Consider the following 72,089-nt stretch of genomic DNA (forward strand, 5'->3'; position numbering starts at 1 on the left):
TTTGTCCCTTTTACTAATGCAAAAATGGAGCTAATTCACTTCTCACATAGGCTAGAGAAAATACGTTTACACTTGAAGTTAACTAAAGACTGTAATGTACTGCAATTGAAGTGCTTAAAAGATAGTCTCTGTTTTGACCTGGTTCTAAAACTAGTGTAGAAATTATCTCAGCTGCAGGAGGACCTTACCAGAGTCAGTCATCATGATTGCCACTTTCTCATATATGGCGTTCAGGGTCACCATGATGATAAAACTGATGAGGGAAGCAGTGATGGGCGTGGCCCACCTGCACAGTCAGGTACTTTTGGATTGGGTCTGTTCCATTCAGGTTCTTGGGAAGTTTTGCAGAAAATACAATGAACACTGAAAGTCCTTAGACAATGATCCCAATAACTGAAGCAATGGTCAACAGGACCTGACAACCCAAAAACCCAGCAGCATAAGACTCACTAATGATCGTATTTTTACACAGAAAACTTGCCCCCAACCCAGCTTAAACAGAAAACATGCATGTGTTGTAAACCTCACATAAACGTGAGAAGTGATATAAATCGCACGTAAATGCCATGAGACGTGAATATCAGGCATGTTAAATTTTAGGGGAGGAGGAATGAAAGATGTCAAAAAGAATGAGTGCATCCAGTAATGTAACATGCTGACAGCAGGAGCAGCTGTGTGCAGGGCATAGGGAATATATGGGAACTCCACTTTCTGTGAATTTTTCTGTAAACCTAAAACTGCACTAAAGAAGGAAGCCTGTTAAGTATATTTTAATGGGTGAAAATGGGGTAACTGGTGGCATGATCTTTTGGAGGGAAGTCTGTGATAGCAGAACCAATGAAAGTATCCCTTCTACATCTGTAGAATTACTTAGGTTATGAACTAGTTGTAACCCATGAAGGGGATATGCTTCCTTTCAAGGGAGAACCTATCACTGATTCAGGGGTCAGCAGGTGCTAGCTATCGTCTTCATTCTGAATAAAACCAGTGAAGCTGTGGACATGCCCTGAGGGAAACAGTGGAAGTGACAGCAGGTCTCTGCTGATGAAAGCTTCACATGCTTTTCATACTCCTTGAGATCTTAAAATGGCAGGTATTCCTACTCCCTGCATTTACATAAGTTTCATGTCCCTGATCCCCAGTAGTTCTGACTGTGTGGACCCAAGGGCAGCGGGGGTGTCTGAAGCATAATTTGCACGTGGCTGATAGGGTTTCAGTTCCTCACTTGGCAGGTTTTTCCCTGCCCATTGAAGAATGCACATTAAAGATCCCATTTTTAAACTGTTTTCCTTCCATCTACCTTCTTGGTCATAGTCCAGAAGCATGTACTCAGTGTCCCTGGCTGCTCCTGATGACTGCCCCAGACAGAAAGCTACAAAGAATGTGAATTTCAGGACTAAGTGAACCACATCATGTTATTTACAGTAACAGCGGGTGGCTGGCTTGCACCTGCAGGGGAGAGCAGAGGGAGTGTTTACAAGCCCCCCCTGGAGCCACACTCCTGCATCTGGATCCCAGCTCCGATGCTAGCTGTGGGGCCTTGTGGAAATTTCTTAACCTCTAGGGGCTTCAATCTCCTCACCCATATAATGGGAGGATAATAATAGCAATTTATAGGACCATTGTGATGAGTCAATTAGTTACTAATTGTGAAAACAATTGGAACATTAACCGCAGGTATGTGAAAAACTCTACCTATGTATTAGCTATGAATATGGTGACCAAAGTCTTTTTTTAATTATTATTATTATTTTTTTTACATTTTTTATTGATTCATAATCATTTTACAGTGTTGTGTCAAATTCCAGTTTTCAGCACAATTTTTCAGTCATTCATGGACATATACACACTCATTGTCACATTTTTTTCTCTGTGATTTATCATAACATTTTGTGTATATTTCCCTGTGCTATACAATGTTATCTTGTTTATCTATTCTACAATTTTGAAATCCCAGTCTATCCCTTCCCACCCTCTACCCCCCCGTAACCACATGTCTGTATTCTCTGTCCATGAGTCTATTTCTGTCCTGTATTTATGCTTTGTTTTTGTTTGTTTTTGTTTTTTAGATTCCACATATGAGCGATCTCATATGGTATTTTTCTTTCTCTTTCTGGCTTACTTCACTTAGAATGACATTCTCTAGGATCATCCATGTTGCTGCAAATGGCATTATGTTGTCGGTTTTTATGGCTGAGTAGTATTCCATTGTATAAATATACCACATCTTCTTTATCCAGTCACCAGTTGATGGACCAAAGTCTTAAAAAGGCGTTTTTCTTAGTTTTTAAGCCATCAGTTTGTAGAGAAAGCATTTTATTTTCTCCTCTACTCTCTTTCATCATCCTTTCCTTCACAGTTAAGTCTTCATGCTTGTGAAAGGAATAACTTTTTGGTGTGTGTGTGATTAAATGTGAAAATTAGTTAAGGCTGAGAAAAATGTATTATAGAAGGTATATTAAGCCTTCCTCTCTTGTACAGCACATATAGGCCATTTAAATAGTATGCATTTTTTAAAAGTCTGCATAATAATTTTTTAATTATGTATTAAGTAAACATAAAAGTTAAGAATCCTTAAATGCTTACTATTGCTTCAGCACACATCTATTTTTCAAAATCCTCACAATTACCCTGTGGGGAAGGTAATATTATATCTCTTTTACAGATGAGGAAATAGAGCCACGTGGAAATGATGCAATTTGCCCCAAATGAAGCAACTTTTATGTGAAAGTACTGAAATACTCAAAGAGCCCAAAGACACACTAACTGTATAGCACTGTCTCCTACATGGTCTGTAAAATCAATTCTAATTCATTTCAGAACTTTTACAAACTTGAAACATTTCCATTTTTCTTCCAAGCACTTAATGGGTTCAATATTTCTTAAGAAACAGGAAAGCTTTCCATTCTCCTTCCTTAAGTTTCTTATTTATCATCTTTTCTGATCATAAATTTAACATTTGCTCATTAAAGAAAATTTGAAAGCACTCAGTAATGGACAGAACTTCTGTCCTGTATCTGTCCCCAGTCTTAGAAGAGGACCCAGAACTTGCTTTAGGATAAGTAACCTCCCTTTCGTTTTTAGTCCTATGATTTAACCTCGATTGACCCACTCTTTCTGAAGCACCAGAAGTAGATCTCAGTTGGTTTAAGACAAATAATACCCCTCATTGTATTGGCCTCGCACATGATTGGAGAATTGGCAAATAACCCAGGAAGAGCCACTATTATGTGAGGAGATATGTGCTGGTGCCCATGTGAATCATAAGCTTCCTCTATCAAGAGAGAAAGGGGCCAAAAGGGACCTGTCTTGGTTTGGATGGATGATCTGGGATGCTGCATGCCTAGAAGCATCATGCTGAGACATCTTTGGACACAGAATGAAGACAGGACAAAAGCAGCCCTTGACATCATCTGGGCTAGAGTATCTCTCCTTGACTGAAGCCAGACCTCAGACTGGAGGTTTTCATTTACAGGAACCAATAAATCCCATGCATCCCCATTTTTTGGTTGTTATTTAAACACATTGGAGATTGATTTTGTCACCTGCAATCAAAAGACCCCAACTCTGAAAATGAATAAAAAATAAAATAAGAATAATTGCTTCGACCTTTAGACATAATTCCTTCAGAACGGTGCATTGTTTGTATATTACAAATCATTTTATATATTAATTTTATCCTCAAATCTATCATAACACTTTGACATGTCATAAAATATTTTCATGGACACACTTTTTCATGACTGCATACTATTCTACTTTGGGAAGGGTTGGAAGAATATTTTGGCTGAGATTTTACATATATATTTATACACATACATATAAAAGTATGTCTGTGACTTGCATCCATACTGACTTTTCCCTGCCATTTTGAAATAATTCCTGATTAAAAGTTTTTCAAAGCTGAATTAGTGGATTAAAACATATGAGTATTTTTGACTCTTGATATCAACTGCTAGACTGCTTTCTAAGAAGGCTTGAGGAGTACACCAGAATTTAACACAGCATTGTAAATCAACCATACTTCACAAAAATTATCCAGTAACTAGGCATGGTATTGGTGATCACTGGCATTTCATCCTCATAAACAGAGCTGTGTCACTTGAGAGGTGGAAAACTATTTCATTTTGATGTGCACTGAGTGAATTACCATTGAAGTGTGACATCTATTTTTTCCTTTGTGAATGTGTGTTCATCTTTTCGGCCTTCTGCGCTCCTGAGATTTTTTGATGTTACCTTTGAAGTGATCTGAACTCTCTATGTATTGAAGGAATTAGCCCCTGGTCGGATTTGTAAACAAATAACATCCTCTGGTGTTTTGTTTAAAATTAGGATGCTTCTGATGCATGGAAATCTTTGTATACTTTCCTCTGAAACTTACTGTTCATCTAGAGGCTGTATACTCATCCGTATTTATTTCTAGTTTTTTTTTTCTAATTGTGTTCCTTTTTAAGTGTTTCTGGAATTTATCACAATATATGGTTCACTGTATGATTTCAATCTTTTCTTTTCCCCCCAAGTAGCTAACAAGTGTTCTATTCACTGAATAACCTTTATTTATCTCCCTGACTTGTAATGCCTTCCATCTCTTATATTAAATTATTATTGATATCAGAGCCCATATCTGGACTTCCTGCCCTATTTTCTAATCTGGCTATTCTTGAACAAGTAAAACTCTCATTATCTTATTAATTATTATATTACTAATATTATTTTATTCACAATAAACCCAAAAGAATTTTATAATTTCTGATACTTTGGAGATATGATCTTTTAATCTAGAATCATGTGATTAAAGCACCTTTTATACCTTTCAGTAGTTTTTACTTTTATTTTTTGATAGTTCCTACTATCCTTTTGTTAGGCTATTTTTGGATATTTTACCTTGGCTGTTACACTTGGAAAATTTTAGAAATCTTAATGCCTCCAACTGGTCTCTTAATCAGACCCTGGAGAATCCTAAACCACTGATCTGATTTGAACAAATGAGGTGAAAAGAATTGGGTGAAGCACTGTGAGCAGAAGAGACTGTGGAACCTCCAGAGTGGCACCCTGCATTGGCTCAGATGTTCTCTGGAAAAAGTTTTCTCTATGAGACTACATAGTTCCCAGCTTGACTTTCAGTTTTCTCAGCATTTCACATTAGATTTTAAAAGTCTGTGGCAGGTTCTTACCCAGAAATAGAGCACTTGCACAAAGGGTTATATGTATACACTTTCCCCAGGTGGTAAAGGGAACACGCTCTTCTTCCTAATTAAAAAAACAAGTTTAGTCAATCAAGGGATTACACCAATGAAATGATATTTTTCCTAACTGGTCACTAAATCCTAAACATAATATAAAAAAATAATAATTTTCAGACATAGCCTCATTGTTTGTAAATGCATGGGTTTTTTTCTGTTTTTTTTTTTTCTTTTTCTTTTCTGTTAACGATGTCAAACGCACAACAAAATATGTACAGTGTTTGTTTTAATACTATTTTTTGAAAATTCACATGTGAACGGTAAACTGTTTCCCTGCCATGGTCTGAACACCTGACCAGGCCAAGATTTAAAGCTCTATTCCTTAGCTTGCCTTTGATTTCAGAAGTGACGGTAGTTACAGCTTAGAGTCTGTGCAGGACAGAAAATATCACAGCTGTCTGCAGCTAACTGGTCTCTACTGTGTGTTTCTTGGTTGAACTTTATGTGTTAATTAGCTACAACTATGAAGTTTAAGAATTTCCATTTTAGAGTTTATATTTAGAATTTTTTAAGAGATGAAATCAGTAAGACTCAAGATTTACCTGGATTATAAAACCAGATATAGTATAATAATAGCTGTAACTAAGTACATGGCCCTTCCTCTCTGCCAGGAGGCCTTCCAAGTAGATTCTGTACATTACTTCGACCCGTCTTTACCACTGTCATGAAGAAGCAACTCTCTTATTCTTATTTTATAGGAAACAATGGCACAGAGAAGTTAAGTTGTCCAAGATCACTCAGGAAGTAAGCTGCTGTGTTCAAATATGAATTTAGGCAACTTCATTCGCAAGATCTCACTACCACGACGCTGGCCTCTCTAAACAATGGAGCATGCTTTCGCAAGTAAAGTAAAATACTTCAAATAAAAAACTAAAAAAAAAATAAGGCAATTTTTTAAATAAGGAAGAATGATAAAGTTAAATGAGTCTTCATCTTCAATTTTTCAACAAGCATGTTTCAATGAAAATTTAAACTTATTAGTTGGCAATTTTAAATTTAAACTTGGCAGTTTAAATGACCAAAAAACTTTTCTTCAGTATTTTTTGTATGCTGCCAATATGATAAGTTTTTGTTTTTCAGGACTCAAAAGCATTATGAACATCTAATTTTGTCTTAGTTTCAGCTTTCATCTCTGAATGTACAGTCTTTCACCAACATACGCTTTTACCCACATCTTCAGTTGTAAACAATGGGAACTATTCATAATGGGGATTATTAGAAGCTTATTACATTGTAAAAGACCAATGTCACTTTCTATTGGTAGCTGAACCTCATTTTTTTTCATTTATAAAAAGAGGAGTTTGACCTACTCCCTCCATATCTTTTCAGTGCCAACATTCTGTAGATCTGTGATTCAATTTATTAAATCAATATTTGGAGACATTTTCAGATGATCCTAGTAAAAGCATTTTTTTCCCAAGAGTTATTCATGCTCACAACCTACTGTCCTGTTGCTGCTGACCGCAAGCACCATCAGCTCTAAATTATCTCAGCTGATGGAAAGAAGCAATAATACAGATGACTCAAAAATCATCTTTTCATAGCTCTGGAATGTTGATACAAAGATATATAGTTTTATTTTTTTTAATTTTGCAGCAGGAGTGGCAGCAATAAATTTACATTTCCAATTATGTAAAATGCCTAGCTCAAACACTGCTCAAATACTGATGGCACCTCAACAAATGTTTCCCTGCTTCTTCTACCCTTTCTCTGACTTTAGGATGAGAGTCATGCTTCTTTGTGCACATCCCAATAGGAAGGGGGAGCAGTGACCGGGACTTAGTTCAAGACAAAGGGGCACCTAGTCTACGATGAAAAGGAGGCCGCAATAATGAAGGTGCATGTGAAAAAATGGGAGTCAACTATAAAAACCAATTTGTCTTTCCTTCTACATCTGTGTCATTGCAGCTAATTTATATTTTGCATTTTTTTATTGGTGTTATGAAAGGATACAGATCAATGCCTCTTTTCATATACACTTATACCAGTCTTTTTCTTTTCCCCTTTTTTCTGTTATTATGAAGGAAGGACCTCACTTCTCTTCTGTGTCCACCATTCCAGGCAGTGCTCCTTCAACTTGGCTGCACATTAGAATAACCAGAGGAGCTTTAAAAACTTCCCTATGCCAGAATGCACCCCAGGCCACTGAGTACCATCAGAGTTTGCAGTGATGGAATCCAGGCACCAACATTTTTTAAGGTCCCCTGGTGATTCCAACATGCAGCCAAGGCTGACAAGTCCAGAAGTAAACACACTAAAGTGCATCTAAACAGCACCCGCTTTTCCTGGGTAATCTCATCTATCTCCACGTGGGGACAACGTGCCTCCTATTCTGGCCAGACTTGTTCTTCCTGCTCAACCGTGTCCCATTTGTACTCAAGCACTGCCTGGCGCCGATTCCAGAACTCCAGAAGTAAGGTGACTAACAGAGAGAGAGAACAGCAGAATGTGGATCTTCAGTGATGACTGATGCTTCAGAAATCTGTACTTAATATTTATTACACTTAACACTTTGGTAAATGGTTAATAAAATCACATTTTATTTATAGGCGATACTAAAGAGAAAAATGAGTTAATACCTTTTTTTTAAGAAAAAAGAAAATGAAGATAATTTATTGAACTTTTGGAAACAGACAAGCTCTCTAGCTCAAGGGAAAGGTATTAACGTGATGGTCAGAGGCAGGTGACTGTCTGATGCTAAAGTACCTGCTTCCAGCATATTATGCCCACTAAAAACACAAATATCGGGGGGAAGGGTGGGTATATCTCAGTGGTAAAGCACGTGCTAAGCATGCACAAGGTCCTGGGTTCAAGTCCCATTACCTCCATTAAAAAAATTAAAAAAAAGCACAAGTAACTGTCACAATTTAAAAGCAATGCACGGTGCACCCTCCAAGCCTTCTCCTCACATCACTCTGTCTCTTCTGTCCAAAGGATCTGAGGGTGGGGAAGGGGATGAGAATACTTTAGTAGCCCCTGCATTTCTATTTTCCATCACCCCAGTCACACAAACTTAAAATAATATTCTTAAATATGGAAAACTGCCATTTTCCTCAATCATCGGTAATTTTTAGAAATCATCATTCTGTTTTAAGACTCGTAATTTTAAATAGTAGACAAAAACAACATGAAATGTTAATTGAAAATGTGGCTTCAGGGTGAATCCCCTAAGCCCTTCTTCCCACCAGACTGTTACCCCTAGGCCCCAACTCTAGAGAAATTGCAGAATAACCACTGTGTCCTCCACCATTGTACCTGAGTCTCTACAATGCTCTGAGAATAAAGAGGAAAAAGACACAGTCCCTGCTTCTGGGAGCTCCTAGGTGCACAGGACTCATTGTGAAATGATGGCTGAGGAGGCGTGTTAAGAGGGCTTGGATAACAGTCAGCAGAGGGTGCTCGGGGCAGGGAGCCGGAACTGTAGCCAAGGCTCTCCCAGAGGAGAGAACCACTGTGGTGAGCTCTGAGATGCCCTAGAATTGATCAGGTGAACTTATAATGTTAAGGCCATTTCTCCCTGGGGAGCTGCACATGCAAAGGAGGGAGGCCAAAGAGAGCCAGGTCCCTTCCAGGAACTGCAAATAGTCTAGAAGCGAGCACAGGGTGTGGGAGGCAGGTGAGGCAACCAGGTGGAGAGATCACAGGGGCACATCACAAAGGGCTCTGTGTGCCTCCAAGGTAGAGGAGACATGCAAAGTGATCTAGAAAGAGACAAGATAGAGGCAGGGAGGACTATTGGCAGGTTCATGTGAAGGCCTGCTGAGGCCCTGCCAGGAGGAGAGAGAAGAAAACATTTCAGCAGGTGGACGGATTGGCCACAGGTGTGATGGAAGGGCAGGAAGGGGACAAAGATGCCGACCAGCTTTCTGGCTTTGGCAGTGTCTAATTTATAATGCCATTCCCTGAAATAAGAAAGGCAGGAACCTCCTAGAGGAAAACATAGGCAAAACATTATCTGACATACATTTCAAAAATTTTCTCCTAGAAGAAATAAAAGCAAGAAAAAACAAATGGAACCTAATGAAACTTACAAGCTTCTGCAGAGCAAAGGAAACCAGAAATAAAACAAGAAGAAAACCTACGGAATGGGAGAAAATTTTTGCAAGTGAAACAGACAAAGGCTTGATCTCCAAAATATATAAGCAGCTCATACGACTCAATAAGAAAAAAATAAACAACCCAATCCAAAAATGAGCAGAAGACCTAAACAAGCAACTCTCCAAGGAAGACATACAAATGATCAAAAAGCACATGAAAAAATGCTCAATATCACTAATTATCAGAGAAATGCAAATCAAAACTACAATGAGGTATCACCTCACACCAGTCAGAATGGCCGTCATTCAAAAATCCAAAAATGACAAATGCTGGAGAGACTGTGGAGAAAGGGGAACCCTCCTACACTGCTGGTGGGAATGCAGTTTGGTGCAGCCACTATGGAAAACAGTGTGGAGATTCCTCAAAAGACTAGGAATAGACTTAACATATGACCCAGGAATCCCACTCCTGGGCTTGTACCCAGAAGGAAATCTACTTCAGGATGACACCTGCACCCCAATGTTCATAGCAGCACTGTTTACAATAGCCAAAACATGGAAACAGCCTAAATGTCCATCAACAGGTGACTGGATAAAGAAGACGTGGTATATTTATACAATGGAATACTGCTCAGCCATAAAAACTAACAACATAATGCCATTTGCAGCAACATGGATGCTCCTGGAGAATGTCATTCTAAGTGAAGTAAGCCAGAAAGAGAAAGAAAAATACCATACGAGATCACTCATATGTGGAATCTAAAAAACAAAAACAAACAAAAACAAAGCATAAATACAGGACAGAAATAGACTCATGGACAGAGAATACAAACTTGTGGTTACCAGGGGGGTAGAGGGTGGGAAGGGATAGACTGGGATTTCAAAATTGTAGAATAGATAAACAAGATTACACTGTATAGCACAGGGAAATATACACAAAATGTTATGATAAATCACAGAGAAATAAATGTGACAATGAGTGTGTATATGTCCATGAATGACTAAAAAATTGTGCTGAACACTGGAATTTGACACAACCTTGTAAAATGATTATAAATGAATAAAAAATGTTAAAAAAAAAAGAAGGGCAGGAAGAGGGGCAAGTCATGAGAGGAGACAACTGATTCAGTTCTGGCTGGGTGCCTGTGGGCTCCAGGAGAGATGTGCAGTAGGCAAATAAAAGTCTAGAAATCGGGAGAAAGTTCTAGGCTGAGCCAAGTAGTTTTCCTGTTTCAAGAGGCTAATTGGTGTGAGTGGACAAGCTCACAAGAGGTGTATAGGGATAGCTCTCACCCTCCTGCATATGGGATGCATTTGGGAGCCTTTAAAAAATAGTGCACCACAGCCTGGAGTGGGGCCTTTGTACTGTTTATTACTTTTTAAATACTTCTTTTATTTTTGTGGGGAGTATTGAGCTTTATTTATTTTAATGGAGGTACTGGGAATTGAACCCAGGACCTCTTGCATGCTAAGCACGTGCTCTACCACTAAGCCATACCCTCCCCACCTTTTTTAGTTTTTAGACGTTAGCTCTACCCAGCAGTCAGGGTTGAGAATCAACCTGCAGAGAGCAGAGAGCCTTGGGGTTAGAGAACAAGGAGAAGCTGCCCAGAGCCCTGTAGACCCCACCAGGGGCAGCTGGAGACGCAGGGAGCCTCGGAAGGGCTATGAGGAATGTGAACTCAACACTCCCCAATGGCAAAGACGTCAAACATGTTTCAAGCACCCACTTCCCAGCAGTGTTTGTTCTGACTTTACTAGTATTCCAGTAATACTGAGTGAGAATAGAAATTATCTGGACACAGGGATCAAATTCAAATGCTGATTATGACCATTCTTAGTTGCATGATTACTGATTAAAAATTACTCATCTGCCACGTGTAAAACAGGGGACCTAGCACAGTGCTCGTGGGCTGCTGTGAGCGTAATGAAATGACATCTATAAAGGCGCTCCTGACTCTCAGAGGTAATTGCTACTATTGTCCCCATTTGGGACACCAAGAAACAGAGGCACAGAAAGCTTCAAACATTTGCCCAAGATGAGGGTTGAGGTCAGGAATCAAGCCAATGACTTCTTGGATCCAGAGCCCAGGATCTTCTTACGAACAACACGGCACTGCCCAGGCTCCCTGCTTCAAAACCAGCCTCCCTTTGGCTCAGTTCCATGGCACCTGCACTGCACAGATGTCCTCACTGTCTGCCTGCCCTCCCGGTGTCTGACCCCAGCACTCCTCCCTCTGTCCCACACAGCGCTTCCTTGGGCACACCATCGCTCATGAGGCCATTGCTGTGGCTACTCGTATGTTTACATGGAAACGCAGGTGGCAGCCCAGCTTTTTGCTATACATGCTGCTGTCAGTGGAGGCAAAGAGCTCACAGTTGGTGGGGGAGGCCACTTGTGGTCTCCTCCTTGGCTGGAGAGCTGGATGAAATCCAGTTTTCCTTTGCAACTTAGACATCCAGCATGAGAGATATGTAAGGCCATCTGGCCTCTCAACATAGAAATGATGCCCCCGCAGTCGTTCTTAACATTGTAATCTCCAGGCTCCACCAGGGAGCAGAGGCCATGGCCTGTTGTCCACCAAGTTTTGTTTCCTTGCACAACAGCTACAATGGGGTGAGTTAACACCGGACCAGAAAATCTACAAACCCTCGTGTACTATTTCCTGACACTTGCAGGTCACCAAAATACCCCAGATCCTCCAAGTAAACAACTAGTAAGAGGAACTGAGCTGGCTCGTCTGTCAGACCCCTGATGGCAGGACTGATTTGGCCTCTCCTGCTCTCGGGATGATCCGTTCTCCTTCTGTGTGCCCTTCCCCGAGTGAAAGGGACTGTTCTTTGTTTATGGGCTAGGGAGTATTTATGGCTGTCTGACCAGAACCTTCAAAAGTAGAGCTCTTGGTGAGAGTGGAAGCATGGCACCCACGTCTCATGAGCTCAGCTACTCAACAGCCTCATCTAGCCAAGACTGTGGCCAACACCAGGGGTCCATGCTGTTGAGTGTTGGGTCTGGAGAGCAATGCCTTCGCCACTGAGAAGCTGCCCCACCACTTGTGACCTTGTCCCCATCGAGGGGGAGGTGACGCATCCATGGGATAAAAGCCGCGAGGGCACTAGGTGACTGTGGACCAAGCTGTGACTGGCTGGTCCTGCCCCCCCATGTGACCCATGTTATCCTCAAGTGCAGAAAATCCCCAAAAAGACCCCTGCTTGAGTGAATGGGTCACCTATAAGCCAACTGTTCTTGAGCCGCCTAAGAAGCAACACAGTATATACAGTGAGCCACCCACTCACTGAAGTCCCCAAGGCTCACAGCTCCCTAATGTGACACCAGGTAATCCCAGCAAACAGAAGACCCTTACTTTATAATTGACTTGAGAATTCTACTACCAACACTGCCTTCCACCTTCCACTTATGAAGTTCTTTCCACTCTATCCCCTGCTCTGCAATTGTGCAATCAGTCCAGAGCTCCTTCATGAGACAGGAGGGAAGGGGGAAGGGCACTGCCATTAAAAGAATGGCACAGCCATTAGCACCGAGATGGTGGAAAAGTCAACTCCCAGTAGATCTTGAGCTTCAATACACACTCACTGAAATACAGCAGGATGCTATATGGCACTCCCACAGGTGCCAGGACAGGTTCAAGGCTGACCATGAAAGGTCAAAGGGTGAGTGGTGGCCCAATTTCTGGTAATCGCAACACCTTCCCCAAAGCGGTTGGAATATTCCTCCCACTTATTAGCATATGAAGATACTGAGGGCATAAAAACTAACAACCACACCTCGTGGCTGCTCTCTCTGCTGAGGGAGACAGCCCACACTCTGTCTGTGGAGTGTGTATCTACTTTTACTTTAAACTGGAGCACCCAACCCTCACGCCTCATGGCCTTTCTGTTGCCTTCTGAAACAGCCCACTCTGTCTGTGGAGTATATATCTCTCTGAATAAATCTACATTTACTGAATTGTGGCTCTCTCTTGGATTCGTTCCTGTGCAAACCAAGGACCCACACATCACGAGGTGCATCTCAGGGACCCAAATAAGACCTGGGATACGGCCATCCTCTCCCCCACATTTTCCTGTATCATATATTCCTTCCCAAAGGATCTCACCTTGTGCACTCCAAAGTAGACGGCACTCATGTGTCCTGACGTGGATCTGCTTCTGCGTTTATCATTTCTTATGTCCACTAGAACGTCATCTTCATGAGGACAGGGATTTGGTTCTGTTCACAATGGAAGCACCAGCACATGACAGGTGCAGAAGAAGTATTAGCTGAATGAATGAGCTGTGGGAAGTCCTGGGAATTCAACCTGGAACTCCTAGCCACTTGGGCCCCAGCTCACTCCAGTTGCTCCCTCCTACTCATGGCTGACCTCTTGCCACCACTCTCTGCTCTGCCATCACCTGAGCCTGGATGAGCTGAGATGAGCACACACCACGGAGAGCATGGTGAATGGTTCACGTTGTTGCAACACACTCGCCCTCTGACTGCCAGGGGTTACTTAGGATGGACAAACTGAAGGGAGCACCATGTGCACCGCCCTAACCTACAACTCACTTGAAGCACCAGGAATGCACACATGGGAAGTGCAGGCCCTTTCCAACCTAAGGAGAGGGACTATGGGTGAGAAGAGGGTCTCTGTCAACTAACAGTCTCTTTACAAGCCCAGTCTTAGAAAAGCTCTTTAAAGACACTTTTGGTATCTTCCTTGTGTTTCGGTAATCCCTCTAGATTTTGTCATTTTAATCTATGCATCAGAAATACAGATGCTCTTGAAAATCCTCAATTTCCTTCTCTGCTAGGAAAATTACTGCACTTTATATAAAAAAAAGGCAGCTTCCTTTCATGAGTTTCTATCTTCAAACACCTAATTTCACAAGAATCAGTGAAGCAGGACATGAAAATCTCGCTGTGCTTTATCACCTACTGGTGGGCAGGAATGAAATGAATGAGTACTGATCTCATGAGATGGGAAGGCTGGGGCTGTCTTATTCCTGCTACAGATGGAAGGGTCCATATCTGTGAAGGGGAGGAAGGACCAAGGATGAGAAACCAACATTTTCTAACCCATTTCTCTTTTTCAGAGTCTCAGACAAAACACTGTGATTTTATAAACAAAACAAGAACATCTGCACCCTTTTAAAAGCACGCTACAACTTTACTACTACACACGGCACTCTGTCATTGACCTAAAGGCGAATGACAGCCAAGAAATTTGCGGGGATCTTATTCTGTGCTCATCCCTTTTGGTCTTTGGAACCTCAGGAAGTTTGCCTCCTCTCCCTGAGTGTCGTTTTTCTCATCCTTCAAATGGGAGTGTAACAGTCATTCATTTGCTCAGTGTCCATTCGACAACAGGAGACGGCTTATGAAAACAATAATAAAAAAAGCAAAACAGCATTTCTGATCTGTGCTTCTTCCTCCTCCTCCCTGAACATGAACTTACAGGCTAAAATGGCATCTTTCACTAAATCCCGAACGTAAGGAGCAGTTCTGATAAGGAAGTCACAGGACTGCAGGTGTAACCGAGACATGACCCAGTGGAAAAGAAAGAGTTGCCAGCAAATCCTCAAAACCCGTAAGGGTGCAAACCCTGGGAGTTACAGCCATGGGTGGGAGTTCCTTAGTTCCCCATTTCACAAAGCCGAGAACTTTGCAGGGCCCATGAAAGACACAGATAGCCCAGTAAAACCACACCATGTTTTGGAGTACACCGGGGCCACATTGCTGCTGACCTGCACTGCTGTGTGTCCCAGAGCAAGAGCCCTCGGCGGGGGTGACTGTGTTTGAGGCTGGACAAGAACTTCCTGTTCTGTCTCTTTTGCTCTCTCTCTTCCTGCAATAAAACAACTGGTAGGACTCTGGTGGGGAGCACTGCACCCAAATTCTCTGGGAAACCACACACCAGGCAGCTCTAGCTGATCTGAGAGAGGACACGTCAATGAACATATATACACCAAAGTCAGGCAGAAGGCTGCCTGTGGCCTTGGGAATCCAAACTAGCTTGTCCTGTTAATCAGGATATTACACATCTAAAGAAAGTGTGCACCAGATGAAGACGATGCCTTAGACAGCGTCGGTGGTTATGTCCAGCAGTGTCTAAGGACAAGTCATGCTCTGGTAGATGGGAGCATTTTGGTTGCTTTAAGAGTTTGCTACTGAAGGGCTGGGACATTTCATTGGGACTTGAAACTCCAGACCTCTTTACTCACAAAGGCAGACAAGTTAGGTGAGCCAGGTCAGCCTTTATTCCAACTTCCTAACCAAAAGGCTATGAGGTCGAAAATATATTTCTCAGACTCTTCCGCAACAAGGATTCCAGATGTGGCTTTAAAAATTCCCATCAGAGACTGAGATTTGCAAATATTAACTACTATATATAAAAATAGCTAAAAAAACTAAATTTCTTCTGTATAGCACAGGGAACAATATTTAATATCTTATAATAAACTTTAGTAAAAAAATATGAAAAGGAATTCATACATATATATGTGAATATGAAAGACTGGAACATTGTGCTGTACATCAGAATTTGACACATTGTAACTGACTATACTTCAATTAAAAAAAAAATATATATATATATATAATGCCCATCAGCAGCATCTGAGTGTCACTGAAAGAAGAAACCCAGATGAATGGACGCTGAGGTGGTTGGATGAGCTACGTTATTTTGCTGGGGTGGATGCAGCCCGCATGGCAGAGATCTAGAAGGAATGCTCACAACAGCCACTCACTGATCTGAAAGTGAGTTAGGTTAACAGCTTTCTGAAATCCTCACTGCCCCTCCTGATGAGCCAAGTGTCTGGCGTTTCTCTGGAAATCACTAGGCGCAGTCTGGAACTCAAAGGTAAAAATTAAAAACTGCAGTCAGGTAGCAAAGAGACTGGCAGGACGCGTTGGACAAAAGTAGGTCAGAATCAACAAGGAATGGGGAGGGGATAGAATGTGTGTTGAGGACCCTGAATTCAGGGGTGGATTGTCTATGTTGAGGACTCTGAGTCAGTATGAGTAGATGGATTTGTGTGGACTATGGACTAAAATGGTGGCCATTGTTCAGATAAGTGTGATTTGGAGTATATTTATTTGAGGAGGGTTTTTTTTTTTCCCCTTCAACATTGATCATTTCTAGGGAGCAGAATAATACTCTGCCACACAACATCTAAGTGCAAAAGAGATGCTATGGGATGATGGTGGTATGAAAAATTTCAGTACTGCAATTTCAAGCTTTCCTTAATGAGGTGCACAGCAGTAGGTACTTAAAATAAAATAAGGTACTTATATTAAAGACATCATCATATGTACATATCCTTTAAGATACACATATGGTGCTATAAGTGGGCCTGAAATGTGTTCTGCATTCTAAAATCCGATGAAATAAAATCAGTAGTTCAATATGCCTGTCGGCTCTAAAAACATGATGTAGCTCATGATCACAGAAAGCAAGATCAGCTAGGGAATTTGAGATTTGTCGTTTCCAGTGTCAAAGTTAATATTTTTTGCTTTACTTAAAAAGCATTTTTTTAATTAGGTCTGTCAGCATCCATTGGTATACGGGGTTCAGTAGATGTGTTCAGATATTCCAGACAGTGAATCAGAGCAAAGACTGAGGTTTAGACAGTAGTTAAATGCCTCACCCGTGTGATCAGCATCCACAAACTGCTTTACTGAAAATCCTTAAAAGTGAGAACTTCATTAAAGCAACGATAAGTGAGGGGAAAAAATAGCTACAGACTAGTGGAAGTTTTATAACGTGTAAAAATGACAAAAGGCTATTCATGAGCATATTTTTAAAAACCCCTACACTTTAATAAGAAAAACAACAATCTGACAACAGGTTGTACACTGCTGTAGGAGAATCCATGCAGATGGACTCTTATGTGAATGGGGCTGGAGCTGTAGAATTAGTTAGTCTTGCAAGTAACTCAGTTAAACACAAATGCAAATGGGATACACTTCTAGAATATCTGAGGAAATATCTTGGAAAACTTACTCCTCTATGAAGCAATGACAATGGCAAAATTTGTCAAAATTAACCTCTGTAGAACTCTGGAAATTAAACCAAGACTTCCAGCAATCCGGGGAGTCTTTATTTGAGAAAGAAAAACAGCTAAATCTCCATAAAGATAGTGAGTTTTGAGGTACTGTAACTTGATCTACCCCATCCCTGTATCCTCACCTAAATGGTGGCCTTTATAAGCAATAGTCTCACAATCAAGGTAGGGGCAGAAGTGATTTAAAGTTACCCAAAAAATCCGCCCCCAGAGAGCTGTCACTATGTGACCTGTCACAAACTCATGCTGTGCAAACAGCCTGTCCCCAGAGTGTGTGTGGGAAAAAATCAGCAGTGAGTATCTAACATTACAACTGCCTGAGGCAGTGGGACCAGTAGAGGCTAACTAGGTGCTGACTAGGAAACTTAGAAGGCAAAATTGAGTAATGAGAAATTCTGGGGGTGAAGGTAGGGTTAAAAAGCTCCAAAAAATTCTGAGAATTGTAGAAGGCAATATACATGTGTGGCACATGGCAAGGAAAGATCTGAGAAAATCCTAAGCCTTCAACACTGGCTGAACTTGAGGTTCTGCATAAGCAAGAACTAAAGGCTACGGAAGAGCTGCTGACTGCATGCTGGTGCTGAGGGCATCCCTCAGCATGCGGACACACAGCCACCTGGCAACAGCTCAAACGATTGGCTCCAGGCATTGAAAGAAATCACTGTCCAATTATTACTACAGTGATGACAACTAGGCTTTCTTCACACACACTGATCTCATGGTCATGCATGATAAAGAAAACAGACTTTAAAGAATTTGTTCAGGAAAGTAACTAAATAAATAGCTGCAGCAGCAATGACAATGGAAGCAACAATAAACCCTTGAGATGGGGAAAATCTGGCTTTCAGATCTGCCACATTGTAATATTTTAAATGTCCAGTTTTCAACAGAAAATTAGAAGATGTACAAAGAAACAGAAATGTTTGGTCATAACAGATGGGGAAAAAGTAGTCAATAGAAACTCCCTGAGGTAGCCCAGACACTGGACTTACTAGACAAAGATATAAATAAGCAATTACACACATGTTCAAAATACTAACAGAAACCATGCCTAAAGGATTAAATTATGTGCACATCTCATTGTACAGAGAATATCAATAAATAAAATTTATAATAAAAACCAACTAGAAATTCTAGAGATACAAATATGACTAAAATAAAAACTTCAATAAGAGGTTTCTCTGTAGATATGAACTTGTTGGAGAAAAAGTCAGTTAAATTAAAACTACTGAAATTATCCAGTCTGTGGAACAGAAAGAAAAAGGAATAAAAAAAAAATAGAGCACTGTGTCAGAGATAGGTGGGACACCATCAACAATATCAATACACACATAATGGGAGCGCCAGAAGGAGGGAGAGAAAAAAAAGGGGCAGAAAGAATATATAAAGAAATAATGGCTGAAAACTTCCCAAATTTGATGACAGCATTAATTTGTACATCCCAGCAGTTCAACAAACTCCAAGTGCTATAAACGTAGAGACATCTAAAATAGGCACATCAGACTCAGTGTGTCAAAAGACAAGAATAAAGTATCTTGACAGCTGAAAGAGAAAAGTGGTTCAACATATAGAAAGGCTCCTCAGTAAGACAGTTGATTTCTCATCAAAAACCATGGAGACCAGAAGGCAGTGGATGGTATCGTCAAAGAGATAAAAGGAAAAGACTGTCACCAAGTATTTTATAGCCAGCAAAATGATTCTTTAAAAAAAATTAAAGGAGAAATTAAGACACTCCTACAAAAACAAAATCTGAAAGAATTCATTGCTAGCAGGCCTGCCCTACAAGAAATACTAAGGATAGTCCAGCAGGTGTAAATGAAAGGACACTTGCCTGAAAAATAAAGAGCACTACTACATGAGTAAAAAAATAAAACAGTATAAATCGAGTATTACATGTAAATGTTTTGTTCTATTTGATGTAAAGGACAACTGCATAAAACAATACTTATGAAACTGTGTAGATGAGCTTATAAATGCATAAAGGTGCAATTTGTATGACAGTGACAGCATGAGGAGGGGGAGGGAAAAGACTGATACCAAAGCAAAGTTTTTGTGTACTGTTGAAATTAAGTTGGTATTCATGTCAACTAGATTGCTTTAAAACAAGATGTAAATTATAATCTCCAGGGCAATGGAAGAGAAGGAGGAGGAGGAAGAGGAGGAGGAGAAGAAAAAGATAAAATAAACAAATTAAAATGACACACTTGAAAATGCTTACTTTGTACAAAAATGTGTAGTAATAGAGGAATGGGAAAAAAAGACATATAGAAAGTAGACAGCAGTTGTAACTTCAATCTGATAAGAAATTACATTAATGTAAATGAATTAAACATTCTAATCAAAATACTAAAGGCAGAAATAAATGGAATAGACAATAGATGAACAATAGAGAATAATCAACAAAAGGAATAGTTGGTTCTTTGAAAAGATCAATAAAATTGACAAATTTTATCTAGTACTGAAAAAAAAAAAGAGAGAAGATTCAAATTACTAAAATGAGAAATGAAAGGAAGGATGTCACTACTGCCCTTACAAAAATAACAAGGAATGTAAGGGAATACCATGGATAATTATATAGCCAATACATGAGATAATGTAGATGAAATGGATAAATTCCTAGAAGGACATAAATGACTGAAGCTAATTCAAGGAGAAATAGAAAACTCAAATAATCCTACAGTAAGTAGTAACTGAAATAGCAATCCAAAACTTTCACACAAAGAAATGCTAGGACCGTATGGCTTTGTTGGTGAATTCCATCAACTACTTAAAGAAAAAACAAAAACAAAAACAAAAACAAACAAAAAATGCTTCACAAATTCGTCTGAAAATAAAAAGGTGGGCACACTTCCCAATTCATTCAATGAGACTAGTACCACACTGATACGAAAACCAGACAAAGGGATCACAAGAAAACTAAAGACTATCTCTTATGAGTATAAATGCAAAAAATCCTCAACAGAATACAAGCAAATCCAAAACAGTAACATATAAAATAGACCACCATTAAGTGGGATGTATCCAGGTATGCAAAGGCAGTACAACATACAAAAGTCAATTCATGTAATACACCATATTAATAGAATAATGGATAAAAACTAGGAATAGAACTTCCTCAACTTGACAGAGAACATCTATGAAAAACCTGAAGCAAAGATCATACATAATGCAGAAACACTGAATTATTCCCTCCCAAAATCAACATTGTACTAGAGGTTCTAGTCAAATCAATCAGACAAAGAAAATAAAGCCTCTAGATTAGAAAGAAAGAAATAAAACTGTTTTGATTCCAGATGACATGATATTATATATTGAAATCACAAGGAATCCACAAAGGAAAAATAGAAAAGAAAAGAAAAATCCTCTTAGAATTAATAACCCAGTCTGACCAAAATTGTAAGACACAGATGAATATATGAAAAGTAATTACATTTCTATTCAACAGCAGTGAATAATCTAAAAATAAAATGAAGGAAACCTTTTCATTTACAATAGCATCAAAAAGAATAAAATAATTAGTAATATTAAGAAAAAAATATGTGGAATACTGAGAAAAATATCTGAAACTTGTATATTGAAAACTAAAATACTACTGATAGAAGTTAAAAATGACCTAAAATAAATGGAAAGCTCTTCTGTGTTCATGGATCAGAAGCCTTATTATTGTTAGGATGGCCATTGTCCTCAAAATGACCTATACATTCAATGCAGCTCTGGCTTTTTGGCAGAAATGAACAAGCTGTTCCTAAAACTAATATGTAAATGCAAGATACCCAAAACAGTCAAAACAATCTTGAAAAATAACAAAGTTTTGAAGTTTCCAAATTCAAAACTCACTAACAAAACTGTGATCCACACAGTGTGGTACTTGCAGAAAGGACAGAAAAATAGATTGAGAGAAAAGAACTAAGAGACCATAAACAAAGTCTTACATGCAGCCATTTAATTTTTGACAAAGGTGCCATGACAATCCAATGGGGAAAAATAATCTTTACAGAAATGATGCTGGGACACCTGTACATACACCTGGAAAGAAAGAAAACTGAACTTTTATCTTAACACCATTTATGGAAATTAACTCAAAATAAATCACAGACCTGAAACTATAAAACATTTAGAAAATGAACAATGAGGAAATCTTCAGGACTTTGGATTACAAATACTTGTAATATATGACACCAAAAGCACAAACAACAAAAGAAAAAAATCAAGTAAACTGGACTTCAGTGAAATTAAAAACTTCTGTGCTTCAAAGGACTTCATCAAGAAAGTAAGAAGACAATCCACAGGATGGATGAAAATATTTCCAAAATTTTCCCTGATAAGGGACTTTTATCCAGAATAGACAAAGAAGACTTAAAACATGACAATACAAAGACAAATGTAATTAAAATGGGCAAAGAATTTGAATATATGTTTCTCCAAAGAAGACATACGAATGGGAACTAAGCACATAAAAAGATGTTCAACATCAGTAGGCATTAGGGAAACAGAAATCAAAATCACAATGACATACCACTTCATACCAACTAGGATGACAAATATATATGATATATGATATATAAATATGAATCTATAAACCCAGTAATAAAAAGTGTAGATGAGGATTTGGAGAAACTGGACTCCTCATACATTACTTCTGGACATATACAATGCTTCAGTCACTTTAAAAGCTATATTAGCAATTCCTCAAAATGTTAAAAGCAGAATACATCCCAGCAATTCCATTTTTTGATATATCCTGAAGAGAAGTGAAAATATGTGTTCACACAAAAACTTGTCCATGAGCATTTACAGCAGAATTATTCATCATCAACTGATGGATGGATAAGCAATGTGGTGTATTTATAACTACGGCATATTATTTGAATACAAAAAGGAATTTGGGTATTGATATATGCTACACTATGGATGAGCCTTGACAACGTCACACTAAATGAAAGACGATAATCAAAAAAGGCAGCATACTGTATGGTTCTACTTATATGAAATGCCTAGAACAGGCAAACCTGTAGAGGCAGAAAGTAGAGTGGTGGCTGTTGAGGGCTAAGGGAAAGGAAGGTTAGGGACTGACTTACTAAAGGGTACTGGTTCCTTTTGGGGGTGATGGCTACACAACCCTGAAATGTACATAAAACCCTAATGCACACTTTCAAAGGCTGCATTTTACGGTATGTGAATTATATCTCCATAAACCTGTTATTCTTGAAGCTGAGCCCACCTATGGAGCAACTGACACAGCACTGACTGTGGCATCCGAACGGGGAGTGACCCACCCGCCCACCGCGAAGGAGAGCAGCACCTGACCCAGTGTTGGAGGGGTGCAGTCTTCTTGCCAATGGACACTGTGAGCAGCACAGATGAGGGGGCCAACAGAGCAAGCTGAGTTCATGAAACAGGGAGAAGACACAAAGACCTCTCAATAAAACCATTAAGAGCGTTCAGTCTCTAGGAGAACACATCTTTGTTTTTAAAATCTTTTTATACCTGTTTTATTTTCTATTAGCTTTTTAATCTTTACTTTTTAAACAGTTCTATATGTTTACAATTCTCATTTCATTTTTAATTCTCTTGGATTTGATCTGTTATTGATTATTCACAGGTTTTAAATATTGTGTTTTGAGTTTTTTCTTCTTTGCATTAAGGTTTTAAAAAGACATCTCAACTCGATTCCTATTCTTCTTCAACTTGCTCTTCTATTATTGATTATACACTGTTTTCAAACCTTCTTTTCCTCCATTCTTTTAAAATTCTATTTCTCTCTTTCATTTTTAAGTTTTATTCCAGCATAGGCCTTAGATAGATAAAGAAATAAACCCCTTTAAGGGCCACAATAGATAACTGATACTCCTTAAGCCACAGTGCCAGAGAGATATGAGCAGTTGAAGAAGCAGAGAAAGTATTCCCAATTAAAAGAGAAAGAGAAATCCCCTGAAAGAATGATCAATGAAATAGATATTAATGGCCTATTAGATCAAGATTTCTAAAAAGAAGTGATCGAATTACTGAAGGAACTAAAAGAGATAGTATTTAGAGACATAAAATATGTCAAAAACAAAATAGTAGCTATAAAGAAGAGCCAAGTAGAATTGGTAAATTCATTGGCTGAAATGAGATCTGACCTAAAGGCAGTACAACTCAGGCTAGATAATGCAAAGGAACGAATAAGTGACCTAGAAGACAGGACAACAGAAAGCACACAATCAGAATAGTTGAGAGAAAAAAATAAAAAACAATGAAAACAATATATGGAACCTATGGGATAATATAAAGCATGCCAATCTATGCATCATAAGAGTTCCAGAAGGGGAAGAAAGAACAAAGGGGATGGAGAAGGTATTTAAAGAAATCATAACTGAAAAATTCCCAAACATAAAGAAAGAATCAGACACCCAAGTACAGGAGGCTCAGAGGTTCCCAAACAGGAAAAGCCTAAAGAGACACACACCAAGACATAACAAAATCAAGATGGCCAGACTGAAGGATAAAGAAATGATCCTAAAGGCAGCAAGAGAAAAACAAAGAGTGAGTGTCAAGAGATGGCTCTCAGCTGATTTCTCTACAGAAACACTGTAGGCCAGAAGGGAGTGGAAAGATATATACAAAGTCCTGAATGAAAAAACAGATGCAGCCTAGGATACTTTCTGCAGCAAGGCTATCCTTTAGAACAGAGGGAGAGGTAATGAATTTCACAGAGAAGAAAAACTAAAAGACTTTAGCAACACTAAACCCATGCTAAAAGAAATATTGTAAGGTACACTCTAAATAAAAAAGAAGCAGGATGATACAGAAATGAGAGCTCATAACTGGAAAGGTGATAACTACCATGAATTACAAATAGAATGAACATGAAATTGTAAAAGAAGACATCTAAATCATTGAGTGGGAGAGGGAAGCAAGAAAATATAGAGTATTTTTTCTTTCTTCTTTTTTCTTAAATTTTTCGTTCTAGGTAGGATGGGTTAGAGATTGCATTACTATCTGTTTAGTACACACAGTTACAGTAATTGCTTAACAGACTTACAAAAAAGTGTAACTACAAGCCAAAAACTTACAAGTGAGTAACAAAAACTAAATACAATCCAAGATAACAGAAAGGAAAATTACCATACCGCAAAAGGAAGAAGAAAGGAACAAAGAAGAAATATGAAATCAACTGCAAATAAAAGTTCAAATAGCAATAAACACTCATTTATCATTAATTACTCTAAATGATAATGGACTAAATGCTCCAGTCAAAAGACAGAGTGGCAGACTGGATAATAAAGCAAAAAACTTCAATAAACTGCATACAAGAGACACATTTTAGGGAGAAGGACACATATAGATTGAGAGTGAATGGACGGAAAAGGATATTCCATGCAAATGGAAACTCCAAAAAAGCAGGTATAGCAGTTCTGATTTCAGACAAAATAGACTTTAGAACAAGGGCCATAAAGAAAGATAAATAAAGGCATTTTATAATGATTAAAGGAGCAATACAAGATGAGGATATTACAATCATTAATATATATGCATCCAACATGAGCACCTAAGTACATAAAACAACTACTAACAGAGATAAACGGGGAAATTGATGGGAATACAATCATTGTCAGAAGTTTTAACACCACATTAACATCACTAGACAGATCTTCCACACAAAAAATAAATAAGGCAACAGAGAAATTAAATGATACAATAGAAAAATTAGATTTAGTGGATATTTTCAGAGCATTACAACCCCCCAAAATAGGATATACATTCTTTTCAAGTGTGCGTGGAACATTTTCTAGGATTCATCATGTACTTGGTCACAAAAGAAGCCTCAAAAATTTTAAGAAGATAGAAATTATCTCAAGTATCCTTACTGACCACAATGCCATTGAAACTAGAAATCTCTTCAGAGAAACAAAGCATAAAAAAAAAGGAAAGCATAGAGATTAAACAACATGCTATTAAAAAAAAATGGGTCAATGATGAAATCAAAGTTGAAATTAAGGAATACATTGAGACAAATGAAAATGAAAACAACCACAAAAAACTTATGGGACAAAGCAAAAGCAGTGCTAAGAGGAAAGTTTAGGGCGATACAGGCCTTCCTCAAAAATGAAGAACAATTTCAAAAAAACAATCTAACCCACCAGTTAAAAGAACTAGATACTGAAGAGTAAAAACACCCAAAAAGTCAGCAGAAGAAAGGAAATAATTAAGATCTGGGAGGAAATAAATAAAATAGAGATTAAAGAAATAGAGAAAATAATCAATCAAACCAAAAGCAATTTTTTGAAAGAGTAAATAAAATCGAGAACCTCTGGCCAAACTCACAAAGAAGAAAAAAGAGAGAGCACAAATTTGCAAAATAAGAAAGGAAAATGGAGAAATTACAACAAATAACATAGAAATATAGACTATCATATGAGAATATCCTGAAAAACTACATAAAAAAAGGGATAACCTAGAGGAGATGGACAAGTTTCTGGAAACATACAGTCCACTAAAACTGAATCAAGAAGAAACTGACCACTTGAACAAAATGATCACTAGGAATGAAATCGAATTAACAATAAAAAAAATCCCTACAAATAAAATCCAGAACTGGACAGCTTCACCAGGGAATTCTACCACACATACAAAGAAGTACTCATACCAGGCCTTCTCAAACTCTTCCAGAAGATTGAAAAGAAGGAATATTCCCGAACTCATTCTATGAAGCCACAATCACCCTGATACCAAAACCAGGCAAAGACACCACCAAAAAAGAGAATTACAGAACAATATCACTGATGAACACAGATGCAAAAAAAGTCCTTACCAAAATACTAGCAAATAGAATTCTACAGCACATAAAAAAGATTATACAACATGCTCAATTGGGGTTCATTTCAGGGACACAAGGGTGGTTCAACATATGCAAATCAATCAATGTAATACTTCACATCAACAAGAGAAAGGACTAAAACCACATGATCATCTCAATAGATGCATAAAAGCTTTTGATAAAATTCAACACCCATTTATGATAAAAATTCTCACCAAAGTGGGTATTGAGGGAACATAACTCAACATCATGAAAGCTATATATGACAAACCTACAGCCAGCATAGCACTGAACGGTGAAAACCTCAAAAGCTTCTCACTAAATTCTGGGACAAGACAAGGATGCCACTATCACCACTCTTATTCAACATAGACTTGGAAGTCCTGACCATAGCAATCAGGCAAGTAAGAGAAGTAAAAGGGGTCTAAATTGGAAAAGAAGAGGTAAAAGTGTCACTACATGCAGATAACATGACACTATATATAGAAAACCCTAAAAGGTCCACACCAAAACTACTAGAGCTGATCGAAGAATTTAGCAAGGTAGCAGGTTACAAGATTAATGTTCAAAAATCAGTTGCATTTCTTTACACTAATGATGAATCAACAGAAAAAGGAAGTAAAGAAATAAAACACTTTAAAATAGCACCCAAAGTAATAAAATTTCTAGGAATAAATCTAACCACAGAGGTGAGAGAATTTTACACAGAAAACTATAAACCATTGGCGAAGGTAATTGAAGAAGACTTTAAAAAATGGAAAGGTATCCCAAGCTCTTGGATTGCAAGAATCAATATTGTTAAAATGGTCACACTGCCCAGGGCAATATACAGATTTAATGCAATCCCTGTAAAATTACCCAAGACATATTTCATAGAACTAGAACAAATCACAATAAAATTTATATGGAACCATCAAAGACATAGAAATTCCAGGGTATTACTGAAGAAAAAAAAGAAAGAGCCTGGAGGAATGACTCTCCCAGACTTCAGACAATACTATAGAGTTACAGTCATCAAGACAGCATGGTATTGGTACAAAAACATACATATAGACCAATGGAACAGAATAGAGAGCCCAGAAATGAACCCAGAAACTTTTGGTCAACTAATCTTCGACAAAGGAGGCAAGAATATACAATGGAATAAAGACAGTCTCTTCAGCAAGATAAACATAAGACAAGATACAATAAACCTCCTAGAAGAAAATACAGGCAAAATATCTGACATACATCTCAGAAATGTTCCCTTAGGGCAGTCTACCCAAGCAATAGAAATAAAAGCAAGAATAAACAAATGGGACCTAAAGAAACTTACAAGATTCTGCACAGCAAAGGACACCATATGTAAAAAAAAAGACAACCTACAGAATGGGAGAATATTTTTGCAAATGAAACTGACAAAGGCTTGATCTCCAGAATATATAAGCAGCTCAAATGACTTAATAAGAGACAACCAAATAACCTAAACCAAAAATGGGCAGAAGACCTAAACAAGCAATTCTCCAAGGAAGACATACAAATGATCAATGGGCACATGAAAAAATGCTCAATGTCACTAATTATCAGAGAAATGCAAATCAAAACTACAATGAGGTATCACCTCAAACCAGTCATAATGGCCATCATTCAAAAATCCACAAATGACAAATGCTAGAGAGGCTGTGGAGAAAGGGGAACCTCCTACACTTCTGGTGGGAATGCAGTGTGGTGCAGCCACTGTGGAAAACAGTATTGAGTTCCCTCAAATGTCTAGGAATAGACTTGCCATATGACCCAGGAATCCTGCTCCTGGGCATGTATCCTGAAGGAACCCTACTTCAGGATGACACCTGCATCCCAATGTTCATAGCAGCACTATTTACAGTAGCCAAGACATGGATACAGCCTAAATGTCCATCAGCAGATGACTGGCTAAAGAAGTGGTATATTTATACAATGGAATACTACTCGGCCATAAAAACTGACAATTTAGGGCCATTTGCAGCAACATGGATGCTCCTGGAGAATGTCATTCTAAGTTAAGTAAGAACGGTAACAAGGAATAAAGACAATTACCCACAGGTACAGTTATTTTGATTAAAATATCCACACAGAAAGCAAGTCACCCCCACGACTGCTGCCAGGAGGAGCATCTGAGTGTAATAGCCCAGCCAAGCAAAGTAGATTCTGAACTTCTCTCCTTAGAATTTCCTGCAGAAAGACAGAAGGAAGTTTCAGAAGACACAAATAATCACTCTGTAGCTTCATCCTCATGTTAATTTATTTTTTTCTTTTTTGGGGGGCATAACTAGGTTTATTTATTTGTTTTTAAATGGAGGCATTGGGGATTGAACCCAGGACTTCATGCATGCTAGACATGCACTCTACCACTGAGCTATACCCTCCCTCCATCATATTAATTTCTGATTCTAAATCAAGGGGGCTTTAAGTTTAATCCTCCGACTCAATTCACTCTTAAAACATATGCGTTTTCATAGCAGCCCCCAAATTCTACCGTGAAATAAGAAGTGTTTTATGTATCATAGAAGTACAGATCACTGGCTCACCTGCTGAAGAGAGATAAATGAGAACAGAGCAAAGGAGAGGACGAGGCTGACTCCAGAGCAGATGCAGGGGATCATCACCACTCACTGGACAGTCTGGCACATTCAACAAATCCCCCCAAAAATCATTCTTAACAGGCTTGACACAAGTGGACATCAACAAGTGGCTCAGTCATCTGCTCCTGCCTTATCTCGGGAATGTCCCTGGAGCAAATACATCGTAAACCACAGATAATAAGGAAATGGCTGATAATGATAACAACTGGGAGTGCAATGTCTGTCTGACAAAATATTTATAAAACTCATTGTGGGAATGGGAGAGGGCAGGAGGGATGTGACTGAGGAAGGCACTGCCCTGTATTCTTTGTATCTAGCACGTCTGTTGTTCCTAGGTTTTAAAACCTCTTCTCAGTTAACCTGGAGTAGATGGAACAGGCCAGGGAGGCAAGATTAGAAGAAAGGAGGCAGGGCATTAAGTGGTGCCAGGCTGATCCTAAAAGGGAGACCGACACAGACAGGCAGACACAGAGAGTTTAGGGATGAGGTGGAACAATGAGACGGCGGCTCAGGTGTGTCTTGCTGTTGCTGAACCTTCCCTCAACTGGCTCACTGATGACTTGGCAGTGCTGGGTAAAACCTGTGGATTTCCTCAGCTCTGAGTTCTCTCTGAGGCTTCCGGCTCAGTCTGGAGCTGAGATGAGTTCCGTGGGCTTAGCCTAGGGGGGACTCAGCTCCGAGAATAGCCTGGAATCCTGGAAAACTTCACGCAGGAACCCCGGAGGCTGGACCAGCACTCACAGGGCTGCTGTGAGACCAGCTCCATAGTCAGAGCCCTGGGCATGGACCATTCCATGGGGAAAAGGGCTGAGCCCGATGCCAAATCAGATAGGAGCGAAAAAGTGTGTTCATTCTCATGTGACTGGGCTTTGTGGCCTGGCTCACGGGTGGCAGGCTCAGGATGGTGTCTGGCAGAGAATACCCTGGCAATGGGTTTGAGATGTCTTGGACTCTTTCTTGTTAAGCTTTTTGTAATACATTCTTATCAACTATCCATCCTGAAAATGCCAAATTCAAAACTGAAAGAATGTTAGAAGTTGCCTGCTCTAACTGCCCAATGGTAAACACACCCTGCTACAGTTAGAGAGCTGGTCAGGCAGCCTCTGCCTGGATATTTACAGTGACGGGGAGTTCATTACTTCCAAAGGTTACAAGTCGGCAGGAAGGTCAGACAGAATTTTTGAACCTTAAACAGATATCTGCCTCCTAGTCCTTGCTGAAAGGCAAGGAATAATGAGGATCCCTTCAAATGTAGTTTTGCCTGATTGTTATCTCTCTCTGTCAAAAGCACCCCAATTTTTTTTTCAAAATTCAGCTTTGATTTCTTTTTATCAAAGTAATGCCATACATTTAATAAAGAGTCAAACAGTTCTCGAACACCGATTGTAAAAAGGAGCAGTTCCCATCAACCGCCCCATTTCCTGGCCAGAAACAACCACGTTCAGCTCCTACTGCTGACTCTTGGAATACTTAATCCCTTTCTCTGACTAATATCCTTGTAACACAGCCTACTGACTTTTTCAGCTTTATGTATCACCTATTTAACTTTCTATTTTGGAAAATGAGGATTCAGCTCTCTTTCAAACCCCATCTCATCTACACACCCAGACCTTCATTCTTCCAACCTTTTGATACAATTACATTATAATTTTCATCAGCTCAGTATCCTTGATTTACATTATTATTACTCTGTACAGACAATTCAAAGCTGTAGCAATTTGTGCTAGTCTTACCTTTTCTTCCCTACTTCGTTTTCCTGGAGTTAATAATTGTCTTGGTTCTTCATAGCTTAGATTTCTGTGCATTTAATAATTCAACCTCAGACCTTCTCTTAACGAACAACTTTCACAATACTTTCCAATACATTGTCTACAAATTTCATCTCCTTGAATAAATCTCTTCAGATCTCCTTCCACATGGATTAACGACATACTAGTCTTGTCACAGAGGTCATGGGGCCACTAGTGGGAAGTAACATGGGAATACATGGACCAGGATCAGGGAAAAGATCAACATAATTGCCTTAGCAATACATACTTAAAATAGTAGGAAAATTGTTTTCTTTACAAACACAAACACACACACAAACCCCAAAAGCCCATAAAGAATGATTAAAGAGTGGTCAAACCCATTGCCCTGCCTTCAAATTCTGTATAACATAAAACAAAAATAACAGAAGGAAGATATCATATAAATATGAATCTCAAGGGGGATTGGGTACACTCAGTGGCAGAGTGTGTGCTTAGCATGCTTAAGGTCCTAGATTCAATCTTCAGTACCTCCATTAGAAAAAAAAATTAAAAAGAAAAAAAATTATCAATTTTAAATATTTACATATTAACAAATATCCTCCTTTAAAACTGTGTTCTAAAGGATAACCCGGGTTAAGGAGAAAGTACCTCTTCATGACTGTGATCCTGCTGATAATTGAGGGAGGAAATTAGAGTATGACCACATGAAATAAAATTCCTTATGAAATAATGATCCCGGGTGACAATCATTATTGGCTGCTGTCATCACAAAAAAGAGAGTCAAATGTAATATTATGTACCTTATGACAGGAGTACAAAACTTCACATAACAATTATTTTTGCACAAAGTTGAACCTCAATCAGATCAAGCTTTTAGGGGAGGATTAAATCACTTAGCTAAAGCCAATACATAGGATGGAGAAACAAGTCTAACACCATAGGGGAGAATGAAATCAGCCAAACAGGAAATAGAGAAACCCCTCAGCAATTTCAAGGAAAATGAGAAACAGGAAAATTATAGATTAGAACGCACTTGAGAGATATGCTAGCTGCAATGTCTGAATCTTGTCTGGATCTTGATTTCAACCCCAAAACTACTTAAAAGTGTATTTTTGTGACAAGCAGGGAATTATTTTGTAACCCTAAAAAAAAGGAATATTCCAATTTTATTTGAAAGAGACCTTGTCATTTCACTAATGAAAGGTTAAGCTATGTAGGATTGTCTTCAAAATGACCCCATAGTGGGGGAGGGGAGGAGATGGAGATGAAAGATGCAACAACAGTGACTCTGAGTATATAATTCTGGAGCTGGGTGACTGATAACACCCAGGCAGGCTGGCTGTACTGTTCTCTCTATTTCTGTACATGTTTGAATCTTTCCATAAAATGTGAAACAACAAATAGACTTCAGTGTTTTAAAACCCTCACTTTGAAGGTTAAGAGGTTTGCCCAAGTAGGTGGGCACCTGCATGGGGCACTGAGATAAGAAAGAACAGACACCTGGCTCCAGACCGACCTGGGGCTACCTTGACCCTCCTCTTCTCCTAACCATCCACAGCCAGCCCATAACTGCATCCCGTCAGCCCCACTCCCCAAATGCATTCCTCATTGGCTCCCACCATCTCTCAACTGGCCCAATCCAAGAGCCTCCTACCTGGCCTCCCTGCTTCCTGGGTCCCTGCCATACATTCTCCACATTATCTTTGCAAAATGTGAGTGAGAGAAAATTACTTAAGTGCTTAAGCTATCATGACTGCTTCTCACTGTGCTTAGAGTCTACACTCCTTTCCGTGCTCCTGATGCCCTTCTAAACCTCGCGTCTCATCACTCTCACCAGCGCTGGCTCCAGTGTCTCCACAAACCTGCTGAGCACATTTGTGCCTCGGGGCCAATGGACAAGCTGCCTCTATTCCATGGGTGACTTTTCCCAGATCTTCAAATTCCAGCCTCCTTATCGCCATCTCAGCTCACATGTAACCTACTCAAAGATAGCTTTCTTAACTCACTTCCCCCCAAGTCTCCCATCTCAACACTGTGTTATTTCTTCATTTCAATCTGACATTGTTTCCTTATTTGCACGATTATTTTTGTTTTCTCGGTTGTCCTTGGCCTCCATCCCCCCAGCAGCCTTGCCCAAACAGCATAAGCCCCCGGGGAGCAGCCGGCGCTGGTGCTCTGAGAAGACACATGCTGAGCGCGACATTACAATCACGTGGTGTAGTGAAACGGTGTCGAACAGCAGATACAGAAAAGCAGTGAGAATTTCTCTCTTATTTTATAATTTAAATGAAATATAACATTTACTCCTATGTAATGAAGAATTTGGTAGGTCTTTGTTCCCAGTTCCTAGGCAGCAACCGCTAAAGCCTCGAAATTTCCCAAGATAAGAGTGTCTTTGCTATTCATGGTGGAACCTTGGATGGCTTGTGTTCATGAGATGACTCAGGATGGGGACTGGCCAGCCAGAGACACCAACCATGTGATTAGAGGAGTGGGGCTTTGAGCTTTGTGACAAGTGAGTGGCCACCAGGAGAGGAAGGGGCTCAAAATTTAGGGCTAAGGAAAGGTTTGACTTACAGTTAGGGTTTGGGTTAGCCATGTCGGTAGTGACCCAATAAATCATGGTTTTGTAATAAAGCCTGCAGTAAAAACTTGGGGCAACGAAGCTCAGAGCTCCTGTGAGCTTCCTGGTTGGTAACACTCTTGGAGGACTGTCACACTCAGATGCCATGAGGACAACCCTGAGCCCTTCCCACTGGGGTGCTCTCCACAACAGCTCACCTGATGAGACCTAAGGGCTGCTGCTTGTCTGTGCTTCGAGGAGGAGCCCATTCCCTGTACAGAAGGCCCTGATCACTGGGGCAGCTGAGGTCCTCTGACGGAGGCTGAAGTGGCACTGGGAATCAGAAGCAAACAGGTGAGCGTCACTGTCACAAAATGTTCACATGTTCTGTTGATAAAATTTGGTGCTAACACTTCATGGTCATTTGTAAATAAGGGGCCCTCACTTGCCAGGAGGGATGGAGGTACCATATAATTTTTCATAATTCTCACCCAGGATTAATATTAACCCCTTGAGGGTCATTTGCAAACGTGGGTGGAAAGGAACGCTTGGATGTCACAGTCCTGGGACCACCGTGGGTACCTGGTGAGAGCCTTGCAGATGCTTAATGTTCTACAACCGGGCCAGTGTTCCACAGCAAAAATCTAGTCCACCCATGTGCCCAAACTGCTGCAGTGGAGGGACACCTGATGGTCCAGCCCCCTCTTTGGACACCCGGAGGAACTTGGACCCTGACAGGTTAGGGGCAGGGTCAATTCTAAAACCCAGGCATTTTTGTCCCCACAATTCAGTAGTTATTCGGTGACAGCACATGGAATATAAACAACAAAGTAACTTGACATGATGTTATATATTTAGCTTACTCAAGAAACAAAGTTTAAATCCAGTCATTCTCCTTCCCACCTGACCTACTTTCCTTTGTCTTGTACTAGCACCAGATTATTACCCACCCAGCCTTAACAAGGGTCCTGACTCCACTTACCTCCCTCCCAAACACCACATGAGATGATTCCTCAGCCTGGATGTGGGACCAGCAATTACAAGAAGCTTTAGTGGAAAAGAACTGGTTATGCACAGATACCAACTAAACACTGTAGTTTCCTGGTGTCCCACAATAGTAATCATGACAGCTGTTTGCAAGTGTCCCCAAAGTTCATTTAAGACTCTCACTGCTAATTTTGCTGGGACATAAATATGAAACATGTGGACTGCTGGGCTGGACTGCTAAGCTGGATCTCTAATCCAGGAAGCTCAGTGTCTGCTCCCTGCACCCAGCTCCCTGTTCTGTTCATGCATATGCGTCAAGAAGCTGTTTAGTGTCCATTTTAATATCTTAAACAGTGCATTTCAATATTGTCTTCATCCACAAATACGTGTACCACATAGTAGTAATGATCAATCTTAGTATTTGCTTTCTTTGGTCTTAGAGAGTCAGATAAATGGATAGCAAAGATAACAAAGTCATAGAGGGCTATAATATAGTATTTCCTTTATTTCAATGACAGGATTTATTTAAAGAGCTTAGATATAACATCCTTGCATTTATGGCATCATTAAGCGTCTGAAGCTGTTACATTATAAAAACTTCATTTCTAGCGAGATGTTATCAGTTAGAGAAGAGCTCCTAAATTTGAGGGGTTGCTGTCATCTCAGACAGAGTCCCTAAAAAATGTCAGCAATCTGCAGTATTGCCATCATGACAAGAACCCAGACAGATGAAATTTGGAAAGCCCTGTGGCTTTCTAGTGTACAGACATAAAATGGTATTTCAGAGGGAAAAGCCTGAATTACAGAAAGTGATAAATGAAATGGTCTAACATGCATTTCCCTTTCAAAGAACTAATATGTCTTTTGTCGATAATAACATCTGTCAGTAATTATGAAAAGAGCTGACAGATGCATAGTACTTAATATAAGCCAGGGCAGTTGTATCACTGACACAGATTCATTAATCCCCATAGCATCTCTACGAGGTGGGTACTACAATTATCCCCATTTTATTGGTGAGGAACTTGATAGACACAGAGGGTAAATGACATTTACAAGGTCGACAGCGAGAAACCAACACAGGTGTTCCAGCTTGAGTCTACGCTCTTGGCCACTTCTCTTTTTTTTTTTTTTTTGGTGGTGGGGAGATAATAAGGTAATTCTGGTGGGGGGTGGGGAGGTAATTAGGGTTATATGTCTATTTTAGAGGACGTGATGGGGGCTGAACCCAGGACCTTATGCTTGCTAAGCATGTGCCCCATCACTTGAGCTGTGCCCTCCCCTCTAGAGTCTATGCTCTTAGCTGCTAATCCTCACTGTCCCACATGGTAACTGTGGGGGAAGTACAGTTCATTCATTCACTCGTTAAACTCAGCCTTCCCGGTGCCTGAGATTCAGCAGTGAACAAGACAACATGTTTCCTGCCTTAAATGAGCTTGTCGCCTCCTGATATATTATCTTCATTTTACCCAGGAAGAAACAAGGTCAAGAAGATTAGCCTTTTCCTGTTAACACCGGAGGATACATGAGGTGCTTTATTTCAATTCTGCCATTTGACTTACACCATGGGGAGGGAAAGCTGCCTTGCAAATCCTGGAGCTCACAAACCTGTTAATCCTGAATTTTTTTTAACACTGTCCCTTACTTGATACTTGATCTGAGAAAGGATGAAGTAAACCTAAAAATGTTCTAAGAGAGCTTGTGGCTTATACAAGGTAACTAACCAGCCACTGTTTACTATCCTAACAGGAATCTGTAGGCATATTTCTTTTCTTTCTCTTTTTTCCTTTTTATGGGCAGCTTTTAAAAACCAAATCAAACCAACCAAACCAAATCACTGATAATTCAACAGCAGGTTCTAAATCACCCCCAAGACAGCAGCTAAACTCGGTTTAGACTTACAATGCGGTTTCTGGTGGTTGGATTGAAGAATGTATCTCTATCCTGAATATAAAAGTCTTTCATGGAGCTCTTCTCAAATAGGGCAATGAAAAACTCTTGTTCCGGTTGTTGATACTTTCATCCACTTGGAGGACTTTCATCAAACAGCGGAAGTTATCAAAGGCTGAGGACCGGTTTTTCAAATCATTGGGCTTCAGAGGCAATATTATGTGCAGTATCTCAGTGTATGTACAGAACACCTCCCACAGGGGGTGTACTTTTGCAAATACAAGCTTGTCATCCAAAACCTATATTGGGAGAATGAAAACACAAACCAGGAAAATATTTTCACATTTTTAGTATACAGATTTTTCCTACGTTGCTGGTAGTTAAAGCACTTGTGCAAACACACACATATGTCACACTGGTAAAAGTGAAGATATAATAAAAATAGATTTGCAATACATCATATATTTTTGCCTTAAAGATAATTTCTTTGTTGAAATTACTGAAAAGTTTTTTAAATTCCTTACAGTTCCTTCATAAAATAACCAATGTTTTAGATAAAGAAAAGCAAACTTGTTAATTTTTAGTCCAAATTAGTAACTAAAAATAGAAACACCAAAATATTCTTTGCAGTGGTATTGTAATGACAATTTTTTAAATTTCTGAAACCTAGAACTATTTACATATCTGTTCAATATATTGTTAAACAGCCATTAAAAGGGATTTAAAAGATTTATATTTATTGATATGGAATATATAATAAAAGGAGAAAACAAAAAAATGTGAAATAATAATTTTCCTTTTTGGAAGGGAAAAATATCTTCATTTGAACAAAAAAAAGTTTAGAAGGATTTTATGATCCTTTATATATAATTAAGGTACAGATGGTTTTTAATTCCACTGTTCTTTCACTTTCAATTTTGGGGGTAACTTTTTATAATAAAAAAATCTTTAAAAAGGTTCTTGCATAAATACATTAATAGATATATTTATGACTATATTCTCTGGCTATTAAAAAAGATCTCCTAGCTGTGGATCTGAAACTTACATTCCATAATGCAGATTCTGACTGACTCGCCTCCCAGCCCACAGCAAAGGCACGGCTAGTGTGACATGTTTCAAATACCATTCCAAGGAACATGCAGGCTCCCAGCCAATGGCTGCAAGGGGACTGACACTGATCTGGTTGCTCCCAGCTGCAGACCATCACAGATGAGGTTAGATCCACAGGCTCATATTTTCTCTGTCAAAAGAAATCAGAAAGTGTTAGGCTTTTACTTACACCAGGGAACAAGAATTTGTTTTTTTATGCAAAAAAATAACAACAAACCAATTTGAACCTGATGAAAAGACATTTACTCAAAACAGCACAGTAGCAATGAAGGTGCTCTGGCAGACAGGGACTTGTTGGATTCCTGTGAGTGCTGGACTCCTCACATGGAATTTCCTTGGCACTCCAGAAGGCCTGTGGTTATCCTCATGGGTTTGTGGCCATAAGTGGCGCACAAAAGTCTCTGGCTTTGCCACAGTTTCAAAGCCTTTTTGGCTTATGAAAGGTTTTGCCCTCAAATGGAGTTTTCTTGAGTCCAGTCACTGATGTCATTTACCAGAGTTACAGTCCAGATCTGATATTCTAGACTCTTAATATCTTGCAGACATTCAAATGGTTCAGGTTTGGATGTGTATTCACCTCTGCAGGCCTGGACCAAATCCGATAAAGACACCCAGACAAGTTCAGCAAAATACAAAGAAATTTTTCTCTCTGCAAGACTGAAATGTCTGTGAAGCTATAAAAACATCTGCACCTACAAAAATAGGGAACCAACTCATCAATAACATATCTATCCATAATGCATGGACATTCAAAATAAATACTGTATTTACTCCTATTAAATACTATCTTGCTTTTGCCAAACTGTGTCCTAAACTGAAAGGAAAGTAGGTAAGTGTAGAGAATTTTTTACCTTTTAAGAGAAAAAGGAACCCTCCTACTCGGTTGGTGGGAATGTAAATTGGTGCAGCCTCTATGGAGGACAGAAAAGAGGTTCCATAAAAAAATGAAAATAGACTTCCGTGTGATCCAGCAATCCCATTCATGGATATATGTTTGGAGAAAAATTTAATTCAAAAAGACACATGCACCCCAATGTTCACAGCAGCACAATTTAAAATAGCCAAGACACTGAAACAACCCAAATGTTCACTGACAGATGACTGGATAAAGAAGTTGTGGTATATTATATATATATATATATATGTATATATACATGTATGCATATATATACACACGCATATATACACATGAACACACACACAAATGGAATACTGTTCAGCCACTAAAAAATAAAATAATGACATTTGCAATAACATGGATGGACCTACAGGGTATTATGCTAAGTGAAATAAGTCAGAGAAAGAAAAACAAATATTCTATGTATTAACTTATATGTATATCTAAAAAATAAAACAAATTAATGACTATAATAAAACAGAAATAGACTCACAGGTACACAGAACAGACTGGTGGTTACCAATGGGGAGAAGGAGAAGAGGGGAGGCAGGAAGGGGTTAGGGGATTGAGAGGTAAAAAGTACTAAGTATAAAATGGATAGGTTACAGGGCTGTATCATACAGCACAGGGAAATATAGCCATTATTTTATGGTGACTTTAAATGGAATATAATCTATAAAAATGTTGAGCCTCTGTTTTGTACACCTGAAACTAATATGATGCAAATCAACTACTCAATTACAAAATTTTTAATCAAAGTATTCTTTTCATATTATTTGCAATAAGTTAGAAGCCAGCACTGTCAATAGAAACATAGTGCAAGTCACAATTTTCCAGTAATCCCATTTAGAAAATAAAAAGGAACAAGTGAAATTAATTCCAGTAATAATTACATTTATCCCAAAATATCCAATATACTATCATTTCAAAAGTGTGATTGACACTTTTAAAACTTACTAATAATATTTTACATTATTTTTGTTGTACAAAGTCTTGAAAATCTATTATGTATTTTCCACTTATAGAACATCTCAATTCACAATAGCCACATGTGGCTGGTGGCTACCATACTACACAGACCAGATTACACCATTCACACTTCTGATAAATTAACTGCTCTTACTTATTTAAAAAACTTGCAGAAATTCCCTCTATCAAACAAAGCAACCTTGACAGGTGGGGATTATTTTCATTATAAAGTGAAAAATAAAGGTAAGAGAGCCATGCTTACATGTATGTTAAGGTAACAATACCTTCTTAATTCATTCAGGACTTTACAATCTTTCTTCATATGCCAAGGATTCACTGTCACTGCGCAATGTTTTTCACTACTATCATCTTTGTGATTGAGAGGCTTCTGATGACCCTGCTTTGTGCTTCTGTACATAAAGTAACAAAACAGAGAAAAAGACCTTATTAAAGATAATTTAGGGGGGAGGGTATAGCTCAAGTGAAAGATCATGTTCTTAGCATGCACAAGGGCCTGGGTTCAATCTCCAGTAATTCTTCTAAAAATAAAATAAATAAATAAAAACCTAATTACCACCCCCCAGCAAAAAATTAATTTATTACTTTAATTAAAAGTTTAAAAAAGATAATTTAGTGCAGGCTTATCAGGCTACAAGAGCTACAATGAATGCCCCCACCCATTAATTTAGAAGAAGTCTCACAGTATTTCTCAACATAAAGGCTAAAATATAATTGAGAACACTTCCTGATGGTCAGCATCATTTTAACAAAAATGTAGATAATTACGTCCCTGTTGTCAAATTTCTGTCAGAGTTGGGCATGGAACATTTAGTTAGTAAAAGTGATTTTGCAGCTCTCTTTGAAAGAAATGCTGAGAAATGATCTTTTCTGTTGGAAATTAGCCTGCTTTTAAATTCTTCAGTAGGCATAAGTGTTTACAAACCAGGCAGGAACTGGATTATATTTTACATATACTTTAGAAACTGATTTGAATTTTGCCCTCTACCTGCAAGGCTATTTCTTAGGTAATAACATAAGCAGGCCACTATACTAAATTTTGTTTCCCTGTTTGCTTAATCCTCACAACAACTCTGTAAGCTGCTATTATTACCCCCATATAACAGATAAAGAGCTTGAGGCAGAAAATAATTTGGGTAACTTGGTAAATGGTGGAGCTGGGTAAGACTGCAGCCAGTCTGACACTCAGGTCCATTCTTCTCACCAATGTCTGATACTGCTACCTACATTCAGCAATGACCGCTAATTTCATATTTAAGTGTGTCATTTCTAAAAGTGCAAAGCTATATTAGTACTGCTGTGTAAATTATCCGTTTGAGATGTGATTGCCAAAAAAAAAAAAAGAAATAAAATCAGGGTGCCACTGAGGGGGGGCAAACTGCATATGGACGGACACAAGGGGACTTTGTGAGGACAAAGTTGCACAAATCTAGAAATAGCTAAAATGGCTGACTTGTACAATTATAATGTGTGAATTTTATGGCCTGTAAATTACACCTTAATACAGATATTAAATTAAGAACCTGGGATACAAAATTAAGACTAAAACACATATATAAATCACACAAAGAACAACAGGCAAATATCATTATTTACTGCACCATTGTCCTTGATGCAGCTTCCTATCCTCACCCATTCCTGAAAGGATGATTCATTTTTAAAATAGTCTTTTAATTTATTCAGCAAATAATTTTTGATTGCCTACTATGTACCCAGGACTAGTCTAGGCAGTTGGAATAGATAAATAAACAATACAAAAGTCCTGTCCTCACGGAGCTTTGTTGGAGTCTAGCTGGGATGGGGTGGAGATGACAATTCACACAACAGAGCAGCAGAGGAGGTGGCATGTTAGGAAAGAGGAACCATGGAAAAATCAAAAAAGGGCAAGGTAAAGAGAGTTTAGGGTATGGGATGAGGGTGATGTTGTATTAAATACCAGAGCAGGCCACACTGAGGACTGAGGTTAGAACTAAGACTTGGAGGTGAGAAGTCCCAGGTGGACGGACTAACCATCACCGAGGCCAGCGTGCACTTCGCATGTTCCAGAATGGGGGCACGGCTGGAGCTGCGGAGAAGGGTCAGTGCAGATCCTGTATGGCCTTGGAGGACGTTGTAAGGACTGTGGCTTTTACCCAGAGTGAAATGGGGAGGCACTGCAGAAGGACGACACAATCTAACTTAGGTTTTCGAGGCTCACTTGACTGCCAGGTGAGAATAGTCGAAACGGGTCAGAGATGAAAGGAGGGAAGCCTCTGAGAAGGGCTGTGCAGGAGGAGAGGACAGTGGCTCAGGGTAGGGAAGCAGCAGTGGAGGCAGGAACCATGGTGAGAAGTGGCTGGGTTCTGGATATGTTTTAAAGGCAGTGTTAAACCAGATCTATTGACAGAATTCATGTGGTATGTCAGTGAAAGTCAGAATAACTCCAAGTTTTTTGACCCAAGCAGCTGGATGGATTAAGTTTCCACTAACTGAATGGGGGAGGTTGCAGGAAGAACCAGTTTGGGGTGTAGGAGAACAAAGAGCTCAGTTTTTACACATGTTGCTTTTAAGATATCAGAGTTTCAAGTGAAGATGTCAAATCAGCAGAAGATTGTAAGAGTCCAGAGTTGGAGAGAAAAATTCTAGCAGGAGACAGAAATGTGGGAATCATGGGTCACACAGGTGGCACAGGAAGACATGAAACCCAGGTAGTCAAACATTAAGATAACCTGGCATTAACCATAGAAGTTGTCCTTGAGGGCCTGCCTACTAGGTGTGGATATCAGTCCTATTTCCTGACCACTCGAGTTTTAAAAAGCAACTTACAAATTAATTCGTGCAAGACACTGCCTCCAGTGGGTGGGTCCAGAGCTGGAGTGGGAGAATTGGATGGTGCACACTACTCCCTACAGTAGAATGTGTGTGTGCGTGTGTGTGTGTACACATGTGTGTGTGCGCAGGGGGATGAGATACACCTGGCTTAAGAAAAAGAGCTAGTAAGTCTAGAAGCTGAAAGATGAAAGAACATCCAGATATGGTAGAGGGAACAGGGGAAACACTGTGTACTGTAAGACATATCCCCATAATGCCATTTCCCACCATCCTTTCATCAGGAACACAGTTGGAAAGGGGGGAATTATGTAGATACGTGTGATGTACACAAACTTTCTGAGTATGTAACACAGAATATCTACATATGTAGCAAGTTAGTGATATTTATATATGCTTCAAGTTTAAAAACAAGTTCACAACAGAGGGAAAATAAAATACTGAGGAGTGGTAGAAGTATCATAGAAGGCCTTTCAATGCTCAGAATGGAAGCAAAAGCAGCTTCACCCAACAAAGAACGTCAATAAGAGTCAAGAATGTTTATATTTGCTTAAGAAATTGAGAGTTACAACTTCCTGCTTTAAAGAATTAACATAAGACAGATACCACACTATAAGCAACGCCTATACTGGAGCTTTCTTAAAGCTATTTTAGTTCCTGCTTGTTCTGATGTACTCCAGACACTCTGCAAAGAAAACCTTCTATTCAAAGGCTTAAAGGAATAAAATAAGAAATAACACTGCATTCTTTTCAGTGGTCTCTGTACTGAAAGTCACTTGCAAATACAGCACCCTGCCACAGGTCCACATTTTTAACAATAAAGACCTTTGCGCAATTTTTCAATTGCTATGTGACTTTGGGTCAGTCTCTCACTCAGAAGCAGAATGGAGTACCAGAAAATGACACATCAGGTCTAAAACTACAGATGTGGGAGATGAACCTACACCAGGAAACAGCTAAGTGGGAGGGTAAGGTTTACCTTTGAAGTTACCGTAAGTGCAGTTACACCTGCTCCCTGCTTCCCCTGTGAAGTGAAGAGCTAGTCTTTTCCAGAAAAGCTCTCATTCTGAGAACTGTCTTCTTTAAAATATTCGGAGATTCTCTTTTAAGGTTCTTGCACTTTTAAGCCTTTCCCCAACTCTACATCCTATAACAAGTGTAAAAATTATCCTATAGCCTATTGTTACAGAACATACTCTACAAAAGCTGAGGTTTCCCAGGGTTTGGATCCCAGAACTCTGCTACCAGATAATCCTAAAGCTTTCCTTCCATGACAGACTCTTCCGCCAATTCCCAGCTGTGGGCAAATTCGGCTTCTCAGATCAGGTAACTTTCTAACTCTGCCTACGAACACTCTGCTGCCAGTAAAGGAACTCTCAGACAGAAAGCACACAATGCCCCTAGTGAGGGTTGCCTCCTTCAATCAATCAAGATGCCATCACCAAGCAAATATTTAAACCTACTGCAAAACCTCTAAAGACATCTTACAAACAATATAGTTTGTATAGATGCATACTATTTGCTCTGGAATAGTGATTTCCAATGGAAGGAACAAAGGACCACATGACCCAAGCAATTTTTTAAAACTGCACATAACCATCCCTCTTCACGTGAGGATTCAGGCAAGACGGTCTTACAGGCCTAGGTGTAACAGAATGACAGCACCTCTAGGAGTAGGTTGAAAAGCAGCGAGGTAGACTTCTAGTGAAAGGGGGTGATGTAATAGGCCCCATCGCCCACTTACCTACCAGCACAGGACAGTCATCTCAGATGGAGAACAAACACTTTGGGAAACAGAGGTTGTTTATATTTTTATGGTATTCTGGTGGAAATAATGCCCTGAGTCATGTGAAGTTGTGGCTGCAAAATTGAACAGGGGACTGGACATTTTCACATTCAGGACAAAAATAGCCCCTGGATAGCCACCATATCTGCTCTCCCCTTTGCCTGTTCACCCCAAAAGCTGCAGGACTCTCCTGCTTGCAATGACACCCACCACTTCTCACAAATTCTTGCCAAGTTCACATCAGCAGCTGGTGGTGTCAAAGTCACCATTTGTACTGCTATGAAGTCCCTCCATTTCTTTATATCCCTTCTATTTTCTCTGTTGTCTTCCTAGCTACACTTGCATTCACAAGATAGTTACCGCACTAACATTGCCTCTGTAATCAGTCCAGGATATAGGAAGTAGAGATTCAACTGTAACCAGTCCCAGAATACTTGTCATGCCACACTAGTGTCCCAAAAAATACTCTGGCATCCCTCATCTCACTCAAAGAACCACTGCATTACTTAGAGGTTGTAAAATTAGAGGGCTTTCTCTACTGGGAAACACTGTGGCTTGTGGTAGAGTTGTGATTTCAGTTTTTGCAACTACTTACAGGCAAAAAGACATGGCCCGCAAATTTTCTTCAAGCGTTTGGTATTTAAACTTTCATTAGATACAGAGCCGGTGGACTAACCGTAATCTATGAACATATGGTCATATTATCAAATAATGTTCATGTCTACCTTACAGACATGTAAGAACTTGGATTACACCTGCAAGCCTCTAGGACTTTAGAATTAGATGTGAAACATCCTGTGAGATAAAAAACCTCCTATCCAGTCACAGAACACAATTATAGACAACATGACACTAATGTCAATGAATACCTTAGTATAGTCCATGTATGGTTAATTACATCTCCAATTTCTCAGAGCTGGAAAGGAGATGTCTAGAAAAGCTGGAAAAGCCCAATTACCAAAACAGCTCAAAAGTTAATGCAGACTCCTGCACCTCCCAGAGCAGAGGGCGGAGGGGGCATTGCCCAACACTCTGTCCTCCCCCAGGATGTGGCATGTGGGGAAGCAGGCAGGAATGGGTGGCTGGGACTCGGAGGTGGAGAGGTGATGAAAGCAAGAGTGGAACTGCTCTGGTCCTAGAACAACAGAGCTGTAAAATGCTCGGCTTCAGTTCAACCAACTCCCTCTCCCACTTTCCCTCCCACCTACGTGACAAACAGAGCACAGCCAGGCACTTTCTGCCCATGACGGTGACTACTAGTAGGAAAGGGACCAGGATAAAAGCATGTCCTATAAAAGATCAGTCTGATTTTAAGGCTATGTTATAAACAATGAACAGCACTGTCAGAGTGGGACACTTGTGTGGCGCTCAAGTAGGGAGGAGGAGGTTGAGGATCCATTTCCAGCACTTCCATGTCTTTTATCACTCCTATTTCTGACCTTTCCTTTGCCACTTTTTGAAGCACTGCCATCACTGGCAGGTAAAGGGGCAGCAATGTGACTTGGCCGTTTGGCTGATGGGGCTACATTTCCCAGCAGTGGAATGAAAAGGCACTGGAAGAGGATCAGCTGGAAGATGTGAACTGCGGTCCTGGCCTGTGCCAAACACTAACCAGGTGACCCTGGGTTAGGCTCTTAGTCTCTCTGGGCTTCCGGCTGTTTACTTATAAAAGAAGGTTTTGTCATTGCACAAATATATCCAATATGAAATGTAACATGAAAGTCAAACATAATGACATCTCACCTGCTTGCTTCAGGGAACTGTACAAGCACTGAACACTATGTGAATGTAAACACAGTCTTAAGAAAACTATTGAGGTAAAGCACTAAACTGAACATGGAGATAAAGTTTTATGGATTTTCTTGGCTTTCTTTTTTAATTGCAACACTGAATTAATAGTTATTAGCTATAATCCACACCACCACCACTGCGAATAAATAAAGAAGGTAAGCACTGCCTGGATGCCTGTTATTGCCCGATGCTAAGCAGGGTGAGGGGTATAAAGGAGGCTGAACAAGTGAGTCTTCTCCAGTTACCAGCTAAGTGAGGAGACACATTGGAAACCACCCAGGAATGGTACCAAGTCAGTACTCAAATCCAAGATTACAGACTACTGATCATAAACAGTACAGGAATACAAAGAGGAGCTAGAAGTATTTGGAATAAATAGGGAAGACTCTATGAAGGGGATGGGGCTCCAACTAGTTCTCAGGGCAATTCTAAGCTGTTTTAACTGAGGACTGGATAGGAAAAGGCTGGTGACTCCTGGTTTTTAATAAGGCACAGGTTACCCTAGGAGGCTAAGTTACATAATGATTGGAACAAATAAGGTAAGTCCAAAATGATGAAGGGTCGAGACTCCCTGGCTGAGATCTGGTTGTGTTAAGTCTTTGACTTGACTGTAGATGTGGGAGCACCAAAACTGTAGGTTGACTGAAAGGGGGGGAGAGAATATCCAAGAATTCAGCAGAAGGAAAAATTCATGTATCAGGGATGAAAGCTCTTCATCAGAGTATCAGCAATCAGAATAGACACTTGAAACCAAAAACATACAGTTCAAGAAGCTGACAAAATGTGGAGGGTGGTGAGAGAAAGATAAATCAAAGACCACTCCAAGCCTTTGTGTATTCAAGACCGAAAGAATGATTATCCCACTGAATAAGTGGAGACGCTGCAAGAAAAAAGATTATGAAATCAGCTTTAGACATGTTGAATCTGACGTATGAGCTAAGAGTAGGTTTTCTCTAAGAAGCTCAAAATTCAAAACTGAAGCACAGATGTTGAGTACAGGCTTAAGATGCAGATGGACAAGACATGATAAATCTCCTAAAAGAAAACATAGGCAAAACATTATCTGACATAAATCTTAGCAACATTCTCCTAGGGTAATCTACCCAGGCAATGGAAATAAGAGAAAAAATAAACAAAAGGGACATAATTAAACTCATAAATTTCTTCACAGCAAAGACAACCATAAGTAAAACAAAAGGAAACAACAACCTACGAATGGGAGAAAATATTTGCAAATGATACGACTAACAGAGGCTTAATTTTCAGAATACATATAACAGCTCATACAACTAAATAACAAAAAAACAAACAACTCAATCTTAAAATAGGCAGAAGACCTAAACAAGCATTTCTCCAATGAAGACACAAATGGCCAATAGGCACATGAAAGAATGCTCGATATCACTAATAAACTGAGAAATTCAAATCAAAACTATAATTAAGTATCAGCTCCCATCATTCAGAATGGCCATCGCTCAAAAGTTCATGAATGATAAATGCTAGAGAGGCTGTAGAGTGAAGGGTACCCTCTTACACTGCTGGTGGGAATCTAGTTTGGTGTAGTCATTATGGAAAGCATGGAAATCCCTGAAAAAACTAAAAGTAGACTTACCCTATGACCCAGCAATCCCACATCTGGGTATATAACTGGAAAGAACTCCAATGTGAAAAGATACCTGCACACCAGTATTCACAGCACCACTGTATACAAGAGCCGAGACATGGAGGAAAGCTAAATGTAGCAACAGATGACTGGATAAAGAAGTTGTGGCATATTTATACACTGGAATACTACTCTACCATGAATAGGACAAAATAAAACCATTTGCAGCAACATGGATGGAGCTAGAGATCGTCATTCTAAGTGAAAGCAGCCAGAAACAGAAAAATACCAAATGATACCACTCATATGTGCAATGTAAAAAAAGAGAGAAAAAGACACTGTGAACTCATCTACAGAACAGAAACAGACTTGCAGACTTAGTAAACAATCAAGGTTACCAGGGAAAGGGGATAGGAAGGGATAAATTTGGGAGTTCGAGATTTACAAATGTCAGCCACTATATATAAAAAGAGACTTTAAATTAAGTTTCTTCTATATAGCACAGAAACCTATGTTCATTATCTAGCAATAACCTATAATGAAAAAGCTGATACAGCCACCAACTGAGGAAGCAGGAGAAGAAAGGAGAGTTAGTTATGCTGGGCTAGAGCCCACTTCTAAAATCCTTGTCAGCCACTGAGGCTGCCCCGAGTACACTGAGCTTTCCTCCCACGGACAGGCTGACATGACATGCGTCCTGCAAACCTGGGGCAGCAGAGGCCGTCCCCAGGTCTGGCCCTAGGGGAGATGGGAGCAAGTCCACCTGCTCCCCTTGGGGCAGCACCCCTCCCTGCAGCCCCCGCCACCTGACTGCACCACGCCTGCATCTCAGGAAACCACTGACTCGAAAACAACTGATCCACGAACCTGGGGCAGCGGCAGGGAGATGGGCAGCGACCTGGCAAGCTGGTAGACTTGCCCCCATCTCCCCCATGGCCTGTCCAGGGCTCGGCCTCTGCTGCTCCAGGCACGGTCCGCAGGTCAGCCTGCTCTCGGGAGGAGGGCACGGTGTGGTTGAAGGCAGTGGCGGGTTATGGGGTCTGCCCATGGGAGCCCTTGGATTTGCTTCAAACTCCCCAGCGCATGGCCTGAGCTTGGCCTCTGCTGCCTCAGGTTCGTGGAACTCAGGTTACAGGTCAGCCTGCTCCTGGAAGGCGGGTGCTGTGCTGTCAGGGAAAGGCGGCAGCTGCGATGGCGGGATTGGGGCTGCCCTGTGAGAGCGCGGGGGTTGCAACAATTTCCCGCTGCTGCTGCAGCCATCCCAGCACACTCATCGCACCGAGCCCATCTCCCAGGAGCAGACTGACCTGTAACCTGAGTCCCACTAACCTGGGTCTTTAGAGGCCGCCCCCAAGGTCAGGCCGCAGGTAAGATGGGAGCAAATCCATGGGCTCTCATGGGGCAGTCCCCATTCCATCCGAGGCCCCGCGACCGCACCGCACCCACCTGCAAGGAGCAGGCCATCATCTGAGGGCCAGTCGGAGATGCTCTGGAACCGTCCGGCGCCCTCCCAACTCCTGGGGCTGTACCTGCTCTCCTAAACCCGTGTATAAGCGGCGGCAAAACCACGGTGTTCAGGAACTACTAATACCGGGGTTACCACGAACCACAGCGGCGGCTGGGACCCGCCTCAGGGTCCTAACGGGACGCGCGGCCGGGACCTCACCTCCGCACCCCTCCCTGGGCGCCTCCTCAGCTGCACAGCCCAGGCGTCACCCGCCGGCTCCCCGAGCAGCGCGCCCCCACCAGCGCCCTCTTAACTGTCCGGCAGCGGCAGCCGAGCCGCGGGCAAGCGGAGGCCCAGGCCCCAGGCCGTGTTCCTCTTCCAGGAGCTGGTCCAGGAGCAACCGGCTGCCGCCAGCTTCCACGCGTTCTGGGTGGGTTCCGGGTTCCGGCGTCCGCGCGTCTGTCCGTCTGCGCGTGCGTGCCCCTCCTCCTCCCGCCCGCAGCGCAAACTGCTCGGGTGGGTCTCCTGCTTTACCGGCCCTGGCCGCTGGGGCCGGGAGGAGCCAGGTGGGGCCCCTCCTGCTTGTCCCGCCGGGTCTCCATCCCCAGAGCCTTCACCCAGCCACCGACTGGGTCCTGGCATTGAACTAGAACCACGACTGCCCTAGGCCAGGCCTCACCCACCCAGCCCCACTTTCCCTGCTCAACTTCCCCTCCCTGTTACTACCCTCCCACCACTGGCCAGGCCCAGTCTCCCACCAGACCTTGAAGACAGGGCTCCTTCTCCTCACACCATGGTCCCTGCCCTGACACTCCATCCTGCTAGGTCCTAACCTATGGCCCCTACACCCACAAGCTTACCCCTCATGCCTCAGCACAGGACACCCAACATCCTGAAATTATCCCCCTCACCTCTCAGCCAGGTCATTTCCACTCTGATCGGGCCCCACACCTCTCAACCTGTACCCCCACACCATGGGATCCCCTTAAATCTGAGTGCACCCCTACCCTGAGCTCACTCACTCACCCTTCACCCTGTGGTTGGGGTGGGGAAATCCGTGCTCCAGTAATGATGACTACTGCCACCAGTGGGGGATCGAGCCTAGTGTGCACCTTCAGAGTTAATGTCTGAGGCTACAGGGTGAGGCAGGCTGGGATGAAGGTGGTTCCAATTCCTGCCTTGGCACCCTGATCCCCGCAGCCTGTGCCTGAACTGACCTGATGGGTCAGGTTGATCCCAGACTGCCAGCCACTGGCCTTGGGCTTTCGGTGGTTGATGGTCCTGATGGTGATCTGGACTCCTAGGGCGGAGGCACTGGGCACGCGGACCTTTGGGGTGGGGGAGTTCAGAGTATGCACTTAATCCCAGGGTTAGACATCAGATGGTGGGCTGTGTGCATGGGGCTTTGTGCATGGCATGGACTCAGCACAGGTGGGTGCAGGGAACTTGTTCATTCACACCAGGCCAGAGGGAAGAGGGAAGGGAGCTTTTAAAGTGTCAAAGTGAGGAAGCCAAAGCTTTAGAGCAAAGTAGGAAGGTGCACTGGCCAGGCCACCATGGATCTCGCCGCAACGCTTGTCCCTTGCATCAGGGGAGACTGGCAGTTGACTGGCCAATGAGACATCCCCTGCTGTGGTATAGTTTACAGGCAATTGAAGGGATTTTGAAAGGTAATTTTAATCCAATAATTTTCAGTTTCTCTGTGGTAGATTAGGTCCAAAATCATGGTGAATCTGGCAGGGATCCTGCCTGAAATCCAGCCTGGGACAGTGGAGGACCCACCCAGGAATCATCCACTTAGCTCTCACCAAAAGTCACTGTAATAGAGAAGAACAAATCTGACTCCATATTGGATCTGTTCCTTTTCCTTTAACCCTCTGCCGTGTTTTCTAGGCTTAGACTTGCAAGCTCTGCACTTTTTGTAAAACAGTGTTGCCTTTAGCCTGAAATAAACAGGAGAGCCTATTCTCAAAAGTCTGAGCTTTAAGGATATTAACACTTTGCACTCCTATAAAGATAACAAGTTGCAGAATAGAAAAAGTTTGTTTTGTTGCAGGTTTTGCAGGAACACCATGATCTGACCCACGTGGACAGCTGCAAAGGATTCCAAGAACAAAGAATTCCTACACCAACAAGTTTGCAACAACCAACCACAGCCCCTCCCCTTTTTAGTAGAAAAGGAGCCTGAAGTTGACATGGGGAAGATGGTTCTCCAAGATATTAGTCCGCCATTATCTTGGTTTACAGCTGTTTACGTAGACCACGTCATAGTGCCTCTGTAAATCCCCTAACAAAACAAAAGTAGTTTTCTATTCTACAACCTGTTGTCTTTATATAAGTGCAAAAGTGTTAATATCCTTAAAAAATCAAAGCCTTGAAAGTAGGCTCTTCTGTATATTTAAGGCTAAAGGCAACATTGTTTTACAAAAGGTGCAGAGCTAGTAAAACTAAGCCTAGAAAAGAGGGCAAAGGGTTAAAGCCAAAAGGACAGATCTTCTATGGAGTCAGATTTTTTCTTTTCTATTATACTATATTCTATTTTTGTTTTAAGTATATAAGAATAAAGTTTAGCCTTTTCCCATTTTAAATTGTGCAATTTTAAGGAGCATTAATTGCATTCACAGTGCTGTGAGACCAGCACCACTTGTTTCAGACTATTTCCTTCCTCAAAGTAAAAGCTTGTATACAAAGAGCACCCCACGTCCTACCTCCCCTAGCCCATGACAAGCCCTAATCCCCTTTCTCTCTCTATGTCTTTACGTATCCTGGAGGTTCCCTATCAGTGAAATCGTATAAAAGGTGGCTTTTTTTTGGTTTGTCTGCCCACATATCTTAAGTAGGGACGGGTGAATTATTTTTTTGTTTTGTTTTCACGTGAATTAGCATTTTTGTATTTTGAGAGGAAAGTCCAGATGGATTAAAGATGAGACGTACCAAATGAAGCCCTTTTAGTAACTCTGTGTATAATCTCGGGGTAGGCACTGCTGTTCTAACTGTGAAACCAGAGCCAGAAGGGAGATGCTTAGCTCTTCTTGTGGCAAAATAAATCCAAACAAAAGCAGAAAACAAAGGCCAAGAAAGACAGCTGGAAAGACAAACCACAGCCTGGAAAAACCTTTCCTCATGACCCAAGATCGGAAAAAAGCTTCACATCCCTGTGGTCCAAAAAGCTCTTGAAGCCCAGTGTTCTGAAAAGAAACAAAACACACAGAGTCAGTTCCAACGAGAGGCAGTGCAGGTGGGCGGTTTGTACTGGAGATGCTTGACCTCTCAGGTGAGGACACAGGCAGACAGACAGACTGCAGAGACAGCATTGGCCACCATCACCCTGGCAGGTCTTTAGCCCGGTGACAACCAGCCCTGGTGACAACGTGAGCAGGCAGAGGCCCCAGGAGGTACCCTGGAAGGAAGAGCAAATGGACGCTCCTCTCCGGCAGAACAAGGTGTAGGATGCATCAAAGTGCCACAGGTGCATCCCTTCCCTAGCAGTGCTGAGCCTTAGAGAAGATCCCACCAAAGTGCTTGCACAATTTTCAAAGATAATGTTTCTTCAGTAACATGAATTCAAAATAATCAATATGTCGTCAAGGGATTTTCAGAAGTGACCTGCCCTGGACCCGTACAATACACACACATAAATACACACATATACACATAAATATATACACACATACATACAGGAAAAGAGACAGACAGACTGAAACACAGAGAAGCAGGGGGAGACAGAGAAACAGAGAGAGAGACAACTCAGAGAGGCACTGAGAGACAGAGACAGAGAGAAGGAACACTGGAGCTGGTAATGAGTGGAACTCACATACATTTTCACAAGTCAGTCTATGTGTCAGAACCTGGTCCCAAAGTCGATCCACCCTCCAGGGGAGGGTGTGGGGATCCCACAAGGGTGTGGGGATCCCACAAGGGTGTGGGAACAGAAGGCAAAAAATAGGAAGCCATTGTGGGGCAGCCCACCACAGAGGCCGAGATGGGACACTGGGCCTGTATGTCAACATGACAGAATGACCTAGGAGGTTGTATGCCAGAGCGGACGATGTCAGAGTTGTATTTAATTTCAGTCTCACGACTGTGAGCGGGGAAGCAAGCAGCAAGGAAAGTGACTTTCTCCAGACCCCAGGGCAGACCCCGGCCTGTGTGGGGTGTGCTTTGCACTCCACCAGCCCTCTGTGGGTTCCTTCCTTTGCTGAGTCTGTGCACGATCTCCCTGTGATGCCAGCCCGTGGGGGTGACAGATGCAATAGGTGTTTCTAGGTCTAGAGACAGGGTGGCTTCTCTAGGAAGCAGGGGCCAGAATGATCCCCACTGTGCTGATGGGGGATTGGGGAGACCCTGAGAGGCACGTGGCTTGTCCAGGATGATAACACTGCTGAGTAGGGGGAGCCAGGTCTGAACCCAGCTGTGTCTTCAGAGCTGCGGCACTGGTTGCATCCAGGACTCCCCAGGGCTATGGGGGGGGCTGAGTTGGTGTCACTGTGTGTGGACATGGCATGGAGTGAGAAATGAGAGATTGGAAGCCCAGAAAGGCCCTTGAGGAGCTTTGTGTCAGGAGGAAGCTTGGAGAAGTGGACCCCAGGAAGTGACCTCACTTCCCTGGCAATAGAGCCCAACAGAACTTGGAACCGAAGTCACCAGGCACCCACTCTGTAGAGAAGTCCCTACTCAGCTCACCTGGTTGGAGACAGAGGCATGTTCTGCTGCATCCCATTATCCTGAGGCCACAGGCCCCGGAAAGCCCTCAGCGAGGGTCTCTACCAACGCTGCCGGCACTGGGTCAGGTCTCACCCAAGGCGCCTCTGGCCTTTTGGCCAGAGAGACCCAAAGGTAACACAGGGAGGCCCAGGGCAGGCCCCCCCAGGCTGGGCCACCACTCAGATCCCATCCAGGTAGCCACACGGCCCCATCCTGCCTGGTGGAGGTGGAGCAGTCATGTTGGGGATGGGTATCTGCCTCAAGAAAGAGCAGGACAGAGGCCTGGGGGCCCAGTCACGTAGACAGCCCAGGACAAAGCTGGCTGGCTGGGATGTGGAGAGCCGGGGAAGGGTCCTGCCGCCCGAGGTGGAGCCCATGCTCTCTGGGTATGCATTTTCCCTCCCGGATGTCTGAGCTGAACAAGGTTCCGGTCTGATCTAGCAGCAGAGGGTAGAGTCTACAGAATCAGGAGTGTTCCTGGCCGGGAAGGACTCTGAGACTTCCATGCTGGGTCAGCTGCTGGTCACTATCATTGCAGAGCCAGATACCACATGTTGAAAAGAAGCTGATGAATAAGAACACCAACGCCCCCTCCCCAAGTGAAGGACTGGTGTGTCACTCTTCTGAGGGCCAGCGCAGACTCCTGGTGGGTCTGGATATGGAGGGGTCCCCACCACCATGGCCCACAAATCAGTGGGGGCAGGCCTCCGACCCAGACATCACCCAGGGCTCTCCCAGGGACCTACCCGGGGCTGACGGGTAGCTCAGCACACCCTGGTCTGACCTGGAGCACCGTGCCCACCTCGCTGCAAGTCAGGTGGAGGACCAGGAGCCCCCGAAGCATAGACCAAAGGTCAAAAAAGCAGGGCTGGTGTATGTGTGTAGGTGAGGGTGGGGCGAAGGCTGGGCCACACAGGGAGGTGTCCCTAGAGGCTACTGTTGGGACCAGAAAAAAGAATGGCCTCAGAACACCTGTCTGGAAAAATTCAGTCACAGAATACATCCTGTGGGCACTTTCTGGGTGGGAGCTGTCTGGAAAGCTCTGGGAAGATTTCTGTCCTTGTAGAGGCACATGGAAAGGGAGGCAGGTGCGTAAATTTTTCCTCTCTCACAGCATGAGATCTTCCACAAGACTTAAAACTCTCTCCACTTCCAATAGTTACAGAGGAGGCAGGGGCAGGAGAAGATGTCAGAGACCAAAAATGGGACGAACTGGATCCAGCAGGAGACCTCGAGCTCCCTCCTGCCGCTCCTGCAGCTCCTCCTGATCCTGCGTCTGCAGCTGGACTGCTGGGCAACGGAGAAACAGTTCAGGCATCACCACCACCTGGGGTAGAGCCCCCTCTGCACCCACCCACACCTTCTTCTCCAAAATGTTCTCCAAAATTCCACCGTCAGTCCCCCCACAAACTTGACGTCCCTTCCGCTGGAGATGTTTTTGTTTCATTTTCTTTAGTTTCCTTTGCTTGTTTCACATCATTTATGACATCCTTTATTTTTCTTTTTAGAGTTTCATGTAATAAAATGTAGACTTTTCCCCTTTTAAATTGTGCAATTCAGGAGCATTAGGGGCATTCACAATGTTGTGCGACCATCACTACCATCTAGTTTCACACTATTTCTTTCCTCAAAGTGAAACCTTGGATCCAGAGCATACACTCCCCTCCCTCCTCACCCAGCCCCTGACAACCCCAGGTCCTCTTTCTCTTTGCATGTCTTTACCTCTACTGGTTGTTCCCTGCCAATGAAATTTTAAAAAAGGATTTTTTCCTTCCTGCCCACATGTTTTCACCTGGGGCTGAGGATTTTTGTTTGTTTTCACTTGAAACAGCATTTTTATTATTTTCAGGGGATATGCAGGGGGATTAAAGATGTGATGCACAAAATGAAGCCCTTTTGGTAACTCTGTGCATAATCTCAGGGTAGACACTGCTGTTCCCCCTGTGACACCACAGCCAGAAGACACAAGGGAGATGCTTAGCTCTTCCTGTGGCAAAAACAAAACCAAACGAATCAAAAAAATTAGTAAAAGCCCAGAAAAATTGCTTGAAAGGCAAACCACAACCTGGAAAATGCATTCCTCATAACCCAAGGTTGGAGAAATTTTTCCCATTCCTGTAGTCCAAAATCCTTTTGAAACTCAGTGTTCTAAACAGAAACAGAACAGACATGGGCAATTCCAATGAGAGGCAATGCAGGTGGCCAGTGTGTGTTAGAGATGCTTGACCTCTCAGGTGAGAACAGAGGCAGACGGAAACACTGCAGAGACAGCATTGGTCACCATCACACTGGCGGTTCTTTAGTCAGGTGACAACCAGCCCTGGTGACAATGTAAGCAGGCAGAGGCTCCAGCAGATCCCCTGGAGGGAAGAGTGAAGGGACGCTCCTCTTCAGGAGAACAGGGTGCAGGACGCATCAAAGGGCGACAGATGCATCTCTTCCTCAGAAGATCTGATACTTACAGTTCATCCCGCTAAAATCCTTACACACCTATTCAAAGATGCCTTTTCAAGGGTGTTCATCACAGCACTGGTTGAAACAGTCGGAATTAAAGCAACAATAATATTGATGGAGAGGGGATGGGGTCCATTCGTTCTGGTTCATGTGGATGAATGAATGCTGTTCAGTTGGAAAAGTGGGTGCCTGGTCTCAACCCAATGTCAAGGGAGGCCTCAGGGTGGAAGTATGCAGACCCACTCTCTGCATCCAGGGTCCCATCTGCACGACCACATGTGTGTGAAATCAGTATAGATGGAAATTGATCTGATTGTGAGTGTGTGAGAGACAGAGATGGCAAGAGACATACTGAGAGACACAGAGACTGAGACATAAGCACCAAATCATTCATGACAGACACCGCTGTGGGTGGGAATTACAAATCACTTCTTTTTTAGGCAATATTTCAATTTTTTGTACTGTGTCTGTATTACTATACTAATTCTAAAAGGATTAAAATCCTATGCTAATGTGACCCATTCATTACTCATCTATGGAGTAATTAAAGTACATTAATCCTATTTTTAAAAGAATTTAAAGCCTTCTCAGGACTCAGTTCCATTTCAGCTCAGTGGAAGCAGAGGTTCTCCAGGAGGTCGTGTCTCTTCTGAATCAGCATCCAATACAGGTGAGCAAGAAGTACCCGACTTGGACACTGAAGACTACAATAGATGAGAGAGTCTGTTGAGAGAAATTAAGACCTAAATTCAAAGAGAATAATCCCATATTCATGGAGCAGAAGGCTTCATTCTACTAAGATGACAAAGGTCCATGAATAGATCTAAGGATTCAAAGAATGCCTACCCAAATCCCAGGTGGTATTTTGCAGGAATTGACAATCAATCTAAAATTCACGTGGAAAATCCAGGGGGTCAGAATACATGAGTGAATCTTGAAAAAGAAGAACAAAGTTCGAGGAATGGAAAGTCAGATGGAACCCACGGTTAATACAAAACCTCTTTAAGCTGAAGATAACTGAGATTCAAAAGATGCAGAAGAAAACCTGTCATGGAAGCCAATTCTCTCCTTTCCCTTTTCCCTATTAAGTTAGGTTGATAAAAAAGCCTTTAACTTTCACCATTTAACATGGTAGGTACTTTTCTGGTTGGCTCCTGCGTGTGTATAAATAAAACGTTTCTCTCATTCATCTCCTCTTTACTTCTGTGGGCTCTTTGGGAGGGACTCTGGATTATGGGGACCTGCTCTTTTCTCACCTTCTTTAGTGACATCTTTTGCCCATGGTGAAGTTCTTAAAAAAAAGAAAAGTCTCATTGGTTTTGGGTCAGATTTGGAACATGTATACCTTTGGAGACCCCCTGGAGGAACAAGGGGGTTCAATACTGCCTGGAGAATTCACTTGTCAAAATGCCTAACAAGACGCTATTTGCAAGGTTTTTTTTTTTTAAAGATTCTTACCCTAAAACAAATCCCCTATCTAAACCTCTTGGATGATCAAATATAAAGAAAAAAGGAGAATCATGTCTGGCCTAAGAACACTTGCTTAACAAAACAGAAGGACAGAATCAGTTTCAGAGCAAAAATTAAAATGCATTTATACCATCAACCCTCCCACCCTTTTGTACACTGTCCTCATGTAATCTGCCAGATGGCCCCCTGGAGAAGGCCCTTTGCCCGGAACTCGTGCTCATTTTCAGAGCTCGGCCAAGCGGGAGGTTGGTCCCCAGGGCCTGAGAGGGGCTATGTGTGAAATCTTCTCTGCTGAGACCCAGCGGGCTGAAGGGAACTGTGTTCTCTGAGGGAGAGAGAGCACACCGAGCCTCTGTGGAGGCATCTCTGAGATCCTCCCAAAGGCACACATCTCTAACTCTGGACACGGGAATTTTTGATTAGCATCTTAGTTGGAAATCTCCTCCTGGATAGAAAGAAGCAGATTCAAGATGTTGCAATTGGATGGGCAGGTCGGCCTCTCGAATTAGTCGATGAGGAGGACACGCAATTCTCTGCAGAAGTAGGAACACCCATCCCTGCTCGGCTGACGTCATGTACAGAGAAACAGACGCGACTCTAGGGGGAATTCAAAACCCACCAACCTTTCTTACCGACGTCAACATCCCCACTTTATTCTCCTGTCAGGTCTCTGCACAAAAACTGTGGCTCATCCCCAAATATCACATACCCATCACCCTGTACCACTCTGTGTCTGTGTCCAACTCGAGCATTAAGGCCTGTGACCGTTACTGTTAATTCGTGTCCCCCTTTCTGCCCGTCTCCCGCCATCATCCCAGTCCAACCTCGGTGTCTCTCTCCAGGTCAGCAGTACTCTTCCCACTGGCTTCCCATCAGCTTACCTTGCCCTGCTTCCATTGCTTATTCCCCATACGTTACCCACAACGGTCTTATTAAAGTATTAATCAGATCAAGTTCTTCCGCCTTGCAAAATACTTTTGTGATTTTCCATTGTATTCAGAAGGATATCCAGAGTCCCTACCAAGGCCCTATGTGATCCGGGCCCTCACCGATCTCTGCAGCCTCAGCTCTCACCGTTCTTCTCCAGCCCATCTTCACCGCCCCGATGGTCCCCACCAGGACAGCTGCGTTTCTAACTCCAAGTCTAGTACTTACACTTCTTCCGGCCTGGGAGGCTTTTCTTGTCTGTTACATACGTGGCTTATTCTTTTGCTTTATTCAGGACTTTGTTCAAATTATTTACCCTCAGAGAGGACTTATCTGACCAGATTATTTAGAATAGCACGCACATATTTCCTATTCAAACATTTTCCCTCCTAAAATGCTTTATGTTTCTTTGTGGCAATTATTAGTACCTGGCAGTACATCATATATTTATTTGCTTACTGGTTTACTGTCTGTCTTTCTTACTAGACCTATATTCATGGAACCACAAATAACTGTTTTAACCAGTAACTTTCAAACCACCTTTAAATGAATTCTTTTATAAGATGAGAATTTCAGAGGCTTCCACGGGTTGCTTAGGGGAAAAAAGAAAAAGGATTCAGGTTGAAATAATTTATTAAGGACCTGAGAGTTGGTTATTTATTTTATACATAGTAGTGTGTACCTGTTAATCCCAAACTCCTAATCTAGCAAAAGACCTAGCTGACTACTATTTTTAAAGGAATTTTTTTTCTTTTTAAACTGGGGTTGTTTGAGATCTCTTTTCTTCTTCATTATTTTTCTTTTTTTAAAGATTTTTTCTTATTATTTTTTTACATTGAGGTTCCGCAAATTGAATCCAGCATGTACTCTACCCCTTGAACTATACCATCCCCTCCAAAGACAATTATTTTTATACTTTGACAATACCATATTGAATTAAGATTTTTGTTCCATTTTCCCTTCATAGAGTTTATAACTGAGGGAGAGAGTCAGAGGAAGCCCTGGGCCAACCCTTCCTTCTCAGCGGGTCACTACACAGCAGAGGAGCTTGGCTGTCTCCAGGCCCAGCTCACCTTTCTGCTCTGAGGGCCGACTCAGGCCACTTCTCTTAAAAGCGGCGTGTTAGAAGCAGCAGAAAGCCAACTAGCGAGCAACAATGACAAAACTGACCCACCTGCAGTTGGACATCATCTGCTCTGAAACGAACCTCTTAAATTTCTTCTTATTAGTGGATGGTTTTCAAAAATATTCCCAAGGAGATGAATCTCACTCCATTTTTCTGGATTTCTTAGGCCTTCTATGACTTTAACTGCAGGCTTCATTTTCTGCACAACATCTGCAGGGAAGCCAGGCAGAAAACGTGAACAGACCCTGCAGGCCGCGGCTGAGGCCTCCCGTCAAACATCCTTGTTGTGCAGAGCCTACGTTCATGGGACCAGTTTCATTACTGCTGTAATTAGTTCTTGTCCAAGTGTCCCACCGGAAATGTTTCTAGATAGAACGTGGCCTGACGCAGATGAGCAGTGGGGATGTGGGGTGCAGATGACACACAGACTGGAAGGAGAAAAGGGAAATGTTTCTTCAGGCTTCAGTTTGAAAGATTTCTGATTTTTATATGGACATTAAACTTGGTCAGGCTGAAGCACCATTTGCTCTAAGACGGGGTGATGTACACGTATCCCTACAACTTCAAAAAATATGTTGAAGCTGGGCGTAACAGCCTAGGGGACAGACAGCTTTGAGTGACACCTCCGTTCCAGGATGCCTATGATCTAGGGCTCACAAAGAGGAAAAGAATACACATATTTTGCCTCTGTAGTTCTATGTGAAATTATTTTGACCCTTGCCGGATGGTGTAAGATCAGAGAGCATGTAGTCTTTCGTACATCGCAAAGACGACAAGTCTTCTTGATGAGTCAGCAGACTGTTTCCGATGGCCCGGGGTCTATGCCAGACATTAGCTGTCTAGACAAATACCACACAGCCCCCCATCCCTCAAGGAGATCACAGTGTGTCGTGGAAGATACAAATTTAAATAGATTTTCAAAACAATGTGGTAAGAGTCACTTTGCATCATATATACTATATGTTCAGAGGGGCTCTTGCACTGCCTGGGGCTGTGTTCTAGAAGGTAGGGAAGGTGTCAGAGAGGAAATGCTTTCTGCACTGACATCTGACGGATTCCAGCAAATCTCTAGACCAGGAGAGTGCGTGGTGGGGACGGGATTCTCAGCAGCTTGCGTGTCTCGTGCAGACCCCTGGTCATGTCTAAGACCACTTTGCACTTAGGGAAGGAAGGTCAGTGAGGCTAGAGGCTGTGAGGAACTAACGGAAGCTGAGGCTGAAAAAAAGCAGCAACGAGGTGATGAGAAGGTGTGACGTTAAATCAGAGAGCGTGGACTTCCTCACACAAGCAGCGTGGAATTCTTTGCGGTTTTAAGGAGGAGAGTGACACAGATTAGTCATTAAAAGTGAGCAAAGTGGATTGTTCACTCTAAAGTACAGCACTGGGGAGACTAGAAAGGGGTGGGAATTAATGCAGTGGGGAGCGAGGAGCAGGGACTTAGTTGGGGGACATTAAGGAATAGAATTGTAGTACTGATGGGGGTGAGGGAGTGGAAAAGTAAAGGAAAACTCCCAGATGTTTGGCACAGAAAAGAGATGGGACAGTGATGCCATTGTTTGAAAAAGTAAAACTAGTTCTGGGCGAATGTAAATCCAGACAAACAGAGCTTGAGATTTTTATGTGCTAACCAAATGTGAATGTCTACTTGTCAATTAGAAATATATTTCTGGGACTGAACTGAGATGTCCATGCTGGAAAAGATTTGACAGTTAATCATTGGACAGAGAGCAGTTGAAGCCACGGGAATAAATGCCACCCACTGACAGTTTACCAAAGAAAAGGGAAGGAGGGCACTTCTGGTTCAGAAAATATGGCAGACCAGAATCTTGAAGACCCACTCACTTAAGACACATAAAAACGTAGGACAAAATGCTGCCAGTGTTTTCCTGTTTTTTTTTTTAAGGGCACGTTTATTGTGGTATGATACCTGTACAATAAAATACACATATTTCACATGTACTACTTGGTGAATTTGATAAATGTCTACACCCAGAAAACCATAACCACGATCAAGATAGCTAACATTTCCATCACTCCCCAAGAGGGGCACTTTTCGAATCCCCATATTTATCCCTTCCCATCCCCTTCTCTCCCTGTGAACCGTAAGTTTGTTTCTCTATGTCTGTGGGTCTGTTTATCTTCTGTATTTAAGTTCATATGTTTCTTTTTTTGATTCCACATATAAGTGATATCATATGGCATTTTTCTCTTTTTCTGGTTTACTTCACTTAGAATGACTATCTCTACGTCCATCCATGTTGCTGCCAATGACATTATTTGTTTTTTCATGGCTGAGTAGTATTCCATTGTATAAATATACTACTACTTCTTTATCCAGTCACCTGTCAATGGACATTTGGGTTGTTGCCATGTCCTGGCTATTATAAATACTGCTGCTGTGAGCATTGAGGTGCATGTGACTTTTTGAATTAGAGTTTTCTTCTGACATATGCCCGGGAATGGGAAGGCTGGATCATGAGTTAATTCCATTTTCAGTTTTTAAAGGAACCTCCACACTGACTTCTCTAGTGACAATGCAGCCAATCTTGTGAAAGCAGAGCCATGCTCAGAAAGTAATGGGTATTTCTAAGGGCCAGACATGAAGTGCAGTGAGTGTGGCCTGTTCAAGAATCAGAGGGCAGTCTGCCAGGGCTGGAGGAGAGTGACAAGGGAAGTGTGGTACAGGTAGGAGCCAGACCATGTGGGGACATGGCAGGCTGGGATAAGGAGCCTGGACTTCCAGTAATCCCTTGGTAACCATGGGGCACTGGTTCCAGGACTCACCCTGAAGTCAACATCCATGGATGCTGACGCCTCTTGTATAAAATGACATAGGACTTGCATGGGACTCATGTACATCCCCCCATCTACTTTTATATATATATATATACAAACTTTTTTTATTGAGTTATAGTCATTTTGCAAAGTTGTATCAAATTCCAGCATACAGCACAAGTTTTCAGTTATACATGAGTATACACATATATTTGTTGTCACTTTCTCTTTCACTGTGTCCTCCTGTGTACTTTAAGTTATCTCTAGATTACTCATGGTATCTAATACAACATGAATGCTATGTAAGTAGTTGCCAGTGTATGGCAAATTCAAGTGTTGCTTTTTGAAACTTTCTGTTTTTTCAACAATATTTTCAATCCACCGTTAGTTGAATCTGCTGGATAGGGAGGCCCTAGATATGGAGAGTCCCCAAGCTCCTCCTTCCCACATCCTATATTTTCACTGCAAGCACTGAAGGGGTCCAAACATAGAAGAGACCCATCTACCTGCTGGAAACCCTGAGGAATTCCGTCAGCGTATGTAGAGCAGGAGAGAAGGTTTAGGGCCAACTAGTGGGAAAGGAGGGCCTGCCTGGAGAGGATGGAGGAAGGACAGTAGTGGAAGCCATCACGTACTCTTACTGGAACTAGCTGACAGCAGTGAGGGACGCCAAGGATCTGGGTACACGTCACGTGTGGGGCGATCCTGGCCACCAGGTGCAGGGTTCACATAACTGGGACCCAGTTTGCAAGATCAAAATAACAAGGAGGCAAAGGGGCTGCCTCAGTCCCAGGATCCTGACAACGGCCACAGCGACGTGACCCCAGCTAATGCGGTTCCCCTAGTAAGCCAGAAAAACGAAACTCTGAGCCAAGATATTGCAGATTCCACTGCAGCCACATGGATAACTAGATCTCTAACCTGACAAAATGTAACCACCAGAAACAGGAATCTTTCCTTTTCTCTTCCTTTGGAACTTTGGACAGGGAGTCACACATCTTTGACGGGAACCACCTATAAACCAATAGAGAGCTCACTTTTTCAGGAATAAGCATGGAGAAAAAGAGTGGGGTGATGGTTTAAAGCAGAAGTCAAAGTTGAAGCCCATCTGAGAAATGGTAAAAACATGTTTCTCAATGAATTAGAGTTATGGCAAAAAGAAGGAGGAAGGTTAAGGAAATCTCTATTAATATCCATTCACCATAAAAGACTAGCCAGCCATAAAAAGACAACACCTTAAATTAATAATTTTTTTTTTGGTGATGAAAAACAATGCCTTAATTTAAAACAAGGCTTGGGCCATCAACAACACTCTGAGAATTGTTGACGAGGAGAACATAAATCTGCATATAGATATGTAAGTGTTCCAAGTCCACCACTCAAAAACAATTAGTCAATCATGTGTCCAGTTGATTGGGAAATCCCAATAAGTAAATAACTCAAAATTGGGAAAGACATGGGATTAAATAGTGGTAGCGAGCAATGAAATCCAAGATGTATATACCTATATTTTCTTTGTTAATGTAACAAACTTAAAGCAACTATCTAAAAAGTAGTAACTGGAGCACACAAACACACACACACACAATTTAGAACAACAGAGAGGTAAAATATGCTAAATTTATCATTATTGAGGAACAGGATCTAATAGATTATTTTTGAGACTCTTATAGGAATACTGGTCCAATTGCATAAAAATTTATGAACTTAGAGATGATTTATAAAGATTTAGAGAGAATTTTCTTTAAGAGGCAATATAGCTTCCAAATCACTGAAGAGAAAATTAACAATAAAAAAATTAATTAATCTAGGTAATATGGAGTAACACTGACCATATTTACCACCCTAAAATAAACCACAAAATGGATAAAATATATGAAGCAATGATTTTTAAGACACGTGGAAACGATCATCCACTAGGACCTTGCCTTGCCACCTCGATACCAAGGCTCCTAGGCCTCCTACTGCCATCACAAAAGATGTCCACCAGGAGGCGACATTTCCTTCCTCTGCTCCTACTGCAGAGCCAGTCCTGAGCAGTCCTTTTCCAGGTGTTGGCAGGCAGCTCCCAGAAGTGCTCTCGTGGGCCTTGGTCCCTTTTGGCCACCAGCAAAGGGATCAAGGATGAGCAGTGAGCCTCCTTCCTCATCCAAGACCTAGGAAACTATCTGACTTTTGAGCAGCCCTTCACTCTTGTCTGCTGTCTGGTACTCCCCACCCGGCTTCCCGAGTCCCCGGCACGGGCAGCCTGCACGCTGGCCACAGCCCATCAGAATCTGTTCCCTCGCCAAGAGGCCACGCATGATCATGAGCAGGGCTCCAGGCCTCTGGAGCAGCACGGCTTGGACTGGGTCCTGGCCCTGGGCGCGTGAGCTCCATGCCCTTGGTTGAGTCAGTCAACATCTCTAAGCTACAGTTTCCTCATCAGTAAAATGAGGACATAATCAATATGGAAAAAAAACAGAATCTGAGGGGGACTAAATTTCTGGTGATTGAAGATAATTTTAATTTTGATTTATACAGCAAAGGACATCATACAATTTTTACTACATCGTATTTCTAAAGGACAGCTTCTACTATTAAAAGTAATGCATGCACGTACACACAAACACACGTGCAGACACACTGGCTCTAGTCCACATACATCCCCACGGGCACACACACATGGAGTCATGTACCACCCACACACCCATAACATACACACAACCACACACATCCTCAGGCGCACACACACACATAACATACAGAACCACATACATCCCCAGGTGCACGTGAGCACACACAAACACACAGTCATGTACAACACACGTCCCCAGGTGCGCGCGTGCACACACACACGTCTTACACACTTTGGCGTTATTCTAAATCAATTTACAATTGAGGGTCACAGTGTCCATTGTTTTATCCACTCAGAAGATCCTGACTTTGGAGCGTGAAGCAGGAGCTCTCCTCTCTGGAGATGGTCTTTACCAATTACAGTCTCAGTAGAGCCAACATAACTGCTCTGGACCTTTGGAAGTGCAGGCCAGAGCATACCTGGGAGCTCACATCCTGTACATGTAAACATGTTAAGTGCAGTAAGTTCTAAAGTCCTGCCTTTACAAATATACGTTCATTATAAGGGGGAAGACCAGGTTCAAATTTAGAATTCCAAGACACAGGGGAGTCCGGCAAAGAAAGTGAGCGTGTGGGGAGAGCTGAATCCCAGTCTCTGACCACTAGCCTGATCCTTTTCTTCCCAATGCTGGGTCCATCCCTTGCCACAAGTGGCCTTGGATGTTCACAGGGGGACACTCAAAACTCACATTCGGGATCTGCTCATACCCTCCATACATACAGCTGCCCTTTGGCCTCTCTGTGAGTCCTGGGAATCTGAGCTTCCGGGAGAGCCGGTGCAGGCACTAGGAATGGGTCAGGGGCTGCTGAGACAGGGCATCTGGGGTCCTGGGCTTCTAGAGCATGGGATGGAGCCAATGACCCTGCCCCCTTGGCCCTGCTGACTCCACCCCATGGAGGGCGTGGCCAGAGGAAGTGTCAGGGCCAGAGGGACCCTCTGCAGTGCAGGACCCCGGGCAGCGGGCCCCCTTGCCGGGGTCTAAGAGCAGAAGGCCTAAGGAAAGGTCTGAAGAGGCTGTAAGGTATCTTCATTCCCATTAATTAAACAAAAATAAAAGCATACCACAGGCGTGAGTGGAAAGGGATTTGTTAGAACAAGGGAAGGCACTTGCCAAGGTCTGGCCATAGAGGGCTGGTGGGTTTGTCAGGTTGATGAGGAACCAAGAGGCTTTTAGTCCCCTCTGGGTCTAAACACCTCTTGAATTCCTCCGGGTGACACTGAAATGCAGTGAGACACGGAACTCTCTTAAGTTGTTAAAATCTTCATGGTGAACCATTCAACTCTCTCCTCATTCTTGGCTGCGAAAGCACGATAAACACAGGCCAGAAACTCATCAGCCTGTTGGTTGGTTCACTATCCGTCTGGCGCCTCCTCTTGTAGGAGCCTTTATCACATCACCCAGGGCTGACCCGGCTCAGGATTATAGCTGATTTTCCGCAGGTGGCATCACTTGCTAGTGACATGAAGCAGGCACGTTAGCCACCTCCCAAACACTGAGGCTCCTCCTGGGAGGAGCCTTCAGACCCCCAATCCAGCCTCTGCACCACGATGTTCCTTAGTGTCACTACCGGTTTGCTGCCTTGGCCTCTAGCTTTGACCAGATCCTCGCCAGATTGTCGATAAATATCACCCATATACCACATCTAAGCTTGCGGTCCAGATGTGACCATGGTTCTTATTTTCTTCCCATCGATGGATTGTTTGATCTTTGTGTAATCATGTCGACAGCAAGGCCAGTACAGCCCTCTTGAGGCCTCCCCGAGCCGCCTCTGTGTATAACTGTCCTAGCACCCCAGGGGATCGGGTCTGAAGCCTGGCACTCAGACACGAGGATGTCAGCTGGAGAGACAGGAATCCACTCCTGCTGTGGCTTCTGCTGTGGCTCAATGTGGCCATAAAAACGGATCCCACAGGCCCTGACGTCACTTGACTCACTGCAGGGATGCTCCCACACTGCCGCGTTCCCCCAGAGACTGAGGGCTTTCTGCTTGTTCCGGAAGGCCCCACCCCCGAGGGGACACTGGGTCCAGTGGAGCGTCCAGCCTGCTTCCCCGCCAGCCCTTAGGGCCTTTGTGGGGCCTGGAACATCAACTAACCTCCCCTTAGGGACCCCTTTGTCCTTTGCAGCCAACAGACCTAGGTCATAAGCACTTTAACTCACCTGAGGGTGTTTTCCTCACTTCGGGGGCAGTGAGGACTGGGCTTCTTCACACTCCAAGTGCCCCCGGTCTGGATGCAGACAGTCTGGCTCTCCCCCCAGTCCTGCAGGTTCCGGCCACACCTCCTGCTGGTCACGGAGTCTGTGCTGTATTCTCTTCCAGGACAACAGGTGCACTCTGCCCCCCGCCCCGTCCCCACCAGCAGTGGCAGAGGTGGAGGACAGGCGGGTGAGCTTGGGCCTGAGACACTGCCCTGAAATCAGTGCCCCAGAGGCCGCTGGTGACTAGAGGGACCACGGGGAAGAAGGCAGCATGGGATGGGAGGGGGAGGAAGGTTCAGGATAACGAGATGAAAAGGGGAACAGATAGCACCGTGAGGACCTCGACCATGAAAGGGAAGAAGATAGACAGTGACAGCTGGAGTGGTGTTGGCGTTAAAAGCTGCGGGCATTTTCATTTAATTTTATTAATTACCATTACATATAGTGACATATTTTTATTTGATTAAAGATTAGGTGCCATGTCATATAACAGGATATAGTATATTATTTATTAAATAATACATAATAGTAGATATACTAGCATGTTATGTTCTGTTTATTTATTATCAGATAGTATATAATACATATGTAGTTATTTATATACATAATATATAATTCATGCATCTATATAATATATAACACATAACAATGTAGGATTATGAATATTATATTTTATAACAAGATTACATAACAATAATGATGTAATATTATCCATTGTATATCTTGGCTCATGACACATTCTCACCTTAGGTGCCTGTCAGAAGTATTTATGTATTAAAATTAATATTATAAGAAACAGTTGTGAACCTATCACCCAGCACCAGAACAGGACTATTGACAGTGACATACTGTGTCCTATCCTGCCCTAGGCCTCTTCTCACAGGAAGTAACCAGCATCCTGAATCCTGGCTTACACTTGCCTTGTGTTACTTTCACACACACAACATTTAAGATCAGTTAAAACAAATGAACTGCAGGTACATGCAACGAAGTGGATGCATCATACACCCTATGTTAAATTGAAAAAGTAAGCCCAAGAAGGTAGCCTATAGTGTGCTAAGCTTTTAACTGTGTATATATATGTCAACTAAACTCACTAAATTAAGAACAACTACAGCTAGAGTCCAGGTGGGAGAGGGACAGATAAAAGGTGAGGTGGGCAGATTTGCTGCAGGTGAGCGAGTTCCCTTCAAGTAACATGTCATTCTCTCTGAAGCAGGAGGCAAGGCCATCTGCTGGGAGTCAGGGAAGAGACAGAGGGAAGCTTAGAGGTGTGCAGAGAGCATAGAATGTTGACACCACTGTGTGGCAAGTGGGGAAATGTGCTCACTAGAGAAATCCTGGAGGATTGCCTGGCAGTGGCAACATGCTGGGCATTGATTTGTAGTCTTAGAAATCTGTGCTGGGAGAGCCTGCTGCCTGCAGGCTCAGAACAAATAGAGCTGGGTGAACCGAGATGGAAGCCATCCTGGTGAGGAAATGAAAAGATCAAGGGTCAAGGGAGTTTTGTTTGTCATAAAGAGAGTGCTGACTGTGGATGCAGAGCTGGAAGGTGGGGAAGTGGAAGTAAGAGGAACGTGGACAGGTAGGAAAGCAGAGGAGTCAGTGCATGATGCCCCAGTGAGGGTGAAGGAGGGCCAACGAGGCTGGTGGAGAAGCAGCTGGATGGCTAGAGTTGGGCACATAAAGGAGAGAGGCTGGACCTGGGGTGGAGACACGCCCGGGTATGAGCCCGGGGGTAGGATGAATGGGAGGTGTCTGGCTCAGGCTGACGGAGAAGACCCTACAATGACCATACTGGGTGGTGGAGGGAGAATCAACATTGACGTCTTGATGGTAGGCGGTGAGGCAATACAGAGTTGGTGGTCCAGCTGCTCCTGACTGAGGCAGATGAGCAGGGAGGCCAGGGTGGCAGGCACTGCTAGGAATGGACTGGGTTTTCCAGGTGTTCCCAAGAGAGGAGGAGAAATCACCTCATGGGGGAAAGTGAGCACAAGGAGGTCAACCCAGGCTCCTGATCAAACGGAGAGTGTGAGGGGGCAAATCGTCAACTCCAGAGATGGTGGCCTAGGAAGAAGGGACCATGGGTGAAGTGAGGGGACACTCAGAGAAGAGAGAGAGATGAGTCTTCTGGGTGTAGGGGGAAGAGAGGCCCCAGGACAAAGGAGCACAGGGGCACAGTGATGAGGATGGTCTGGCTCTGTTGTGACACTGCAGGAATGGCTGGATCTTTGTCCTGAGGGCTTAGTTTGGGGGGGCTACTGGCCTCATGAGGGCCCCCCTCTCAGCAGCCTGGACAGATGCTCCCGCTCCTGATAGCTCTGTGGCCACCACTGTTCCCGGAAGGGCTCTGCCTCCATCTTCTATCAGACATTCCTGCCCAGTCCCCGACTGCCAGCGAGGGATCCTGGGCCTCACAGCTGTTTGCCGTGGAGGGACACAGGCTCCTTGGAGAAGCAGGCTGATCTTATTTTTCTCCGTAACCCACGGCCTAGCAAAGCGCCAGCCTATGGGTGGGCCATTCAGGGGCTCGGATACTTCTTAAATTAACTCAAAGCAGTAGAATAGCAGAGCTAGAGGAAGTGACCACTGAGCTCACAGAGTTCACTGCCCACACCCCCATTCTACAGATGAAGAAACAAAGGCCAAGCAGCCAAGGACATGCTGCTCTTTAATGCTGGCCTCTGTTGGGCATACCAAGTGATGAGCTGCACTGAAGGGCCTGAGAGGGGGCTCTGGGGTCAGACAGCTTGGGTTCAAGTCCCCCCCCCTGCCATTTACTAGCTGTGTGATTAATGACTGTCCTTCCTGTAAAGTGCCACCTCATTTGTTTGTCATGAACACAGAGTTCCTTCAACAGCAGGACAGAATTCTTTAAAGGTTTGCTGTTGCTTTTGTTACTATTATCACCAAGTGAACCCTGAAATGAAGAACAAAGACAGCAAGATTTTTTATTTTAAAAGATTTTAAAATACGATGATGACTGTTTGATTTAATCTATTCAAGTTTGCATTTGACCCTTATTAACAACTGCACAATGGATGACTTTTGAGGAAATGTTACTTCATGTCTTTCATTCTCACTAACTACACAGGCTATTCAACAGGAAGCAATTTTTTTTCCAGGAAGAGGGACAAAAAGTTAACAATATCTCTGTACCTCTCGGTTCCCAGTGAGTTGGTTGTGATCTGTCAACCCAACTTTGGGGAAATGCCCGCTCCTCCTGGGCTCGCTGCACTGCCACGTGGCCTCCAGGGGGCGATTTACCCCCACACGAATCCAGTATCTTGGTTCATATCTTTGCTTCAGATCCCTCAAGGACTGCCCATGCACCAGGGCCCCATCTGCCCCGCCAGTCTCACCTGCTGGCCTCCAGGAAACTATCCTGGGTCTCAACCATCCTCTGTTCCTATGCCCGCCCCACTACTCTTCATTTTGTCCTTCAAGTGTGGGCTCCTGTGGCTTGCCACCAAGCAGGGGTCTCCCAGTCCTCCACCTTGGGGAACTGCATCGTCCTGCACAGTGCCTAGCGAACCTGTGTGGAGGCCGGAAGAATACAGAACAACAGGTGCTCAGAGGGGCTGCCTTTCCCAATGCAGGGGCCCTGGAGAGCTTTCTCCCAGCTGGTTATTCACAGGCGCTGAAGCTGTGGAATCTCGATCTTACCAATTTAAAGGGCATCATCACTAATTACAAAAGAAATCATTTTTTCAGTAGCAAAAGGAGAAAAGACTTTGTGCCCCATGCCCCCATCTTTCTTCCTCCGCCTTCAGAGGTGATTCTCACTCTCTGGGCAAGGGTAGAAAGCAACAAACAGAATATTATTTTTCAATGATTCTTCTTTCCCACTCTGAAGATTGCATCCCAAGACTGATGAAGGCTAGGATGGTTTGGCTTCCCTGTACTGAGTATTCAGAGGCTCAGGGTGGAGGGGGTTAGGGAGATAATTCAGCATTATGGAACCAAACAGAGACATTAAAAGGTTCTACTCTAAACAGAAAGGAAGCAGGATGCTATAGAAATGGAAAACCATCATTGGAAATGAAATAACGAGTTACAAGACAATAAACATGAAGATGTAAAAAAGAAAAAGTATATCAAAATACAAAAATGTGGGAAAGGGAGACGGTAGCAAGAAAAGATAGATTTTTTTCTCTTTCTTTTTCCTTTTTCTCATTATTCTTAGGATGTGTTGGAGCCTACGTGATTATCAGTCTAAAGGAAATAGATATGATAATGGGTTGATATACTTGAAAAATAGGGTAACCACAAATCAAAAGCATATAATAGAGTTGAAAAAAAAAACAAAAAAGAAACAAACTCTAAATGGCTTAAAGACTTAAACATTAGACAAGACGCTAAAAAACTCTCAGAAGAAAACATAGGCAAAACATTATTTGACATATATCTCAGCAGTGTTTTCCTAGGGCAATCCACCCAAGCAACAGAAAATAAAAGCCAAAATAAACAAATGGGACCTAGTTACACCTATCAGCTATTTCAAAGCAATAGAAACCATAAGCAAAATGAAAAGACAACCTATGGAATGTGAGAAAATATTTGCAAAAGATGAGACTGAACATGGCTTAACTTGTAGACTATAAAAATAGTTCATACAACTTAATAAGAAAAAAAAATAAACAACCCAATCCAAAAATGGGCAGAACAACTAAACAAGCAATTCTCCAATGAAGATATACAAATGGCCAATAGGCATATGAAAAAAAGGCACAATATCGCTAATTATCTTAGAAATGCAAATCAAAACTACAATAAGTTATCATCTCACACTACTCAGAATGGCCACCATTCAAACATCCACTCACCATAGATGCTGCAGAGGCTTGGAGAAAAGGGAACCCTCCTACATTATTGCTGGGAATGTAGTTTGGTGAAGCCAATGTGGAAAACAATATGGAGATACCTCAAAAGACTAAAAAAAGACATCATTTGATCCAGCAATCCCACTCCTGGGCATATATCCAGAGGGCACCTTAATTTCAAAATATACCTGCACCCCAATGTTCACAGCAGCATTGTTTTCAATGACCAAGACATAGAAGCAACCTAAACGCCCACTGACAAATGACTGGATAAAGATGTAGTATTTAGATATAAAAGAATATTACTCAGTTGTAACAAAGAAGGAAATAATGCCATTTACAGCAACATGGATGGACTTGGAGATTATCACACTAAAGTGAAATAACTCAGACAAAGACAAGTAACATATGATACCACTTATATGTGGAATTTTTAAAAAAGATACAAATAAACTTATTTACAAAACAAAAACAGACTCACAGACTTAGAAAACAAACTTAGGAGTTTGGGATTAACAATTACAAACTACTATATGTAAAACAGACAAACAGCAAGGATTCACTGTAGAACACAGGGGAAAATGTTCAGTATCTTGCAACCTATAATGGAAAAGATCCTGAAAAAGAATAG

General features: G+C 42.1%; 2 long non-coding RNA genes across 2 annotated transcripts; one reads left to right on the forward strand and one right to left on the reverse strand.

The window, feature by feature from the left end:
• Positions 1-36,078: 36,078 nt before the first annotated feature.
• LOC140694230 (uncharacterized) lies at positions 36,079-48,772 on the reverse strand. Its single transcript, XR_012069978.1, has 5 exons — positions 48,582-48,772; positions 39,172-39,319; positions 37,894-37,953; positions 36,978-37,172; positions 36,079-36,231 (listed from the first exon to the last, which is right to left on the reverse strand). It is a non-coding gene; the product is annotated as an uncharacterized lncRNA (long non-coding RNA).
• A 4,260-nt stretch (positions 48,773-53,032) lies between these two features.
• On the forward strand, positions 53,033-54,380 carry LOC140693946 (uncharacterized). Its single transcript, XR_012069665.1, has 3 exons — positions 53,033-53,198; positions 53,605-53,712; positions 54,226-54,380. It is a non-coding gene; the product is annotated as an uncharacterized lncRNA (long non-coding RNA).
• The last annotated feature ends 17,709 nt before the right edge of the window (positions 54,381-72,089 follow it).

The sequence above is a fragment of the Vicugna pacos genome, unplaced genomic scaffold, assembly GCF_048564905.1.
Source record: "Vicugna pacos unplaced genomic scaffold, VicPac4 scaffold_20, whole genome shotgun sequence".
Classification (NCBI taxonomy): Eukaryota; Metazoa; Chordata; class Mammalia; order Artiodactyla; family Camelidae; genus Vicugna; species Vicugna pacos.